The sequence below is a fragment of the Nicotiana tabacum genome, chromosome 16, assembly GCF_000715075.1.
Source record: "Nicotiana tabacum cultivar K326 chromosome 16, ASM71507v2, whole genome shotgun sequence".
NCBI lineage: Eukaryota > Viridiplantae > Streptophyta > Magnoliopsida > Solanales > Solanaceae > Nicotiana > Nicotiana tabacum.
Window position 1 is genome coordinate 17364799 of NC_134095.1, and position 72089 is coordinate 17436887.

Here is a 72089-nt window from a genome sequence, read left to right on the forward strand (position 1 = left end):
AGGCACACTAGATACTGGAGGTGCATAATAAGGCTCCTAAGGTCTAGGAGGAGCTAGAATACCACTGGCGGCTGGAAGAGCTAAATGAACGGGGCTACTCATATAACCCCTACCATGACAAACTACAGTTGGGGCACGAACACCAAAATAATGGCCCGACTCTCGAGACATCTTGGCCTCTCTCTCCTCCCTATCCCGAGAAAGCGTGCCCTCTACTCTCCTAGAAATACTCACCACCTGTCGACGCCCCCTTTTTCTCTAACCGTGGGGTCAGAATTCCGGTATACGACATTGGGAGGACAACTCTATTCCCTTTCGAGAATTGGGTTTAGAAGTTGAAGAGTCGCCACCTAATGGTTATAGTGCATTAGGATACTTTTTAGAAAAGTTTGAGATGAAGAGACCAGAGATTAGGGTAAGGGCTAGAAATTATCCCGAGGGGAAGGTGTTAGGCACCCCTCAGGATCCACAAGTGTGGTTCCCGGCCATGCTACAATTGTGACTTTACAAGTAAACAATCAAGGCTCAAATAAGGACTTGCATACAACATTGCAATTAGGTTGAAACTTATGAAAGTAAGTAGAAAGAGAGCAAGGATTTGAAAAGTTTAAACAACTCTAAAGGAAGCAAATAAAGAAAAGGGGGTCCTAGGTTTGTGATTAATATGGATCACTTCAATGCAATATCCAGCAATCACTCCTCAGAAGAGGGGTCGCACGTGATATTAGCGCACCGGTTATCATATCCATATTCTACCCTTCCTACCCCGTTAAGGTATTAAAGCGCAGAATGGTATCGTTACTTATTGCATGCTATTACCCGTCCCAATCCTATCAATCTCGGAGGCATTAAGACTACTAATCCTGAAGGGGGGGGGAGTTGGGGCTTTTATGGTTTTAAAAGGATAAAATTCTAGGGCGACAAACAAAACACATAAAGCAGATATGGGAAAACACATAACAGTTGAAAGGCTCAAATAAACCTCCTCAAGTCAGAAAAACATAGGGTTTAGCATGTCTTACATGTACTAATTAGGTCTGAATTAAACTTAAAAAATGCGTGAGGCAGACTGATTTATTACATACTTCAGATAAGAAATCCGAATCAGACCTGCCTATTGGTTGGAATTGTCAAAGACTGATGCACTTATGGCTTTTACCCTAAAGCTTGCCTAGGTGAAACCTATAGGCATGATATCTAATAATGCAAAGTATACTGATTTTAAGGAAAAGCTTTACTGATTTTAGAAAAAGGGATCTTCAGATTTTAAGACGGGTTTTAGATTCTAAATGAGGCTGATTCAATTAACTGATCTTATAGGCATGGTTTCTAAGTGTCATTGATCTTAAACAGTTACAAGAATCCTATAGACATGATATCTAAGCGTTACCGATTTTAAACGTTTATAGAAGTGCAGAAGTCCTATAGGCCTGGTGTCTAAAATACTGATTGTTATTTAAACCTATATACATGTTTCCCTAATGATAGATGCATATGCAGAATACAGAAAGTCCTATAGGCATGGTGTCTATATGAGAATGCAGAAAATCTTATGGACATGGTATCTATGTGAGAATGCAGAGTTTCAATGATTTATAAAATGCAGAACTTTAAAACATAGTAATTCCTATAGGCATGATCTCTAGATGAGATGCAGAATTTTATAAATGATAACCCCTATAGGCATGATATCTACCCCTTGCATGCATAGTTCCCCACCCTTTTCCACTAGCCGACCCCAAATGTTTATTACAAGATTATTACAAACCAGAATCGATAAAAGAAAAATAAAATAAAAATTACATCAGAAAACTAAAAGTCCCAACCAAGGAGAGCCTGATTCGTACTTCTGTCTGAAGCATGAAGTAAACCAACTCCAAATATTAAGTTCCAAAGCCTTTCTCTTATTTGGGATGTGTCAAAGTTCCCAAGAGTCTCAAAGGGGCTCCGTCAATGCTTACACCCCAAATATATTTTAGAATCAAGGACATAGTGCAGTGTGGAAGGGCCAACCCTCAAATGTCCAAGTTCAGAGGGAACTCAAGGTCCCAAAGCAAGGCTCATAGGAGGGGGCAGAACTTAAAATCTAAGAGTAGGTGCAAGTGCAGGGGAGGGGGAGTGATAAGCTGGTGGTCATGCCAAGCAACTTGAAGTACTGGCACACCCCTGACCAACTTGTCATTTCAAGTTGAGGAGTTAGGGCTTATTGAAAGCCAGGCTCAGGCCTGGGCAGCCATTTAAGAGGCTACCAGATCATGAGCCTTAACTCAGCATACATAGGGGGTAAGGGTAGAGGATTCATAACAGAAACAATAGACAAAGGAAAAGTGGGCAAAGGACATGACATCATTTACTTGGGGTTAAAATTCCGTTCATGGACAACAACTCATGTTGCCATGCCCCGAATCCCCATTTACAAACACATAGAGGGTAAAGGTATAGGGATGAAGCATTCGCAAGAAAGTAAAGCAAACAGCAGCATATGAACAAGTCAAACTTTGCAGGTAATAGGCATAGACATAAAGGTTCTAAGTAAACACATTAGGATGATTGCTAGGAACTGAATCAAGACATACCAGTAAAAGAGCAAGAGCAGGATGCAAAGACAAAGTAGTAGTAGTATATTAGCCTTGATTTTTACCCAGCTAATAATAAGCAGGAGCAGGGAACAATAGTAGAGAAGAGAGCAAGAGGGAATACAAGTTTTGAAAGTAGTAGTAGTGTGTAAGAGTATGCAATTCGAAGTGTGTTGTAAAAAGTATTGAATTGTTCCTTTTATAGTGCAGAGAAGCAAGAAAGAAAGGTAAGAAAATAGTTTACAATCAATCACATAGAATTTCTCTTCAGCTAAGAGATTTGATTTCAAACGGGTAGAAGGTAATTAAGGAAAAAATTTGATCAGAATCTTTTCCAAAGTAGTACAAGAAGGGAAAATACATAGGAACTATTTAAGGAAAGAGTTTGATAGCAATACGGTTTGTGCAAATAAGGAAAGACAATCAATCAACAATCAGTAGAATCAGAATTTGAGTTTTGGTATAATGAACCCAACCAGAAAAGGTGAAGAAAGGTTTAATCAAAGAAAATCAGTAACAATCAATCAAACCCCATTAGAGGATTTCAGAATCAATCAATTAGTAGTTGGCAAAACCCCTTTTGAAGAAATAATTCCTCATATATAAAGCACACAAACATGTCAAACAAGAAAGAACTGTCATGCTAATTAGAAAGAATCTAGTATAGAAAAGTTCAGAGTTATAAACAAAGAGGCTCAAATTCAGTACATAGACTCAAACTTAGTTTGAGAGAATCCAGGGTTCCATAATAGAACCCTAGTCCGAGCACGAGATTAAATTCGCCAAAAACCCTAAATCCTAGGGTTTTCGACTCGAATCAGATGTAGAGACGAGAAGACAAATAACTGAAACAGGCTCAGAGGTCTTTTTCAGAGACTCATGAGAAAACAAACAGGTAAAATAGCAGGTTCGAAACAAACATAGTGAAAAAGCTGATTTGAAGCATAAAGAACATGTTTTAAGAAAAGCTTGGAACTTAAACATGTTCAGAAGACAAAGAGGTAGTGTAAACTTAAGGAAACAGTAGATGAAACATGTTTAGAAAGAACAAAGTCCAGAAGAAGGCAAATAAGAACTAAGAGCTTAGTAGAAAATACAGTAAAGGAACACAGGGGTAAATGAACACATAAGATAAACGTGTGAAAGCATGATATAGAAACCAGTAGAAGAAAGAACAGAGCACAATAGAAGAACATGCAAAATAAGGCAAACATAAAGATTCGAGAGAAGAACACGGTAGGTAGAAAATAGAACATACAAACATAACATAGACAGATTCACACAAAAAAAAGAAGAAGAAGAGTCAGAAAACATTTTAAGATTTTTTCAGAAACCCTAAATCGAAGATAAACAAATTTTGAAAGAAAAGATTGGGGAAAACGTTTCAAAACTCCAGTTGAACATAGATGTAGCATAGATATAAGAAAACAAATAGGGAAAGAACCTCGAATAGCTTAGGGTTTCGGAGAAACCCTAAAAATGAGAAAGGCTTGGAAGAAAGTCCGATCTAAGTCGGATGAGGTTAGAAACAGGCTTAGAAGAACAAGAGCCACCGGAGCAATGTCGGAGATGGCCGGAATCTTCGAATCGGTGATGGTCTGAGTGAAGACCTTCGAGGTATAGCCTCAATCCTTCGAGCATCAGGCATGTAAGAGCTGGAGGAGGTGAGTATAGGTCGTCCATGGCCTGAGATGCCATTGATTCCGGTGAGTCAGAGGTTGAAGATGAGATGAGAGAGGCTAGAGTATCAGGAACTTTCGAGAGAGTTTGAGAGATAGAGAGATGAGGAGTCTCGAAAGAATGAGACGGGGGGAAGGGGGTGGGTGAGGGTTTAATTATGGAAAGGGGGATCTGGGCCGTTGATTTTATTTGAACAATGACTTAGATTAATTCGGAACTGGGCCGGGTTAATTTAAGGATTGGGTTGGGGCGAATTTGGTTGGGTCTTGGGTTAATTGGGTTGGGGTTAAATTTAGGCTAAAATTGAAATTTGAATGGGCTATAATTGCAATGAAATGAGGCTAAATGTTAAATAGCCAGTTTTCCCTTTTTATTTTACATAAAATAGTTAAAACGATTTTAAAAGCAAATTAAAAGTACTGACCCAATTAATAATATATAAATATCAATTTAAAAATATTGGAACCAATTTTACAATTATAAAATGCTATTAATCTTAAAGTATGCTATAATTACAATTATATGCAATTTAGCTTCTAAAATACCAAATAAATTTTTAAAAATATAAAAAAATTATCTTAACTATATTTTGGTATAAATATGGGAATAAAATAAATTATTCATCAAAACTGATGATTTTGGGAATAATTATGGATTTTGCACTGCTAAAATAGACAATAAATTGATTTCAAAAATCTTAAAAATTAGGGAAAAAATACCAAAACTCTTGGGGAATGCTTATATGTGCATGTACATGCTATTTTGAAAGTATTTTGTATAAAAATACATAGGGAAAAATTAGGTATCAACAGCTGCCCCTCTTTACCCGGGAAGGATGAAAGAGTTGTCGGGTAAAGATAAGATGGCCAATTTTGACCGGAAGTGGCGATTTGAAAGGAGTTTTGACCGAGCTCTAGTTTCTGCGCTGCCTACATATCCCTGGTCTCACAAGAATCAGGCCATATGTAGTTCAGGATCCATTGACGGAATATGCCGATGGAGATTTTCGAAAGGAACGAACGCGATGTTTATGTTGCGAAAGGTGGTTGAAATCTAATAGACTGTGGGAACTGGAGCGGGATCTCTCCTGCTGAGATGGCTGTTGATAGTCAGTGTACATGCAAGTGAGCAATACAAACATATTTTTAGTGCATAAACTTAAACGTGATGTAAGTTCCCGTTGGACCATGAATGCTGTCTTCAGACGGGTAGAATGATGTCCTCGGACCATGATGTCTTGGGCCATGAAGCGTATAATAAAGGATTCGCAGGCTATGAAATGACGTTCTCAGGCTATGAGAATGATACATCTGAACTATGATGCCTTTGAATAATGATATGCAAAAGATAAAATGGGGTCCTCAGGCTATGGCATGGCGTTCTCGGGCTATGCTAATGGTGCCTCCGAACAATGACGCCTTTGGACAATTTGGCGATCTTTCAGCCCATGAAATGCAGAAGGTGGCGATCTTTCAGCCCATGAAATGTAGGATTCAGCGATATTTCAGCCGATGCAAGACGTAAATAAAAAGTAGCGATATTTCAGCCATGCGAGAAAGATAAGGTGGCGATCTTTCAGCCGATGCAGGATGGAGACAGAGCTTAGTCTCGGAAGGTAGAAAGGTAGCCTTATGCAAAATGCAGAAAAATGCAGGATGGAGACAATGCTTAGTCTCGAAAGGCAGAAAGGTAACCTTATGCGATGCAGATAGAGGTAGAGCTTAACCTCGGAAGGCAGAAAGGTAGTCTTATGCAATGCAGATGGAGGTAGAGCTTAACTTCGGAAGGCAGAAAGGTAGCCTTATGCAAAATGCAGGATGGAGACAATGCTTAGTCTCGGAAGGCAGAAAGGTAACCTTATGCAATGCAGATGGAGGTAGAGTTTAACCTCGGAAGGCAGAAAGGTAGCCTTATGCGATGCAGATGGAGGTAGCCTTATGCAATGCAGAGAAATGCAGATGGAGGTAGAGCTTAACCTCGGAAGGCAAAAAGGTAGCCTTATGCTGTGCAAGAATGTAAAAGGACGATTAGTAGTAAGATCTCTTAGCTGATTAGGACAATATGACTGCTGGGGAAATTGTATACGGATAGCAGTTGCAGATAAGTGATGATTCTGAGATGTTGTATTCTTGAGAGTGCATAAATATACCTAATGATATTGCGAATTAAGTGCCTGTATCCAAAGAAAAATCGTGAGTTCTGTAAGGGGAAAGGTTAGTTCGTCTTCCCCGGGCTCTTGACGTTGTGTGTTATTAAGGTAGCGTCGCTAAACAACAACAATTCGGATAATAGTTATGCATGCTTTAGTAAATATAGCGTAAGTATATGATCAAAAATAGCTTTCTTTAGATGAACCGACGACTGCGACGTGGTTCAAGACATTGCAACCTCTTTTTCTCCGGAATTTTGAGGGCCTCCTCAAAATTCTGTCCCAGTTTGTTGAGCGGACATTTCTGACGGTTGTGCTGAATGACTAAAAAAACATCTTTGGAGTTTTGAGGGTCCTCCTCAAAATTCTGCCCCAGTTTACTGGGCTGGCACTTCTGGTGATGCGTGAACTAAAATTAACTTCGGAATTTTGAGGGTCCTCCTCAAAATTCTGCCCCAGTTCAAATAGCAGGGAAAAATGGAATTTTTATTAAATTATGACCGAACCCATAGGGTTGCCTACGTATCCCCTCTTAAACGGGAATCAGGTTAGGCGTAGTTCAAATTACATCATAGAGGGAATCATAAGTGGTTACACATAATATCATTTCACTGCATCTGAATTGATTGGCTTCGGCCAGACTTCTCCATCCATCTCTGCAAGAATAAGGGCTCCTCCAGTTAGAACCCGGTGAACCATGTACGGACCCTACCAATTGGGAGAGAACTTCCCCTTGGCTTCATCTTGATGTGGGATTATTTTCTTCAACACCAGTTGCCCCGGCGTAAACTTCCTTGGCTTAACCCTTTTGTTGAAGGCTCTAGACATTCTGTTCTGATACAACTGACAGTGGCAAATCACATTCATCCTTTTCCCATCTATAAGGGCTAACTGCTCGTAGCGACCTTTTACCCATTTTGCATCATCCAACTTTACTTCTTGTATGATCCTTAAGGAGGGAATTTCTACCTCGGCGGGGATGACCGCCTCTGTACCATAAACTAGCATGTAGGGAGTTGCTCCGGTCGATGTGCGAACTATAGTGCAGTATCTCAATAAGGCGAGTGATAACTTCTCATGCCATTATTTGTGCCTTTCGACCATCTTCCTTAGTATCTTCTTGATATTCTTGTTGATATTCATCTGAGACCTGTAGGCTGTAGAGTTCTTGTGTTTGATCTTGAAAGTTTCACACATTGCTTTCATCAAGTGGCTGTTGAGGTTGGAACCATTATTGGTGATGATTGATTCCAGAACTCTGAATCGACAAACAATGTGGTCGTGGACGAAACCCACCACAACCTTCTAGTGACCGCCTTGTATGATGCTGCTTCGACCCATTTGGTAAAATAATCGATCGCCACTAAGATGAACCTGTGCCCATTTGATGCGGCAGGCTCGATAGGTCCGATAACATCCATTCCCCAAGCGACGAATGACCATGGTGAGCTTGTTGCAGTAAGCTTATTTGGAGGTTCCTTTATCATATCTGCATGTATCTGACAGCGATGGCATTTGCGAACATACTGGATACAGTCTGTTTCCATAGTCATCCAAAAATACCCTGCTCGGAGTATCTTTTTTGCTAAGACAAAACCATTCATGTGCGGCCCACAGGTCCCTGCATGCACTTCGTCCAATAGCATGGCTGCTTCTTTTGCTTCGACACACCTTAGTAAACCCAAATCGGGAGTCCTTCTGTATAGGATTCCTCCACTGTGAAAAAAGTTGTTGGATAGCCTACGAAGTGTATGCTTCTGAGTAGCATTGGCAAGTCCTGGATATTCCCCTGTTGTCAAGTACTCCTTGATGTCATGGAACCATGGTTTTCCATCCGCTTCTTCCTCAACGTGGGCATAATAAGCTGGCTGATCATGAATCTTTACTGGGATGGGGTTAATGAAATTTGTATCTGGATGCTGGATCATGGACGATAAAGTAGCTAATGCATCAGCAAACTCGTTCTGGACTCTAGGGACGTGCTGAAATTCTGTCTTTTTGAACCTTTTCCTCAACTCCTGTATATGATGCAAGTAGGGAAGTATCTTAGAGTTCTTGGTTGCCCACTCTCTTCGAACCTGATGTATGAGCAAGTCTGAATCCCCAATCACTAGCAACTCCTGAACGTTCATGTCAATGGCCATTTTGAGCAACTCCTGAACGTTCATGTCAATGGCCTTATTGAGCCCCAAGATGCAGGCTTCATATTCGGCCATATTATTGGTGCAAGGGAACCTGAGCTTGGCAGATACCGGGTAGTGCTGGCCGGTTTCGAATACTAGGACTGCTCCTATGCCAACTCCTTTGAAATTTGCAGCTCCGTCGAAAAACAACCTCCAACCATCATAGGATTCTGTAATATCTTCTCCTATGAAAGATACCTCTTCATCGGGAAAATACGTTTTTAGGGGCTCGTATTCTCCGTCCACGGGATTCTCGGCAAGATGGTCCGCCAAGGCTTGCCCTTTGATTGCTTTCTGGGTCACGTAAACAATGTCGAATTCACTTAGCAGGATCTGCCACTTGGCGAGCTTGCCAGTGGGCATGGGCTTCTGGAAGATATACTTCAGAGGGTCCATTCTGGATATGAGATAAGTAGTGTAAGCACATAAGTAATGCCTTAACTTCTGCGCGACCCAAGTCAGAGCACAGCAAGTGCGTTCTAAAAGAGAATACTAGGCCTCGTACGATGTGAACTTCTTACTGAGATAGTAGATGGCTTGCTCCTTTCTCCCTGTTTTATCATGTTGTCCTAGAACACAACCTAATGCTCTATCCGATACCGTAAGGTAAAGCAATAGGGGTCTTCCTGGCTCAGGTGGAACCAAGACTGACGGCGTTGACCGGTATTCCTTAATTCTGTCAAAAGCTTTATGACAATCATTAGTCCATTTGGTAGCAACGTCTTTCTTCAACATTTTGAATATAGGTTCACAAATGACCGTGGATTGAGCTATGAACCGGCTGATATAGTTGAGTCTTCCCAAGAAACTCATCACGTCCTTCTTTTTCTTTGGCGTCGGAAATTCTTGGATAGCTTTGACCTTTGATGGATCCAATTCAATTCCTCGACGACTCACGATGAAATCCAATAATCTTCCAGCAGGAACCCCGAATGCACACTTGGCGGGATTCAGTTTCAGATTGTACCTCCTCATTCTGTTGAAGAACTTTCTTAGGTCTTCCATGTGATCCCTGACTTTCTTGGATTTGATGATGACATCATCCATATATACCTCGATCTCCTTGTGTATCATGTCATGAAAGATGGTAGTCATGGCTCTCATGTAGGTGGCACCAGCGTTCTTCAAACCGAACAACATCATTTTGTAATAGTACATTCCCCATGGCGTGATGAAAGCCGTTTTCTCTGCATCTTCCTCATCCATCCATATCTGATGATACCCAGCAAAACAATCAATAAAATACTGCAACTCGTGCTTGGCGCAGTTGTCGATAAGAATGTGTATGTTAGGCGAGGGGAAGTCGTCTTTGGGACTGGCCCGATTGAGATCCCGGTAGTCAACATAAACTCTAACTTTCCCATCCTTTTTTGGCACTGGCACGATGTTGGCTAACCATGTCGGATACTCTACTACCCCGAGAACCTTGGCTTTGACTTGCTTGGTAACCTCTTCTTTGATTTTCAAACTCATGTCGGGTTTGAATTTCCTGAGCTTCTGCTTTACCGGCGGGCATGTTGGATCTGTTGGTAGTTTGTAAGCTACAATGGAGGTGCTAAGACCAGTCATATCATCATATGACCAGGCGAATATGTCTTCATATTCCTTCAGGAACTTCGTGTACTCTTTCTTTTCTAATGGTGACAGGTGAACACTGATGCGTGTTTCTTTGACATTCCCTGTATCTCCCAGATTAACGACCTCAGTTTCGTCCAAGTTAGACTTAGGCCTATTTTCAAAATTCTCAGCTCCTCTGACGACCTCTTCTGGTATATCATCCTCTTCTGAGTCCGTATCCGTTTGTTGCGTCGTCTCGTTGCAAGTCATAATCTATGGTTCATCGACAAGGCAAGTAATAGTAATGCTGTGTAAAATAAAGTGAATGATAGAAAAATAATAAGAGCGAGATATATAATAAACTGAAATGCTTCGATTAAATTCGTAATTGTTTTGAGTATCAGAGCTCTTTTCAGAATTAAAGACAATGCGGAAATAAAATCAGCTAGTAAAAAGTAAAGTGTGATTTCGTGGTGATTTTGTTTAGCCTTGCTACCCCGAAGCTTTCCGGGCCCTGGTGGTTCTGATTGAGCAATTGCTGAGGCGCTCTCCTCGGTTCACAGCTTGTATAGAAGGGCCTTCCTCCCCTTCCTCCTCGAAAATAACACAACAGTCCATATCATCATCCTCCAGGAACAGATTCTTCACGGCTGCCAATGCTTCATCTTCCTCCGACCCATATATAATATCTGCCAGCTGGAAAGTCTGCTCTAGGTGAGGTATCGAATGCTCCAGTGGGTAGTAGGGACCGCGCCATGGTGGCGACCAGTGATTGAACTCCTCCCAAGTGTACTCATACCCCAAACCAAATGTAGTGCCATATTTCTTCAACTTGATGGGTTTGGCGATTCCCTGGAGGTTTTTGCTGAGTCCCTTTCCAGGTTCGTATCCACACCAATTCAGGATACTTTCAATCTTGTTATCCCACCATTTATCTTTGTCTACAACGTTGACTCTTTCAATGTGGTGGTATGTTTCTCCGCCTATTCTCCTTCTGCCTCCAATCATCGGGATGGTCTGGCGACTATATATGGGGTTGCTACCATCGCCATGAATGATCACCTCTTGGTGATTCCATTCGAACTTCACTGCCTGATGCAGGGTCGATGCTACAGCTCCAGCGGCATGGATCCATGGTCGTCCCAACAGCAAATTGTAGGATGCTGGGACATCTATCACTTGAAAGTCAACGTCGAACTAGGTTGGCCCAATTTGCAAGCATAGGTTGATCTCTCCGATAGTAGACCTTTGAGACCCATCGAAGGCTTTGATATTGATGGCCCCATCTTTGATCTCGTGCAGGCTCTTTCCCAATGTTCTGAGAGTTACCAATAAACAGATGTTGAGGCTGGAGCCTCCATCGATCAATACTCTAGTGACGAAGTAATCCTCGCATTGCACGGTGATGTGTAGGGCCATGTTGTGACTCAGTCCTTCCGACGGCCGTTCATCTTCGTGGAAGGTGATTTTGTGGCTTTCCTGTATTTGTCCTACCATATTTGCCATTTCACCCCCAGTTATGTTGCTGGGCACATAAGCTTCGCTCATTATCTTTATCAAGGCATTTTTGTGTGCATTAGAGCTCTGTAGAAGAGCTAGGATGGAGATCTGTGCTGGTGTTTTGTTCAACTGCTCAACGACTGAATACTCCTTAGCTTGTATTTTCCTCCAAAGATCATCAGGACCAGTTTCAGTAGTCTGTCCTGAGGCTTGCTTACTGGACTCAGCTAGGTGCTCTGGAGTGTAAACCCTGCTTGTTCTGGTCATACCCTGCGCAACAATTGCTTCTCCCGTCTTGGTCTTTCCTTTCCTCCTTGCTTCAGCTGTGTAATCCCATGGTATGACATTTGAGTGAAACGGTGTTATGTCTGACATTGCTACAGGAATGGGTACCCTCGGTGGTAACACAACTACTTCAAAGAGTACAGGTGCCTTTGGAGCCCCAAACTCAACCTCAATTGGCACGACCACTTTCGTAGAAGAAGGTGCTTCAAATTTGTGAGGTATAGACATGTTGACTTCATCGCCCCTGGAGGGATGGTTCTGTACAACAATCGGGTTAAGTGTGACTACCGGTTTCTTTGGCTCATTATCCTCAGCAATCAATCCTATCGATCCCTTGGGGTCCCAGTCATCTTCGATCTCGATCATGTGAATGTGCCCACCTCTATGATCAGGAAGAGGGTTGTTGCGGACATTGAGAGTAGGCTCCTTTGCTACGATAACCTTATTGTCTATCAGAGTTTGAATCTTGTCCTTCAATGAGCGGCACTCATCAATGGTATGTCCCTTCATGCCGGAGTGGTATGCACAGGTCTTATTAGGGTTGACCCAATGGGAAGGATTTTCTGGAGTTATGGCAGGGATAGGGGAGACATAACCAACAACTTTAAGTTTCTCATACAGCTGGTCAATTGGCTCAGCGATGGCTGTATATTGTCTGGGAGGTTTGCAGTCAAAATTTGGTCTGGGTCTAGGGAAATTTTGGCGAGTCAGAGGTGATTGGTAGTGAGGGAGTTGGGCATTATAAGCTTGTTAAACAGGTGCAGGTTGAGAGCATCTGGGTGAAGTGGGTTGATATGCGGGAGGTAGAGATGATTGGTAAACGGGTTGTGGATTTTGGTAAGAGGGTGCGGGTGCTTGGTAATTCGGGATAGGCGGATATGTAAGTGGAGGTGACGGGTAAGTGTGGTATTTTAGTGGTGATTTGGCTCCCTGTGCGACCATCACGACATTGACATCCTTCTTCTTGGACGTGCCACCAGACTGTAAAGCCTTGTTGGTGGCCTGCAATGCTTCAAGATTAGTAACCATACCATTCTTAATGCCTTCCTCAATTCTTTCTCCCAGCTTGATGATATCAAAGAATTTCTGGCCCTCGATCAGCATCAACCTCTCATAATATTGTGGGTCCTGAGCCCGGACGAAGAATCTGTTCATTTGTTCCTCTTCTAGGGATGACCTGACCTTAGCAGCCTCTGATCTCCAACGAGTAGCATACTCGCGGAATGTCTCGGTAGGCTTCTTCTTCAGATTCAGGATGTAGAATACATCCGGTGCATTCTCTATATTGAATCGGAACTTATCCATGAAATCCGATGCCATACCTACCTAGCTTGTCCATTTCTTTGGGTCATGAATGATGTACCAGGATAAAGCATCCCCCTTCAGGCTTCTCATGAAGAGTTTCATACGAATTTTCTCATTCCTTCCGACTCCGACCAGCTTATCACAATATGTCCTCAAATGGACTCTGGGATCTCCCGTGCCATCGAACATTTCGAACTTGGGAGGTTTGTATCCCTCCGGAAGTTCAACATCTGGCTGAATGCAGAGGTCCTCATAATTCAGCCCCTCTATGCCTTTGTTTCCTTCCATGCCCTGGACTCGGCTGGTCAATTTCTTGAGTTCTGCTGCCAAGTTTCTGATAAAAGAGTCCTTGTCATCAGACTCAGGTGCATTTGAGATTGGTTGAGTGTAGTGGGGTATAGTATCTACGTAGATGAGAGTGTTGTGGGGGTGGTCGTTTATGGTGTTCAATGGTTCAGGAATGGATAGTGGAGTGTGGCATGTGTTGCAATATTAAATATGAGTGGGTTGCATCTGTGGTTGTGGGGTGTTCTGTGGAGGTGCGGGATTTTGAGCATTTGAAAAGTTGACATCAGGAGCGGTGAGAGTGAATGATAAATTTGCCAAGTTCCGAACTTGATCCAGTTCTTCTTGGAACTTCAACAGTTTCTGCTCAAGTTGGGCAGCAGTTTCCTTAGCAACCGGGGTACCCTGAGGAATCTCAATTCTTTCAATTTCCTTTCGGCGTTTGAATCTCCCATTCTACCTTTGTCCTTGTTCCGGATAGGACTCGGAGGAGAAGGAGGAAGAGGGCCCTTGGATCTCGTGTTGTATGATGATGGTGCCAGAATGCACGAACTAACCTTTGGGGAGGGGAATAAAAATAAAGATAAACAAAAAGGTAACAAGTTAGTGCGGGTTATGAGAAGAAAATGTTGCAATATTTAAACACATTGTGCAAGAATATAAATTGCGTCCTAATTTGGGTGCCTCGTTGTTCCCAAGGTAGGCCTAGCGACAAATTAATTTGGAGAACTTATAATGCTAAATGCCTCATTTTATTGATAAAAATAAGACAAATTCACAACGATGCTAAGAAAATAAAATGTCACTAGTGGCCATTGGCCTTATTACATCATTAAAAGCAAAATAAAAGACTCCTAACTACTTGGTCCCAGAAGGACCTTCCCTAGATTTGGCATCTTTATCCCCCTCGAACAGCTTCACCAGCTCGCGTAGTCCTAGCTGCAGATAAGCTTGGGCCAAATGTCTGCTTGCATTCCCTTCAGCGTTCCGACAATCTTCAATCCTCTTAAGGAACTTTCCTTTTAGCTCCACTAGACCCCGTTCCAAATACCCTAGTTGTTTGTTGGCGCTGACAGCCATATCCTTCCATTCCTCGATCAACTTTTGATGGGCTTCTTGTATTTCCCGATGCTCACTTTCACACTCTCGAATTCTCTTGCGCAGTTGATTGTACTTAACCCGTGCTTCAGCTTTCTCGTCGATGATTCTGTGTCCGTGAATGAACCCGGGCTGACCCATACCATTGTGATTATCTTCCAACCAACCCGAATAGTGCGGCACGCAACCAGCGTGATACCTGTCTGGCTCAATAGATTCTTTCCCCAAAACGAGCTTGCAATGCCACATGTGTTGAGCTTGGCATTTGTGAGGGCTATCATCGTCCTAGAAATCAGCCCTAAAGTGACTCATTTTGTCGACCCTTGGTATGATTTGCTTCCTTCTAGCCTGCCTCATGGCTCGGAGGGGAACGTAGGGATAAGTTCCTCTTAGACCAATGAGTATGAGAAATGGTGCATCTCGGGATCGAACAATGAATTCTTCCGTAGGAAACCATTCAACCATCCACTGTACTTGGGATTCTTTTAGATTCTCAAATAGCTCCACTCATCTTCCAGCGTCTTCTGGTTGAGCGAACATGTTAGGCATATAATTCATACGCCTTGGCTGGTGGAAGGAAATGTGATCATCCCAGTCTCTGCATAAGATCTCTTGTCGGTATTCTCCTTTCTGGAGGTGCTCCATGAGCCAAAGCTGAAGTAATAAATTGCATCCCTCAAAATGACTGGCTTTTCGCTGACAGTTGTCCAGAGCCCGGTATATCTCAGCAACAATCATGGGCACTATACTGAAAGGCTGTCCGCCAATTCCTTCCATCAGAGTCTTGGTTACCATGGCCAGTCTAGTGTGGATCCTAGCCTTCTTCATAGGGAACACTATCATCCCCAGGAAACAAAACATGAATACGAAGACCCTTCTGTGAATATGCCCTAGTGAGGTGAGGGCAAATTCATCTGAGTAGGTGCGGTATGACTTGCTATGGCCGTACCTCTCGTACAAATAGTCGAATGGGACGTGGGAGTCTTTCAAACAGGTCAAGTCTGGGTTCTTCTTCAGTCCCATCATCTTAAGGAAGCCCCTACCCTTGCGATTCTCTGGCATAAGCAAACCCAGAGTCTCCCAAGGAATACCAACAAAGCCTTCTATTTCTTCGAGCAAATGAGTCATTTTAAGGTCCCCGAAGCGGAACACGGACTTGTCACTATTCCAGAACAGAGTTGCAGCCTCTATGATTTTGTTGTTAGGCTGGATTTCTAGAAGAGAAGGTAGATTCCCTAAGTATTTGTGGACGAGTGTCTGATCACTGGAGTGGAGATCTTCCCACTAATTCAGCAGCCTTGGATAAATGTTGGTTACCATGCCAAATCTGGGGACTTCATGCCTCATTTTATGCAAAACAAAATGTTAGACCCCTACCCCACCAAACTCAACTATTTAAACCAATAATTAGCATAAAAAGCATTTAGTTCTCCAAATAAATGCACAGAACATGTAGGTGTCCATTTGGGTTTCAGGAAAACCCGATGGACTTTGGACAAGGCTATCTTAATGAGTCATTATGTGGACAACATAACTGACTCGGCTAGGTTTGACCATGATGCATGCACAATTAGACAGAGTAAGGTTTCTATTGGGGTATTAAATAGGTACTCTTGAGCGGACAACTCAAGAGGGAAAGGCATGGAACCGTCGACTGCACCGCTGATCGACTGGTTTTACCGCAAATATACCTTTGCCGAATTTAAAGGGTGATAATATTGAAAGAGTGCAACTACTCGTTATAAACGTTACTATGGTATTTGTTTGGCACGAGTGGAATATGATGTTGAAGATGCAGTTTACAAGAATGAAACAAATTGACATGTATTTTCACGTTCATAAGATAAATGATTACAATAATTGCAGTAATTACAACAGTATTGAAATAAAGCAGTAAAGGAAAGCAGCTAAAGGAAAGAAAAGACATGAAGAGCCAAGTCAGTTTCGTAGCGAATAAAAGACAGTAAATAAAGCAATTAATGAGATAGTAAAGTCACAAGCAACATGCAATGGTAAAAGCCTAAAGAATCTCCCCAACAGAGTCGCCATGCTGTCGATGTCCCCTTTTTCTCTAACCGTGGGGTCAGAAATCAGGTATACGACATTGGGAGGACAACTCTATTCCCTTTCGAGAATTGGGTTTAAAAGTTGAAGAGTCGACACCTAATGATTATAGTACATTAGGACATTTTTTAGAAAAGTTTGAGATGAAGAGACCAGAGATTAGGGTAAGGGCTAGAAATTATCCCGAGGGGAAGGTGTTAGGCACCCCTCAAGATCCACAAGTGTGGTTCCCCGCCATGCTACAATTGTGACTTTACAAGTAAACAATCAAGGCTCAAATAAGGACTTGCATACAACATTGTAATTATGTTGAAACTTATGAAAGTAAGTAGAAAGAGAGCAAGGATTTGAAAAGTTTAAACAACTCTAAAGGAAGCGAATAAAGAAAAGGGGGTCCTAGGTTTGTGATTAATATGGATCACTTCAATGCAATATCCAGCAATCACTCCTCAGAAGAGGGGTCGCACGTGATATTAGCGTACCGGTCATCATATCCATATTCTACCCTTCCCACCCCGTTAAGGTATTAAAGCGCGGAATGGTATCGTTACTTATTTCATGTTATTACCCGTCCCAATCCTATCAATCTCGGAGGCATTGAGACTACTAATCCTGAAGGGGAGGGAGTTGGGGCTTTTATGATTTTAAAAGGATAAAATTCTAGGGCGACAAACAAAACACATAAAGCAGATATGGGAAAACACATAACAGTTGAAAGGCTCAAATAAACCTCCTCAAGTCAGAAAAGCATAGGGTTTAGCATGTCTTACATGTACTGATTAGGTCTGAATTAAACTTAAAAAATGCGTGAGGCAGACTGATTTATTACATACTTCAGATAAGAAATCCGAATCAGACCTGCCTGCTGGTTGGAATTGTCAAAGACTGATGCACTTATGGCTTTTACCCTAAAGCTTGCCTAGGTGAAACCTATAGGCATGATATCTAATAATGCAAAGTATACTAATTTTAAGGAAAAGCTTTACTGATTTTAGAAAAAGGGATCTGCAGATTTTAAGACGGGTTTTAGATTCGAAACGAGGCTGATTCAATTAACTGATCCTATAGGCATGGTTTCTAAGTGTCATTGATCTTAAACAGTTGCAAGAATCCTATAGACATGATATCTAAGCGTTACCGATTTTAAACGTTTATAGAAGTGCAGAAGTCCTATAGGCCTGGTGTCTAAAATACTGATTGTTATTTAAACATATACACACGTTTGCCTAATGATAGATGTATATGCAGAATACAGAAAGTCCTATAGGCATGGTGTCTATATGAGAATGCAGAAAATCTTATGGACATGATATCTATGTGAGAATGCAGAGTTTCAATGATTTATAAAATGCAGAACTTTAAAACATTGTAATTCCTATAGGCATGATCTCTAGATAAGATGCAAAATTTTATAAATGATAACCCCTATAGGCATGATATCTACCCCTTGCATGCATAGTTCCCCACCCTTTTCCACTAGACGACCCCAAATGTTTATTACAAGATTATTACAAACCAGAATCGTTAAAAGAAAAATAAAATAAAAATTACATCAGAAAACTAAAAGTCCGAACCAAGGAGAGCCTGATTCGTACTTCTGTCTGAAGCATGACGTAAACCAACTCCAAAGATCAAGTTCCAAAGCCTTTCTCTCATTTGGGATGTGTCAAAGTTCCCAAGAGTCTCAAAGGGGCTCCGGGCAATGCTTACACCCCAAATATATTTCAGAATCAAGGACATCGTGCAGTGTGGAAGGGCCAACCCTCAAATGTCCAAGTTCAGAGGGAACTCAAGGTCCCAAAGCAAGGCTCATAAGAAGGGGGTAGAACTTAAAATCTAAGAGTAGGTGCAAGTGCAAGGGAGGGGGAGTGATAAGCTGGTGGTCATGCCAAGCAACTTGAAGTACTGGCACACCCCTGACCAACTTGTCATTTCAAGTTGAGGAGTTAGGGCTTATTGAAAGCTAGGCTCAGGCCTGGGCAGCCATTTAAGAGACTACCAGATCATGAGCCTTAACTCAGCATACATAGGGGTAAGGGTTGGGGATTCATAACAGAAACAGTAGACAAAGGAAAAGTGGGCAAAGGACATGATCAGCAATAAAACATACTGACACCCTTTACTTGGGGTTAAAATTCTGTTCATGGACAACAACTCATGTTGCCATGCCCTGAATCCCCATTTACAAACACATAGAGGGTAAATGTATATGGATCAAGCATTCGCAAGAAAGTAAAGCAAACAGCAGCATATAAACATGTCAAACTTTGCAGGTAATAGGCATAGATGTAAAGGTTCTAAGTAAACACATTAGGATGATTGCTAGGAACTGAATCAAGACATACCAGTAAAAGAGCAAGAGTAGGATGCAAAGACAAAGTAGTAGTAGTATATTAGCCTTGACTTTCACCCAGCTAATAATAAGCAGGAGCAGGGAACAATAGTAGAGAAGAGAGCAAGAGGGAATGCAGGTTTTGAAAGTAGTAGTAGCGTGTAAGAGTATGCAATTCGAAGTGTGTTGTAAAAAGTATTGAATTGTCCCTTTTATAGTGCAGAGAAGCAAGTAAGAAACGTAAGAAAATAGTTTACAATCAATCACATAGAATTTCTCTTCAGCTAAGGGATTTGATTTCAAACGGGTAGAAGGTAATTAAGGAAAGAATTTGATTAGAATCTTTTCCAAAGTAGTACAAGAAGGGAAAATACATAGGAACTATTTAAGGAAAGAGTTTGATAGCAACACGGTTTGTGCAAATAAGTAAAGGCAATCAATCAACTCAGTAGAATCAGAATTTGAGTTTTGGTATAATGAACCCAACTAGAAAAGGTGAAGAAAGGTTTAATCAAAGAAAATCAGTAACAATCAATTAAACTCCATTAGAGGATTTCAGAATCAATCAATTAGTAGTTGGAAAAACCTCTTTTGAAGAAAGAATTCCTCATATATAAAGCACACAAACATGTCAAACAAGAAAGAACTGCCATGCTAATTAGAAAGAATCTAGTATAGAAAAGTTCAGAGTTATAAACAAAGAGGCTCAAATTCAGTACATAGACTCAAACTTAGTTTGAGAGAATCCAGGGTTCCATAATAGAACCCTAGTCCGAGCACGAGATTAAATTTGCCAAAAACCCTAAATCCTAGGGTTTTTGACTCGAATAAGATGTAGAGATGAGAAGACAAATAACTGAAACAGGCTTAGAGGTCTTTTTCAGAGACTCATGAGAAAACAAACAGGTAAAATAGCAGGTTCGAAACAAACATAGTGAAAAAGTTGATTTGAAGTATAAAGAACATGTTTTAAGAAAAGCTTGAACTTAAACAAGTTCAGAAGACAAAGAGGTAGTGTAAACTTAAGGAAACAGTAGATGAAACATGTTTAGAAAGACAAAGTCCAGAAGAAGGAAAATAAGAACTAAGAGCTTAGTAGAAAATACAGTAAAGGAACACATGGGTAAATGAACATATAAGATAAACGTGTGAAAGCATGATATAGAAACCAGTAGAAGAAAGAACGGAGCACAATAGAAGAACATGCAAAATAAGGCAAACATAAAGATACGGGAGAAGAACACGGTAGGTAGAAAAGAGAACATACAAACATAACATAGACAGATTCACAAAAAAAAAAAAGAAGAGTCAGAGTTAGAAAACATTTTAAGATTTTTTCAGAAACCCTAAATCGAAGAGAAACAAATTTTGAAAGAAAAGATTGGGGAAAACGTTTCAAAACTCCAGTAGAACATAGATGTAGCATAGATATAAGAAAAAAACACTGAAAGAACCTCGAATAGCTTAGGGTTTCGGAGAAACCCTAGAAATGAGAAAGGCTTGGAAGAAAGTCCGATCTAAGTCGGATGAGGTCAGAAACAGGCTCAGAAGAACAAGAGCCACCAGAGCAATGTCGGAGATAGCCGGAATCTTCGAATTGGTGAAGGTTTGAGTGAAGACCTTCGAGGTCTGGCCTCGATCCTTTGAGAATCAGGCATGCAAGAGCCGGAGGAGGTGAGTATAGGTCGTCCATGGCCTGAGAGGCCATGGATTCCGGTGAGTCGGAGGTTGAAGATGGGATGAGAGAGGCTAGAGTTTCAGGAACCTTCGAGAGAGTTTGAGAGATAGAGAGATGAGGAGTTTCGAAAGAATGAGACGGGGGGAAGGGGGTAGGTGAGGGTTTAATTATGGAAAGGGGGATCTGGGTCGTTGATTTTATTTGATCAATGGCTCAGATTAATTCGAAACTAGGTCGAGTTAATTTAAGGATTGGGCTGGGGCGAATTTGGTTGGGTCTTGGGTTAATTGGGTTGGGGTTAAATTGAGGCTAAAATTGAAATCCGAATGGGCTATAATTGCAATGAAATGAGGCTAAATGTTAAATAGCCAGTTTTCCCTTTTTATTTTATATAAAATAGTAAAAACGATTTTAAAAGAAAATTAAAAGTACTGACCCAATTAATAATATATAAATATCAATTTAAAAATATTGAAACCAATTTTACAATTATAAAATGCTATTAATCTTAAAGTAGGTTATAATTGCAATTATATGCAATTTAGCTTCTAAATACCAAATAAATTTGTAAATATATACAAAAATTATCTTAACTATATTTTGGTATAAATATGGGAATAAAATAAATTAATCACCAAAACTGATGATTTTGGGAATAATTATGGATTTTGCACTGCTAAAATAGACAATAAATTGATTTCAAAAAATCTTAAAAATTAGGGAAAAAATACCAAAACTCTTGGGGCATGCTTATATGTGCATGTACATGTTATTTTGAAAGTATTTTATATAAAAATACATAGGAAAAAATTGGGTATCAACACCACCTATTAATACGAGATATCCATCTCTAACTCCCGGGCCATGCTGGTCCCGATGCTGGGAATGAGTCCCTCAATAAATTGACGGACCCTTTCTCAAGCTGTAGAAACCAATGCCGGTGCATGCCTAGCCAAGTCATTGAAATGGACTGCATACTCTGAAACAGTCATAGTACCCTGGCGCAACTACTCAAACTCCGCACACCATGCGTCCCTGAGGCTTTGAGGGATATACTCGCTCAAAAAGATGTTTAAGAACTGAGTCCATGTAAGAGAAGCTGCCTCAGCCGGACTGTCCAACTCATAAGTATGCCACCACTAATAGGCTACTCCTCGAAGCTGAAAGGCAGTGAAAGAAACCCCACTTGACTCTGCTATGCCCATAGTGCGGAGAATATGGTGGCACTCCTCTAGAAATCCCTGAGAATCCTCTGATGCTAGACCACTGAATGTAGGAGAGTCGTACTTCTTATACCTCTCGAGCCTACGCTCCTCCACCTCTAACGCTGCTGCACTACCCTCGGGCTGAACTGGGGCTACATGTGGTACCAGTATAACCTCTAGAATCTGATCAACCTGGACCCGCTGCTCAAGGGTGAGGGTGGTAGGAGTCTATGCTCCTCCTCCGTCCTGAGATGTGGCTAGAAATTAACCTTGCCTGAGCTAGAGTGTTGTACATTCTCATGAACCGTGCAAGGGTCTCCTAAAGAGCTGGTGCATAGTAGTAGGGGTATCAGGTGCCTGTGCTCCGACTGGAGCTACTAGTGGCTCCTCAATAGCAGCTCTCTCGGGTGCTCTGGCTGCACCACGTGTGCGTCATTGGCCTCTACCCCGGGCTCTGCCTCTGGCGGCTCTAGCAGGGGGCGCGGGTGCCTAGTCATCTTCGGTTGCACGTGTCCTCACCATCTATGATAGAATAGAAGACATAAGTTTAGAATTTCGAAGTCAATAATCTCGCACGACAAGGAATCAAATGAAGTGGAATTTTCCTAACAGTTTCATAGCCTCCCGAAGATAAGTACAAACGTCTCCGTACCGATTCGCGAGACTCTAATAAACTGGCTTGTGACTCACTACTCCTATGAAACTAGATCTCCAATACCAACTTGTCACGACCCAATTTCCCCCTCCGTGAGTTGTCGTGACGGCACCTAGTCTCTACGGCTAGGTAAGCCTAACACTTTGAGGAAAATAAAACAAAAGCATGAACATTAAGTACTAATAGTAACAATATCTAATAAACAACTGAACGCCACCCGGCATATACAATTATCACATCTGAAATGTACGAAACAATTACCAAAACCCGAAAACTCGCAAGTTACAAGCTACTAAGAAGTCTTAACTGTTCTATATATCAGTTCTATAGAAGGAAGGAAAATGAACATAGGGGGATAGAGGGGGACTCCGAGGATCTGCGGGTGCGGACAGATGTTCCTTAAAGTCTCCAATAAGCAGCAGCGACTGCAATTAGTGATGATGCTGGTAAGATAAACCTGGATCTGCACGCAAAAAATATGTGCATGAAAAGGCATGAGTACACCATAATGGTACCCAGTTAGTACCAAGCCTAACCTCGATCGAGTAATGACGAGATCACGTCAGGGCCCTACTAGTAAAAATATAATAAAATTTAACAAAAAGAAATATCACAATAAGAACAAATACTAAAATTTACCAAGAATATAAGCAAAGAAGAACAACAGCGCTGGGGGTCTCCCAGGATACCGTCCCGTAATCCCAAACGTTAATGTGTAAGGGGATCTTCCGGAATACCGTTCCGTAGTCCCAAAGTAAATATGCAGTGCTGGGGGATCTCCCGGAATACCTTTCCGTAGTCCCGAAATACAGTTCCATAGTCCTAAAGTAAATATGCAGTATATGGGGATCTCCTGGAATACCGTTCCATAGTCCCAAAGTAAATATGCAGCTTAAACAATAGAATTTACAACTACAACACGGAAAGTAAATATGCAGCTTAAACAATAGAATTTACAACTACAACAGGAAATCCTACAATTTTGACTAAAAACAAGACAATGAGGTAGCATAAATTTCGCTAAGCATGCTGCACAGAGTTCAGATAAGCAATTAAGATACGTAGACATGATGTTCTAAACAAAACATGATAATTAAATATGCTAGTATAGCTCAGTTAAAGGAAAACATATATTTTAATTAATGAAAACGAAGTTTTCAACAAATAGCATGTGTATGCACTTGTCACCTCACATACACGGTGCTCATATATCAAACAATACCAAATCCTAAGGGGAGTTCCCCCAGACAAGATTAGGCAAGCCACTTACCTCGAACCAAGCTCAAATCAATCCGTCACAATGCTCTTTTCACGAATATCCGACTTCGAATGCCTCAAATCTAGATAAAAATAATTACATAACACAAATATAGCTACAAAAAACTAATCTAGCTAACGAAATCAAATCTAAGGCAAGAAATTAGAAAAGCGTCCAATAAGACTTCCCGGGCCCACGTTTCGAAATCGGGTAAAAGTCACAAAATATGAACACCTATTCACTCACGAGTCTAACCATACCAAATTTACTCAAATTCGATACCAAAATCTTGATTAAAACCCCAAAATTCGACCTAAGAACTTTTCTCAAATTTTCCAACTCAAATCCCTAATTAAATGATGAAATCAACAGTGGATTAATGGAATACAACCAAAACGAGTTAGGAATCGTTTCCCAATAAATTCCTCTAAAAATCCTTCAAAGAATCACCAAAGTCCAAGCTCTCAAGTCCAAAAATGAAGAATGAATTCAAACCCTCGATTTTGCCCTATTTCTGCAAATTAAACCGCACCTGCAGTTACTTAATCACTTCTGCGGCTAAAGCTCCACACCTGCGGAATTTCATTAAACTCCCAGATCCACATTTGTGCACAGCCATCCGCATTTGCGCACGCGCATCTACGCATCATTGGTTCGCTTCTGCGATCTACCCTCGCTTCTGCGATTCTTTCTCCGCAGGAGCGAGTCCGCTTCTGTGTTCCCTTCACCGCACATGCGACCACTGGCTGCCCAGATTAAGGATGCATCTGCAATTTAACAACTACTCATGCGAGCCCACACCTGCGGTCTCCCCTCCGCAGGTGCGGAAACACCAGGAACCGGCATAACTCAGCAATGGCCTAAGTCCAAATTGCAACCCGTTGAGCATCCAAAACACACCCGAGGCCCCTGGGACCTCAACCAAATATACCAACTAATCTTAAAATACCATACAAACTTAGTAGAGCCCTCAAAACATATCAAACAATGTTAAAATCATGAGTCATCCTCCGAATCAAACTTAAGGAACTTGAAACTTCCAAATTCGACAAACGATGCCGAAACCAACCAAACCACGTTCGACTGACCCAAAATTTTGCACACAAGTCATATTAAATATTTCAGACCTAATCCAACTTCCGAAATTGGATTCTGACCCCGATATCAAAAATTCCATTACCAGCCCAGGACTCCAAAAATTCGACTTTTGCCATTTCACGCCTAAATGAGCTACGAACCTCCAAAACACAATCCAGACACGCTCCAAAGCCCGAAATCACTCAACGGAGTTAATGGAATCAACGGAACTCCATTACGGAGTCGTCTTCACATAATTTCGACCACGATCCAAATTTTAAGATTTAAGCCTTCGTTTAGGGACTAAGTGTCCCAAACACTTCCAAAAACGAAATGAAACCTCCGACAAGTCACAATAGCAGAAATAGATATGGGGGAAGCAGATAATAGGGGATCAGGGGTCTAATTCTCAAAACGACTGTCGGGTCGTTACATGTTTTGTATGAGTGGTAAGATTTCGAAGTGCTTGTTGGTCAGTGAGTATTGTAAATTTGCATCCAAGTAAATATTGTCACCATTTACCAACTGCCTGGGTGATAGCAAATGTCTCTCGGTGGTAAGTAGAAGCTCATTACATCCAGGGGCTTAATTTTATGCTAAAGAAGGCTACAGGATGGCCCGTTTGAGATAAGATTGCGTCTATATCCACACCAGATGCATCAGTTTGTAGCTAAAATTCTTGACTAAAATCAGGAAGTGCAAGAACAAGAGTCGAACTTACACACTTCTTTAAGGTTTCAAATGCTTCATGTGTTTGCTCATTCCATTGGAAGACATCTCTGCGCAATAGGTCTATCAAAGGAGCTGCGATGGAAGCATAATGATAGATGAATCTCTGATAATATCCAGTGAGCCCCAAAAAACTATGAACATCCTTCACATTACTGGGAGGTGGCCATTACTAGATCACAATAATTTTTGTCGAATTGACTGCCAATCCTTGATGAGATAGTACATGTCCAAGATAATCAATAGTTTGTTGGCCGAATAAACACTTGATCCTTTTGGCTACTAATTGGGGATGCCAGAGCAGTTGTAGCACCAATTGAAGGTGGGTCAAATGAGCAATCCAATAATGACTATAGACGAGTATATCGTCAAAGAAAACCAACACGAAACGTCACAAGTAAGGTCGGAAGATATCATTCACGGTGGCTTGAAATGTGGAGGGAGCATTGGATAAACCAAATGGCATAACCAAAAACTCGTAATGGCCATCATGAGTCCTAAATGTTGTTTCCCAGTATCTCCTGTTTGAACACGTATTGAACACGTATCTGGTGGTACCCCAAAAGTAAGTCCAGCTTAGAAAAGTATCGAGTCTCATGTAATTCATCAAAAATCTCATCTATCATGGGAATTAGAAAGCGATCACGCACAGTTAGGGCATTGAGGGCACGATAATCCACACAAAATCGCCATGTTCCATCCTTCTTTCGAACTAGTAGCATCGGAGAAAAGAATGGGCTATTACTAGGTCGAATGATGCATTCTTTTAACATCTCAGTGACTAATTGCTGCATTACATGCTTTTGAAAATAGGGATAATGATATGGTTTGACATTAACAGGACTGATACCTGGTTGTAAGTGAATCGCATGATCTTGGGATCGTTCTGGAGGCAGAGGTTTCTGAAAGACATCTTCAAATGAATTGAGTATTTCCTTGAGTTCAACTGGAGTATTTTCAGAGGTGACCATGTCCTCATGCACCAACTCCAAACAAAAGAAGGAAGATATGGCATCAATAGCCGTTAGATGACGTAAACTATGTAGCTGAACTGGTTGGACCCCTGTAGGCGATTCCCCTTGCCAAAGATAACTTATTCCCTGGAAAGAGAACTAAAAAATGCGATTGGAATAATATTTGACTGCTGGACCTAATGTAGCAATCCAAGAAACTCCTAGAACCAAATCAGCTCCGTGTAGTGCGAGCACATAAAAATCAAGGTAAAGCTCACAACCTTGTACAGTCAGAGGAACCTGACCATGTCCCCCATCGAGCAAAACCTAAACCGGAGATCCATTGACATGGCCAGTGAATCGAAGTGTATGTGGTGAATGCCCTCCTGCCAATGCATGATAAGAAATAGAGGAATGTTCCTGAACCTCTAAACATTGGAGTTCCTCTGCCAAAGCTTCATCAGTAATGAGGGGTTCCACTACCGAAGTCTCTCCTTCGTTCTCATTAACTAACAAAAATAATTGAGGAAGAGATTTTCACTTATGACAAGCAGAATACTTCTCGTCACAATAATATCAAAGACCCTTCTTACGGCGATTCTGAATTTTGGCCGGGGTAAGGCGTTTAAGAGAGAGACGATTGGGGTTTGTATGTGGTTTTGGACATGGGAGGGCCAAAAGGTTGGAGCGAGACTTAGGGGGGAAGCGAAAGTCGATGGCGATGAGATCGGAGTGGGCAATAGAGGTTGAGTTTTAGGAAAAACGAGTCGGGTGGTCCTTTTTCAGCAGCTATTCTTTGCTCATGTAGTTGGGCCACCTTGATGGCCTCATCTAAAGTTTTAGGCTCGTGTAACAAGATAGATGAATTAATATCATCTCGCAACCCAGCAATAAAACAACGAACTAGAAACTACTCTGGCAAGGCCATTGACTCATTGACAACTGATTCAAATCGGCGTTGAAACTCCTCAACCGTCGATGTCTGGAATATCTTAGATAAATGACCCTCCGGCGTTTCCAAATGACGAGTGCGGAAACGCAACAAAAGTTTGTCCGTAAAAGAATTCTAGTCACTTGGTTGTTTATTTCGAAATAGCCATCGATACCAAATTAGAGCCGTGCCGTCGAGATAAAGGGAGGCAAATGACAAGCGTTGTTCGTCAACAATGTCATAAAACTCAAAGTAGCGTTTTGCTTGAAAGATCCAACCTTCTGGATCAACACCGAAGAAACGAACAAATTCCACACGAGCCGGCTTATGATGTACATGTTGTGACGCTAGTTCACCGATAGGACGTGGATGAGATTCTTCCAATGGTAGCAAATGAGTAGTTATATTGGCGAGTTGGGCAGCCAAGTCATCCATCGTGGAACGGATTACATCTAACTCCGAATTAGGACCCATACGGAATTGTAGGAGTGTTGAGTTCGGATTCGGACATAAGAGAATGAAAGCACCAATGTAGCAGTTGCTACCAATAATACTTAACCACACAAACAATAACTAATATTGATATGTAAAGGGAATTACAGTGATGAAATTAACATAGAGTTGTAGGGAGTAACAACTGAAAGAAGAAGGAGATGAGAAGTAGAACTACAGAGATATAGATGAGAAGAGAATATTTTCAATAACTTCTGCCTAACTTTTCCTAATCCACTACTCTGCCTTATATAACCAACTTCTATAACTACATTACCCACGTCCCACTAAATAATCACGTAACTTTGAAGGCATTTGTCTCGCTCGTTTTCCCCTTTCCGGATTGTCCTCAATAACATCCTTCATGGACTCCACTTCAGCAGCCAACTCGATAGCCCCGTCAGCAAGTTTATTTTGTGATTCTAGATTTATAACAGAAGTGGCCCTTGTGTCAGTATAAACATGTTGCAGAACATTACTTTTATTGTAAATATCTATTCCTATACTATAAATGATGATAATTAGGCAGCTCATGGTTAATATATTTGTCTGGCCCAAGCATAAAATTGTAACTATAATGTAAATAAGGATAACTAGGCAGCTCTTGCTGCTAACATGTTTGCCTGGACCAAGGATAAAATTGTAACTTGGTACTACAGCTCAACACGTAGAGCCCAATTTTGATAACACGTGGTCACCGTTTGATTTCTGAAACGCTCCATCTGTGAACACCTTGTCTCATACCTCCTCTCCATCCTTATTTCCTACTGTGTCTTCAGAAGCTGTGAGCGAGAGGATCTAAAAGCTTAGTCATTGAAGTAGTCCAGAAAATATCCTCAAGCTATAAAGGCTTACGACAACAGCAACACTGATTGATGCCAGGTCTAAAAGCTTCCTTTTGCGGCCTGATTCCAGACATGACAGTAGCATCAACTACCAAATAAATGTATTCCTCCAAGTTACTGAGATCCACCTGCGAATTTCATCCAAGGTATTGAAAGAAATATCAATAGAAATTACATATCTGATCTTACCTGATTTTCCTGAAAATTAACTCAAATTATTTTCTTGTGTTTCTCTGTGCCTTTCTCAGTTACTACTTAAAATTGGTGCCTTATTTGCTTTATTTACTTATGATACCATTTATCCTCTACTTTATTTTCTTCATAAGTCGTCTACAGAGTTTTTACTTTCTCCCCCATTTTAAGGGTGAGAATGCATCTGCTTTTTGTTATATAAGTGTAGGATTTATTCTGCTCTCACTCCTCCCCTCCATCTGTGTTTCTTGTATTGATTGTTTTCAGTCCTTGATTATATGCTAGGTATTTGTGTTTTCTCCTGAGTAGCGAGGGGATTCGTGCAGAGAAAGTGTAACATGTTAATAAATTTTGTTCGCCAGGTGTTTGACAAAATTCTTCAATCAGATTTTCTATAAGATTTCTTATGCATGCTCTTGCCATGTACTTTTTAAGTCCCCAATTTCAACAATTGTTCTGATTCTTCTTTTTACTTATAGTCTTTTTGGTTTCTTCCGCTTAGTTAGACTGTTGATTGTGCCTCTATATTTTCCTGTTTCTCGCTGCATCATTTTAATTTATGACATATCACTGTTAGCCGCTGGTAAAAGGGTATTTATTTAGATTGTTCTATTGCGGAAACAAACTTCATACTAATATGAAGAAGAAGAAGAAGAAGACCCAGTGATTAGTAATTTTCTTTATTAAATGAATACCGTGACATATGAACTCTGTGCTACGAAATTGTTACCCAATAGCTCATAAATTTAACGCGCTAATCTTTGTTCGAACAAGTTGATATATTAATCCTATCTTTGTGATCTTTTTCAAAGTCTAAGTTCCTAAAAGTTTACTTATTTGGCTTTCGCTTATTTCAATTTGTGGTCAAATTAACGTTCCTTCCACCATTTGAATCAAGATGTTTTGGAAAAATATGTTCAAGACAAAAAATAAAAGCTCGGTAGATCTTCACCAATGCTTCTTTTCTTTTACTTTATATAGATTTTGGGACAATCTTTTCGTGGATACCTTTAATATATAACACAATATAAGCTGAAAGTTTTACTTTTGGTAGGATAAGTGACCTAAAATCAATACAAGGAGTGATGATGTCAAACAAGCATAACTTGAAGGACTTAAAATAAGATCATTGTTTAGGAATAACAATGAACTTCCAAAATTAGGGACATTTGATGCTTTTTCCTCTTATTTCTGCCGTTTTCTTATTTTTGAATGTTGGACAAGTTCCTTCCTGGCAGTAATAGCGTAATTTATCCTTGTAAAAAAAGGGTAACTCCATCATTGTGTTATGCTTAAAATTTGGATTATATTGTCCATGTATTGGATTCCTACACTTCTCATAAAGTTCGTGCTAAAAATGGCACAGGCATAAGAACAAAGTTCTTCAGTTTGATTCCTGGTTATTTTTCTCTTCTACAGTAACCCTTATTATCAATTTTTCATTCCTGATCTTTGCTCCGCATAGGATTTTGTTGCAAAAAATCCTTGATGTATTATTGAAGATTTTTTAATAATTTTTCAACCCTTGAAATTCATCTGAACAATAAATTTGGATGCGTTACAACCAGATAAATTTTGCACTTAATGATATTTTTTTATATGTTAGAATGCATCTATATTTGCTGCTACTTTTATATTTGAAATTGGATTTTCTAGGTATTACTGTCAAATTAAGCATCCGCGTTTATTTTACACAGCAACTGAACTGAATACTAGCATTCGATCATAGGAAAGTAGAGAAGTAGAGTTAGCATTTGTAACTGTTTTAGACGTCGACTAAAGTTAAGGTTTACCTCTGTATTTCCCCATTAAAAAGGATTAAAGCTATGTTACCAATATTTTGTATATAGATGAGTAGTATGTTTACTAATTTTCTCCAGCGTTTGCATATTGTGATATTACGAATTTCTTGAGTAATGATTAGTATGTTACCAACAAATATTCAATTTTGTTATAGACTGGTACATGTTCACCTATCTTTGCATTGTCGATAAAATACCTTTTGGTTTCTGAACTACCTAAAATGTAGATATTTCGCAGTAATAAGCTTGTGAAGATACGCTGCTTATGGGATTGATAAAAGCATTGCTATCTTTAACTTCAAAATGTGAGGATGTATTCCGTACCTTCAATGTTTACCAGATGAATGCGTGGAGATTACAACTAATAATGAGGATCCACTTTTTGTAAAGCTTAAGGGTTTGAATGGAGAAAGGAGGAGATTGTCTCAGAGTTTTGAGTATAATTATGATGATTTTATTCCCATTTTGAGGCCTTTCTTGAGAGGTTATTTGAAGATCCTAAGAGAAGTTAAGGAGAAGAGGTTGCAGCTATTCAAAGACTACTCTCTTGATGAAAGAAAGTGAGTTCACTTTTTTTCCTTTATGCTTGATTTGTCAATTTTCCTCAGTTTTACAGTCTAAAGTTCTAATCTGTAGGCATTCTCCTTCAAACGACTTCTTTTTTTCTTCTTTTACAATTTCTTTGGTTTATCATTTAGTTTTACAAATCTGATTAAAAAAACGTCTATTTGCTGGTAAGAATGTTTTGGATTTTGAGGAATCACACACTTTTATTCTTGATTTGTTGTGAAAATTGTTAATTGCATTGAGTTGTGTTCCAGTTGAATTTCCAGAATAGTACTGCCTCTGATCTTTTTTAGTTGTCCTCTAAGTTTTGGCCCGAAAATTATTCAATGTAATTAACTAAGAATGGTATTTGACTGAATCTGGAATGAGGATGAATTTGGGAAAAATAATTAATGTTTTCTGATTACCAAGTATGATACGTTACTGAAACTTTTAACCATATCGACTATACATAATCAAATGCTTCTCTAATGTACTCCCCGCAAATATTATTCAGGCACATCTTTGCTATGCTATCATTTACTGCTGAAATTCTCATATTCCTTTATGCAGGTATGGATACTTTGGGCATTGAGAAGTGGAAATTTGTCAGCGACGTGTGAGCTTTCACATCTATTGAAGCCCGTTTTTTACTACATAGTTCTACTGATCATATATGAGTGGTTGATCGAAAGATTATAGTAATGTTCACTAGCCTTGATTATAGTAATGTTCTATTACGTGTAAGCCGAAGAACCAATTGCAAGATTACGTGCGCAGAAAGGCGTTAAAGAATACATTGGTCTCTCATTGATTGTATTAGAATTTTCAAACAAGTTCATAATATTTTTGGCTACTTCGCATTCCCATAACATGATTACATGTGGGGGAAGATGTTTAAGAATATACTTTTCTCATTTCACTTATACCTTTTAGGATTTTGAGTCGGATGCTCAAATTATATTGTCAAACACGATCCTTCGAGAAGGAAAAAGAAGCAAGTAATGAGGCTTTAATCTAACGTATTACAAATTTAAGGTCTCAACACTTTATTGTTTAAGGTCTATTAACTAATAGTAAAGTGTTGGGGGACCGGATCTTAGTAGCTTAATTGATTGACTATCAGAACTTTCGCCTTGTTTAAAGATTCAATTCTCTATCTTGTAAACTCCTTTGTATCATTGGAATGGATTGGCCAAGGTCACCATTTTAGCATCGTACTGTTATAATACATTGCGAACAATTGCAAATAGAGGATTTTACTTTCTCTTCACAACATTCATCTTTTGTTCTTTTAAGTCAAGATTTTCACCCCGTCATTAATGTCTAACCATTGCAGGTCATGTGAAGCTTAAGATATTAATTGCGAGAAATGTTTTGCAACATTGAAAATTGATAATACATTAATATAGAATAAAGAAAGTATCACCACACAAAGGAGCATGGCGTTTTGCTTGGACAATTTAGGTTACTATTAGAAACAATTGCAAAAAACATTAACATTAAACAACTATTGGGCCCGTGCTTAGCACGGACAACACCCCACTAGTACTATATAGAAGAGCCCTAAAGCAAGCAGGGGACCGTCACATCCCTGCTTGTTGACAGAGGGCAGTTTTGTCTTTCTACTACTTCTATGCTAGGTATATTTCCTTTTGTGTCCTTGCTTTTTGATTTGTGTCCTCCAGAGAAAATCTAAATAGGTAATTTTGCATTCTACATTGATTGCCACCGACGATTTTGCTTCGCTTTTGGCAGAAGCGAAATTACGCGTTTTGCTTGGTATTTTGCAGCTCCAATTAAAATAATGGTGCAATCCTTCTTGATTTTATGAAATTCAACTACTTGAAGAGAAATTGGTGTTTCAGCCGAATTATATTTTCTTTGTTAATATGTTTTTCATAGCAGCTCCATCTCCATAAGTGAGGACTCAAAGAAGTCATTAAAGGGAGATTTTAGGGCTATGTCCCGCGGCATCCCAACTTCAATCATCAACTTTGAAATATATCAACAAGATAACAAAGACTACTGCTGTAAATTAATGGGAATAGAGACAACTGATTGGGCAAGTTAAAATTCGGGTGGGTTAAAATTCTTTACTAGTAACTCATGTTGGTATTGTATAGCTCAAAATTTGATCAAAAGAATTCTACTTAAGGAAGAATGACCAAGAGTCAACCAAGCCGAAGTCACGTATAAGAAGCAATATACTGGTGAGTGGTTTAGTTACTGTCGAGGTCGAGCGCTCAATTCGGCCCAAACGGCTAGTTCAACACTTAGACATTTTAGAGGAATATTCTACGGGATATTCCAAGAACTTAGGTACTCGGGTAAAGGACCGCTAGGTAAGGAAGGTGTTTTGTATAAATATCATGGGAGGGAGTAACAGAAGAGGGGGAACTGATAGGAACATACACACAAACATATACATCTCCCTAAAGGTGAAGATGTTCCCTAATCTCAGGCTCCTCGCCAAAAAAAGGAGAAAAGAGCTTAGAATCTCGGTATTCATCTGTAAATCAATTTTATCAAATGTATGGAGGTCGGTCTTATTCAAGAATAATGACTCTTTTCATTTATGTATTCTTCATTATCATTTGATATTATTGGAGCAATCATCCTTTTCATACATTACGAAATTAAATTGCAACTGTAATCAAAATTTATGGCCAGCTATGTTTGTTTGTTCCTATCTTCTATCTCACATCTAAAATAATTTATCTTTGGCTAGGATTTGCCCCAAATCCACTTATTTAATTAGTTTAACAAAAAGGCCTAATGCTTTTTAGTCAAACAATTTGGCGCCATCTGTGGGGATTTCCTAGCCAAAGTTATAGTTCTTCTAGATCTAAGCTCGGTTCTAGTTCTACTTCCCGTTCGCTGTAACTTCATCCTTTCGCCTGTGTGCTTGTGGTGCATCTTATGTTTCCGTCTCTTCATGCCTCAGGACTGGATCGGATTGGGACTTGAACTCGAAAATCCCAACGAGCAAAGTAAATCAACAACCCACAAGGTGCCCATATTCGACTATAGCTGAAGCTAAGTACGAAACTGAGATCGGATCTGAAGCTAGCACTCAGTTCATTGCCAATCAGATCGAAGGGACTTTACAAACCAAAGTAGCGGAGATGGCAAAAACACCAAGCCAAAGACCCACAAAATGTTATCTGAGTTTGGTGGATATTAGCTCAACCAATGATAGCAGCTATGAAGCATAGCCAAAGAAGGGAACATGATCGCTCCCTTCCACTCGTCAACCAATCAGTCGAGGTAACAAATGATTTTGCTTGGCTTTAACCTTTTATTTCTTGTCAGAGTGGGATAGGAACAGGGGCACCCTCACCGACATGTGAACAGGGAATAAACGCCATCAGAATAGCACACCAAGGAAATGTTTTGCGCCATATCATCCTACAAACAACGGTTGAGCGAACCCCCCAGTAAGTTGGTACTCAATGCCATAAAGGAAGAGTTTGTATAGACTGGGACTAGGTCACCAGGCCGAAAAACATACAAATTTCTCCAATATGCAGATAGAACACAAGTGCGTGAAACTCACTCACGGGCTCGCCAAAGCCACTATGCGACGACGCAACTAGCTAAAATTCGACCTCATACATACATTTAGATGTCCCGAAGCTTGAGCGAAACATTCATCGCCCGACCTATCAACTATCTCTCCAGGCCGAGTGATGAAGGAGTTAGATAGACTAGGACTTCCCGAATGTGTGCACGAACCGTACAACAACATGTAGTATTCTCCAATAAATGAGTAAGCGAAACATCATACGGAATTTTTACGCAAATCCACCAAGTTTACACATCACACCAACAAAGGAAGTATACATTCTACCTCACTCGAATTAGCAAGCCAAATTCGACTTCGCTCGAATTAGCAAGTTAAATTCGACCTCGCTCTAGAAAACAAATTCGACCTCGCTCGAATCAATAAGTCTAAATTCGACCTCGCTCGCATCAACAAGTCTAAATTTGACCTCGCTCGAATTAGCAAGACAAATTCGACCTCGCTCGAATTAGCAAGTTAAAATCAACCTCGCTCAAATTAACAAAACAAATTTGACCTCGCTCGAATCAATAAGTCTAAATTCGACCTCGTTCGAATCAACAAGTCTAAATTCGACCTCGCTCGAATTAGCAAGATAAATTCAACCTCGCTCAAATTGTCAAGTTGAATTTGACCTCATTCGAATTAACTACCAAAAGTCAGGGACTCATTGCTAAAAGATCCAAGAAATTCGAAAAAGAAAAAAGAAGGAAAGGCTAAAAACATACACTAAAGGACAAATCAACTGTTCCATTCAAAAGGAAAATAACGTCTTACAAAGGGCAAAAAAGGCCCCCACCCAACTAACTAAGTACAGAAAACTAAATACTGGAGGAAAAATTAAGTACAAAAGCTTCACTTAGCATTATCCCTATCCATGCCGTCATCTTTCTCCCCACTTGGTTCAACGACTTCACCTCTATAGTCACCCTCTCCATCGGAATGTCCGTCGTCAAAGGCAAGCCCATCCTCGGACTCATCAACTCCACCAGCCTCCGGTGTCACGAGGTCATAACTATAGGCAAGCCGGGCCTCACACGCTTTAGCACAAGTCTCTTCAAAAGCGGCTTTAAGAACACTCCTCGCTGCCAACAAACCCTTATATATATCCCGCTGAGCCTCAGCGTGGATCCACATCTCATACAAAGGGCGAGGAATGACAACAGAGGTGGACGCAGGAGGAGTCGAAGCCAACAATTGAGCTCTCTTAGCCTCGAGAGCAGCAATTTGATCACCCAAGGTCGAGACGTCTCTCTCAAGCCCGTCAATTCTTTCATCAAGCCACGCCTCCCTCAGAGCGGCCGTTTCCATCTCAGTTGCACGTTCAGACCCGAGAACGTGGATAGAATCTTCCAGTGCCGCAGCCCTCACCAAGACCGCTACTCGGGCTCCCTTAGCCCTCTTGAGCTCGGTCGCCTTCCCTTCCAATTCGGTTACCTTCTCCGCCAATTCAACACTTAGACCGGTGATCCTAGTGTCGCTCTGCTCAAGCTTCGCCCGCAGAGCCACCACCTTCGCCTGAAGATCAACACACTCAGTTGCAACACCCTTGCACACTTTGAGCTCTTCTTCTTTATCCCTAAGCAGCCCCTCGAGTTTGTTGCATCCTCCCATACACAACAGCATGTCCTTGTCCTTCCACTCCAATTCCTCCCTAAGGGACTGAGGATTGCCGCCCGCCCTGAGTCATGCATACATCTCGCGACACTTGACATGATATTTGTGGTATTTTGAAACTATTTTCTGAAAAACGGCAGCCCGCCTCTCCTCGCGGCAGATACTTTTAGTCTCCAAAATGAAAGTCTGAAAAAAGAAAAGAGAACAGAAAGAGAAAATTAGCAAGAGTGGAATACGTAAAACGAAGAAATCAATAGACTCACCCTCAAAGCCATTCCGGCTACGCCCCGTGATAGGCCAACATTACTGATCTTCTGAAGGGCCATGCTTTTATTAGCAGAACAAAGAAGGGAAAATTGGGGCACCAGGCTCACCGTGTCCTCCAACAAATCGCACTCTAGAGCAATGTCGATCACACGGAAGGAATCATCCATTCCCGCCTCCACCCGAGTGAATCTTGCCTCAAATATGCTTATGTCTTCGGGATCAATATCTGAACCGGATTCATAGTCGTCTACAACTATGCCCTTTTCCCTCTCGCTGGCTGAAGAGGGAGCACGAGCCTGTTGTAAAGTCGATGAACCACTCGAAATGATTGCAGCGGCCTCCGAGTTCTGCTCCTTACCACGGTAGACTCCCTCACACCAGAAATGGGCACCACCTCCACGCCCGAGGGGGATACAGTCTCCTCATCTAAATTGTCATCACCAGCAGGCTCAAACACTGCCAACACGGGATCGCCCCTCGAAGGCCCCTCGGTCCTGACCTCTTGGGTACCCTATCGGCCTTTGTTCTCCGCCTCTTTGATGGAGCCTCTTCGCCATCGTCCTGAGATGATTCGTCCACCAAATGAACCGCGGGAAGTAGAGCCTCCGCCTGATGAGAAACCTTACGACGATCGAGCCCGGGATAGGCCGTGGTCTGTGAAGTAAAAGCGGTTTGAACGCTCTCACTTACAGCTGTGAGCACGTGATTTTTGCCTTACGAAAAACTACTCCAAAATAAATCAAAAAATAAAATAAATTTCTTTTACTGTGTAATTTTTGAATTTGCGTGGTGTTAAATACTTGTGTTATGTCCGTAAGTGTTTACATTGTCATAATAAAATGAAAAAATAAAATAAAATACATATTGCATGCATATAGGATTTAATGATACATTTAAAAGATAATTGAAATAAAATCACAAAAATATGCAATAGTTCTATTTTAAATATTCCACTGTGTGATTGATGTTTTATCTATGTGTTAAATAATTGTTATAAAATAATTAATATATTTTGTGAATTTAAAATTGTTTTACAATTAAAATTAGAAATTTAAATTAGAAAAAATGAAAAAAATGTATATATATGCAAAATCGGACCTGGATTAAAATCCAGGCCCAAATGAATTAATTCCCCCACCACAGCCCAATCCAGATGACCCTGTCCGGTCCAATTCAAAGCCAAAACGAAACGACGACGTTTGGTCACCTCCTATCAAGGGCCGTTGGATCAAATCCAACCAACGGTCAAGATCTCACCCCCTTTACCCGTAACACGTAACCCGTTCCAGTGACCCGACTCAGCCGACCCTGGCATTAAACCAAACGACATCGTTTGGTTTAATGAATTGATCCTGGCCCTTCATTCTATCTAATCCAACGGACAATATCAATCCACCCCACCCCTATATAAGTCCCAGGCCCCTACCCCGGCCCCAAACTAAACACCCCCCCTCCTACACACTATTCATCATCGTCCCCCAAACCCCCACTCCTAACCCTAGCCGCCCTAGGATCCCACCGCCTGAAACCCGGCGGCATCAACGCCGCCGGTCACCACCTTAACAACCTAGAACCCCCTGAACATCCTCTATCCAGTTATGCTAGCCACTTGGCTCGAATCTGCTTGAAGGTTCTCGAATCTTCATTTGAAGATTCGAGCCGAGTTTAAATCTAAACCTAACAGCCCCAAATCGACACCATAGCTTCCCCTAGCCACCCTGAGTATGGATCTATTGTTTGTTTGGCTCGAATCAGTTCCGAGCTTCTCGAATCTTCTTTTGAAGATTCGGACCAAACAAGAACAAACTCAGATCCATTTTAAGCTGACACCAAATGACCCCTAGGCTACCCTCACCCTTGTATCATATTTGGTTCTCCTCGAATCTGACCAGAAATGGTTAAATCCCAAATCGAACTTTCAAGAACCCTAAAAATACCAAACTTTTGGATTCTGTTCAGATTGAGTAAAGATTGAGGTTTAATCGACCTTAGTCGAAGTATTTTCAGTGGAAAATACTTCGACTAAGGTCTGTTTGATTTCAAACAAAATCCGAAGCCGAGTTGAGTTCAAGTCTGATTAAAATTCAGAGGTACTTTTCTATTTCTATTTTTTATATTCTGTATGTATTTTTGTTTGTTTTAATAACTCGTTGATTTTTCATAATTTGTTTTTATTAATTCTGTCATCTTTGTCTCATGCCCGTATGATTAGTCAAATAAATGAATTGTTTCTGTTTATTTTGTTTGTTTACAATGTGTGTAATCGACTCGACTAAGTTCGTCGATTAGTTATATCATAAATCCTGCTTCTGAAAATGTCGACTGAAATAACCTGTTTTGAATGGATTATTTTGCTATAATCAGTTAATTAGTTATTGTTAATCAGTTGATTCTTGTTTAATAAATCCATCAAATGGACGTTATATGTGTGTTGTTTTCTGAACATTAAGTTCAGGACATTGTCAATATATTGACAATGCTCCTGTTTGTTTGATCTTAGTTCAAAAGCTGAGTTCAGTTGAATTATTAGGCTTAATTCAGTATAATGTTGTTATGATGTTAGTTCTGAATTCAAGTTCACAAAGGTTGGGTAAATACAATTGTATTAGGAGGTTAATCATTAGGAATTGGTTGATAGCTGCTAGACAAGTTTTAATTCAGATAACTTGTTAAAATCTAAGACAGTAATACCAGTAGAAAACAGTAGGTCAGGGACATTTCTGGGATAGAACAATGAGGATAACATAATAGCATAATGGGCTGAAAGTGAAAAGTTAGTGGCTATTATTTAAAGTGATAATGGGAAACAAAGGGTAATGGGGCTGCTTAAAATCAGGTTAGGATCATATAAAGTATTAAAAAGTAGTTTGTAATGGAACTTTCTGTTTTTTAAAAGAAGAAAGGGGTCCGGGCAGCACTTAAAAGGGAGGAACAGACCTGTATAAGAGGGTGGGAATTGGGACTGATTGAAAAAAAAAAGTTTGGAGACAGAGAAGAGAATTTAGACAGACTTTAAGAGATTTAGAGAGGAAGAGAAAAAATCTGAAAAAGATACAGTTTTCAGACAGAGAGATATAGCTTAAGGGGACTGGAAGGGTTACAGTCATAATAAATTTGAAGGAGGGTTACAGTCACACACACACACACAGATACAACAACAGCAATAGAAAATCAGAAAAATGGGAATTTGAAACCGAAAAGAAATTGAAATCTGAAATATTGTTCTTTTGTTGAATCTGTTCAACTTTACTTGGTTCCACTGATTCAGTTAACATCTGAAGTGTCTTTTAAAAAAATAACTGTACTGTGCATCTGTTTTCTTCGGGTCTTGTTATTGCTCAAATCTGTGGGAATACTGGTATTTTGCTGTTTTTGTTACTGCTGCAACTGCTGAAACTTACTTCTTCTACCTCCATTTCCAGGTACATATCCTTTTAAATTCTATGTTGGAAAGAGATTCAGTATGACAGATAAATGAAGCTTGAATTGTAATAATATCTTTATTCATTTAAGCTCTTTAATTAAAAATTCAGTTTTGTTTCTGGATCAAATAAGTAGTATATGTTGATAGGATGACTGTAAGTTAAATATCCTTTATTGAAGACTGTATAAGTGTTGTAACAAGGTTAATTTTCTAAATTTTCATTAAAGTATAGTTGTGATTAAGATTGTCAAGGTAGGAAACATGGCATAAAGTGGGCCATTATTTAAATTTTATGGTGTTGTTAGCTAAGTAAAGAGTAATGTAGAAATATCAAGAAAACTACATTACTAACTCTTGTTGTTAAATAAGGTTAAGATGGTATTGATGGTATATTTTTATAAAGATAATAGATGTGTGTATAAACGTTGGTGAAAGGTGATATGATATAGCTTGTTACGATGTTAAAACGTTATGAATGTTTACGACATACAGTTAGGTTGCATGTAAGGTAATTTTATTGAATTAACTTGTATAATAACTCCTTTCCTATAAACTCGATGCCTATCTACCTTCATAAAACAAATTGACCAAATAATTAGGCCTATTAGATTAAAAGCGAGTATATGAGAATGAAACGAGATGTATAAGCACCAATTGCAACACTTTATATCAATGGTAATTAGAAATAGAATTTGTTAGTTTCATATACAATTCATTCTTTGGCATACATATATATGTTGTATTTGCTAAAAATCAAATTTTTATCCTTTCACTGTGAATTTGAATAGTCTTGGGATGAACATAATTAATACTCGGAAATTATAGTCAACGGGCAATATTTAAAAAATTGTGAATTTCTTTAAAAGAATTTAAAGACATCCCTTGAATATGAATTTCTCAGTATTTTCATATAAAATGTGTAGATACAACAAACAATTTGTGGAAAAATCCCTAATATCATTACAAATATTTTGCGCAATTAGGGATACGTTCGCGTACCCTGATTATATTTTTAAAAGCAAAATTCGGATTATGCGTACGCGCAATTTCGAGCGAATATTTAATAAAAGGATTTTTTTTAAAAGGCGTTAAATTAATTTCATAAAAACCCGCGATGTGCGGTTCAATATTTAAGAAAAACAAATATTCTTGATTCAACACAATTTCGAAAAAATGATTGCTTAATAAATATATTATCAAAAGTTATTGTGTACACGTACGCGTGACACAATTCCGCATTTTTAAATTTATAACACGAATATAGGTACGCGTAATTCGATTCAAAGAAGGGTCCTTAATCACAATAAGTAAAAGCGGTAGAAAAATCACGTAACAAAAAGTATTTAATAAAAATCAAGATAATTAAGCCAATAATAAAAAAAACAGTTAAGCGACCGTGCTAGAACCACGGAATTCGGAAATGCCTAACACCTTCTTCCGGATTAACAGAATTCCTTACTCAGGATTTCTGGTTCGCAGAATAATAAACAGAGTCATATTCTCCTCGATTCAGGGATTAAAATTGGTGACTTGGGACGCCTTAAAATTCCCAGGTGGCGACTCTGAAACAAATAAACAAATCCCGTTTCGACTGTCCTTCAATTGGAGAAAACTCCCCACGCGCCCCGCGGGCGCGGTAAAAAGGAGGTGCGACAGCTCTGGCGACTCTACTGGGGACTTTAACCAGTGTTATTGTAACCCAGAACCATTGGTTCAGGGTTTAAAGAATTCGAGCTTAAAATATCTGTGTTAATTGGCTTTATTTACTATATGATTTTCAACTGTTTATATGCTAATATGCTAAATGTTTTTTTTACCGCTTTAATATTATTTGAATTGTAAATATATACAATTGCTACGAAACCCCCTTCTTTCTGAGTCTTCTGAATTTATGGTGTACACGTGCGCGTGACCCACCTTTCTGTTAAAGTCATACCAAATAAGACGGAGTTGGGACAAGTAACTAGGTCGGGCAGACTTTCGTGCTCCCGGTACGTTGCCCCCGCTTCGGCTCAAACTGTCCGTTTGGGTAAGCCAGGTTTAGAACAATCAACCTAAGGTTTTACACTTAGAATAACTCAGCCATGTACCAGATCCCTAGTAGGAACGTCTATTTGCATCATACACATTTGGCCTTGGAGACTCAACACAGGGGTTGGGTCTGTCTAGGACAGGTGAACCCAAAATAAAAAGACCATCATGATGCATCCTACTTGTTACTTGTGCATTCATTTGCCTCGAACATGCTTGTTGACCAGCTTAAATAAAATCATGGTAAGAAGAAAGGAATAAAATGGGTTGTTTTAAAAAATTTCGAAAAAAAAATAGTTTTAAATTTTGAAATAAAGGTATTTAATAAAAAAAAATTTCGAAAATGATTTTTTTTTAGTATAAATTTCAAAAATGAATTTTGACTTTATCAAAATTAAATTTCAGATACAAAATGAGCACCACACAAAGCCCCTCATCCACAAGTACGGAAGAATTTCTATGTCAGCTTCAAATGTGGTGGTATGATTTAGGCGAAGACGGTCAAAAATGGGTCGTCAAGCATTTGGGAAATCTCACGGACATTATGAAAGTTAAACCCCGTGATGATCTGATTGCGGCGTTAGTAACTTTCTGGGATCCTGTTCACAATGTTTTTCGTTTCTCTGACTTCGAGCTTACTCCTACATTAGAGGAGATAGCTGGCTATGTTGGTTTTGACGGAAGTTTAAGAAATCAAAGCTTGATATTCACAAAGGCTCCTTCGGTACATTGATTCTTCGGTCTACTGAACATCAGCAGTCAAATCAGGAAAAGCAATGTCATCAATGGATGTTGTTCCTTCAACTTTTTGTATTCAAGGTTCGGAAAGTCAGATGGGTTCGAAATTCATGAGAAAGGCCTTACTAATAAGCAAAACAAAGACACTTGGCAGATGCACCGTCGATTTGATTTCATGGTGGCTTTTCTAGGAGTCATGGTCTTCCCAAATAAAGAGCGAACAATTGATATTCGCACCGCAAAAATTGTGCAAATCCTCACCACCAAAGAAAATCACACCTTTGTCCCCATCATTCTATCAGACATTTATCGGGCTTTGACTTTATGTAAATCAGGAGCAAAGGTCTTCGAAGGATGCAAAATTTTGTTGCAAATGTGGGTGATGGAGCATCTCCAACAACAGCCCAAGATCATACAGTATGGATCAAACAATGATAATTGCATCGAGAGCTATTAGGAAAGAACAAAAAATTATCAGGCTCCAGAAGGGATAGAAGCATGGGTATCTCATCTAAAGGCTTTAACGGCAAATCAAATTGAATGGACTCTGGGATGGCTCCCGATGAGGGAAGTAATACACATGTCAGCCTCAAATAGTTATCTACTACTATTGAGATTGAGAAGCATTCAGCCATATGCACCACTGAGAGTCCTAAGGCAATTAGGGAGATATCAAATAGTTCCTGATGATGAAGATTTGAGTATGCACGTAATCGAATTACACCCAGAAGCCACTATTCCCGAGGCTCTACTTCAGCAGATGTGGAATGGGTGCCGATACTTGAAAAGTGATACTCAAGTCCCAGATGCTACAAAGGGTGAGATAAATCCTGGATATGCAAGGTGGTTTGAAAAACGATCTCGCGTGGATGATGTATCAGAGCCTGAGCTAAGAAGGCCAACAAAAAGACCCCATGTTCAAAACTTCAGTGATAAAATCCAAGAACGGTTGATCTGGGGAGAAAAGGAAAAAGGGTACAAAGCAACTATCCATGCCCTAAAAGAAAATCTAAGAAGCCTCAGTTTGGAGAAAGATTTGCAAGCACAAGAAGCTGAAGGCGAGAAGAAGAGTCTAGCTTGTGAGAATGAAAATCTTCATGCCCGATTCCAAAAAATGAAAAGAGTTTCTGAAACGCCAAAGAGGAGCTGGAAGGATCAAAAAACCATCGCCAATCTCTTTGAAAGAATGCAAGATTATGATTCCATTCTTGCGGAAAATGAAAGGGCATTGAGCAAGGCAAAAGAAAGGATCCAACAATTAAACGAAGAAGCCAGATCTAACAAGGAACGCCAGGATAGGCAATCCGAAAAAGACAAGGCACAATTCAAGAAGGAAAAGGACTATTGGATGCGATCAGAAGACCAGCTTCGTGCACAACTAGAAGAGGCAAGAAGATGCAACAGAGAACACCAACAAGCAGACCTCGACAGGGAAAGAGCGCAAGCAAGATTAGAGCAGGCCAGACTCCGAGCTCTGTTAGAATCAGCTCTAGATCGTGAGAACCGTGTAAGAGATATAGCCACCACTCGTCAGCAGCAATTGCAAGACCAAGACCAACGTCTCCAAGGTTTCAGGGCACAAATCCACGACCTGGCAGTCTTCACATCTCAAAGTTATGTAAACTGCCAAGGAATGGATTATGAAAGATTTACTGAGCATGCGCCCACTTTTGCTCGTCATCTAGCAATGGAGTTGGAAAGGATGTATCGTACGCTGGGAGGCCAACCAGGTCAAGCACCACATTGAGCAGATAATCCAATATTTGACAACAAAAATGGAAAGTGGGGCATGTTGTGAGATGTTATGAAGTGTATCTTTTATTCTGATTTAAGTGTGTGTGTTTCAAGCTATTTTCTTAAAGTTTTCAAATGTAATTCCATCTTCGTGTAATGAATAAAAGTGATTGCCTTTAGTCCGAACTACGCAAGGTCTGATTCATGTAAGAGCATGATATGTAGGCAATCTCTCAGATTCGACCACCACGATAAAAGATATATATAATAAATAAAAATGAATAACAATAAAAATTTCAAGAAAGCTGGGACGACACAAGCAGCCGAGCAAATGCATAATAGAAAGGGATTATTTGTCTAGGAGCATTGCATCTCAACGTGTGATTATATATGTGTTAAACTCTCAAAACTAACAAATTTGTTCATTTTCAGAATTCAAGCAGTTAGTTTCTCTAAAGAGTATACTGGCATATTATCACTATCACACAAGATCAAAAGGACCAATACCCGAAAGTATGTCTATCCCAGATGTTGACACAGGTATGGAGATAGAGGAGATGGATGTCGGGAAAATGAAAGAAGAGATGTTTAAGCTCAAGCAGCAAATGGCTGAGATGTACCAAGCTTGGTCTACAGGACAGTTACCCCCATCTTACCCAAATAACCCTGCTCCATCAATGACCCAAACTCAGGATAATATCACCACTGAATTATCCCCAAACTTCCCCATTTACCAGCACTACCGAGGCACCACCTCTCAGACACCGCAGTCTCCACCTCCAAAACCCGTTCCATATTTTCCTCCACCTATGACTCCTGTTTTCGTAGCACCTCCCCCTGCTACATTCCACAAATCTCCTAGTGAACCTACATTCCAGGCCCAGGACAACCAATATTACCCCCCGAAACCCACCCTCAAAGCTTCCGAAATTCATTCAACTACTCCTCGTTTTGATCTCCCAACCGAAATTGACAAGCCAGCCAAAAATGCTGAACAAGAAGAGATGTTCAGGAAGGTCAAGAGTCTAAAACAATCGTTCAGATACATGCGAGGATTAGGCGGGCAGGTCAGTGTAGCATACAAAGACTTATGCTTATTCCCCAATGTACAATTGCCAGTTGGTTTCAAGATGCCCAAATTTGACCTATACAGCGGGCACGGCGACCCAGTAGCCCACTTAAGGGGTTTCTGTAGCAAGATGCGAGGAGCTGGGGGAATAGATGAATTATTAATGGCTTACTTCAGTCAAAGTCTAAGCGGATCAGCTTTGGAGTGGTATACACGCCAGGACCATGGGAGATGGTACACTTGGGATGATCTGGCACAGGCATTCGCATACCATTTCCAATACAATCTGGAAATCATCCCAGATCGATTATCTTTGACAAAATTTGAGAAGAAACATAATGAAAGTTTCAGAGAGTATGGTTTTCGGTGGAGAGAACAGGCAGCAAGAGTGGATCCTCCTATGAAGGAGAGCGAAATGGTAGACTACTTCCTCCAAGCCTTGGAACCGACTTACTATGCCCATTTGGTTTCAACGGTTGGGAAATCATTCAACGAAGTATTGAAGATGGGAGGTATGGTGGAAGAAGGCCTCAAGACAAATAAAATCATGAGCTATTCAGCAATTAAGGCAACTACTCAAGCTATTCAAGGCGGGGTAGGAGGAATCGAAAGAAAGAAGAAGGAGGAAGCAGCCGTAGTTGATTCAGGAATTTGGTCGGGACCTAGAGGTTCACCGCTTTACTATAATCAACAACGACCTCGCCAATCAGCTTACCACCATGATTCATCCCAACACTACTATCACCCTTCAGAGCCTCATTTTTCCATTAACCATGCTCAAGCATACAATCAACCACCTGTTTACACCAATTGGCGTGCTCCTGTCACATCAAATACTTACCCACGAGCCTATCCCGGACCAGGTTTTAGGCCTAGGCCAGCATTCAGGGGAGAAAGGGAATAGAAAAAGAAAACTTACACTCCATTGGGAGAGTCTTACACTAGTCTGTTCCACAGGCTGAGACAGCTAGACATGCTGAGACCAATACAATCCAAGCTACCCAATCCTCCTCCAAAGAATCTGGATTACACCGTTAGCTGTGAATATTGCTCCGGTGCACCAGGCCATGATACGGAGAAATGCTGGCATTTGAAAAATGCAATACAAGAGCTGATTGATACTAATAAAATCGAGGTTCAAACCCCCGAAGCCCCAAATATCAATAGAAATCCAATGCCAGCCCATCAAGAGGCTAATATGATAGAAATCATACAAGCTGATGGGGAGACAAAGAAGCCGTCACAAACTGTCATGATGATCAAGTCTCATGAAGCCAAGCCAGATAAGCAGTTAATAGAGGAGAAGCCGGTGTCTAAGCAAAACAAAAATGGTGATGAACTATCTATGATAGTCGATGAGGGGTCATCGAGCAAAGTTGCCGCAAAACAAGAAAGGCCGAAAATAATAGTACCAGGGGTTGCTAACAAACCCATTGTATTCGTGGAAGGAGCCCGTACAGATCAGGTTATTATTGCACCTGTAATCCAGCTGCCGGTCATCAACAACAAAGCCATCCCATGGAACTACGAACGGGTGACTGTAATGTACAAGGGAAAAGAAATCAAGGAAGAAGTGTGTGAGATGCAAGGCTTGACTCGTTCGGGAAGATGTTTTGCTCCCGAAGAGTTAAGAAAAACTAAAAATAATCCAACGCCAACAAAGAGAGCTGTGACGGAAGAAGAGGCGGAAGAGTTTTTAAGAAAAATGAAACTCCATGATTATTCTGTTGTGGATCAATTAAAGAAGATCCCCGCTCAAATTTCATTGTTGTCATTACTGATCCATTCAGAGGAGCACCGTCTGGCTTTGATGAAAATCCTGAATGAGGCTCATGTTCCTGAAAAACTCTCTGTAAATCATTTGGGAAAGATAGCCAACAGAATCTTTGAGACAAACAGAATTACATTTGCTGATGATGAATTACCTGTGGAAGGTACCGAGCACAACAGAGCTCTTTACCTCACAGTGAAATGTGAAAACTCCGTAGTAACCCGGGTATTGGTTGACAATGGGTCAAGTGCAAACATATGCCCTCTCTCCACTTTAAGCAAATTAAAAATTAAAGAGGAGAGGATCCAGAAGAATAGTATCTGCGTACGAGGGTTTGACGGTGGAAGCAGAGATTCATTTGGCGACATAGTGTTGGAACTAACTATAGGGCCGGTTGAATTCACAATGGAATTCCAAGTGTTGGACATAACTGTTTCTTACAACTTGTTGTTGGGTCGACCATGGATCCATGCTGCTAAAGCAGTCCCGTCAACACTACATCAGGCTGTCAAGTTTGAATGGGATCATCAAGAAGTAGTCGTGTATGGAGAAGAAAGTTTAAATGCTCAAAGCAGTACCATTGTACCGGTTGAGGGAACAGAAAAGGACCAGGGACCATGGGTATACCAAGTGACCGACACAGTGTCGATAGAGAAAATTCCAGAGGGGAAATACCTTCCAAATCCAAAGATATCCTCTACATCAGTCATGGTAGCTTATGAAATGTTAAAGAATGGCTTTATACCCGGCAAAGGTCTGGGTTTATCTTTGCAAGGAATTATACAACCAGTATCTCTCCCCGAGAACTGGGGAACATTCGGTTTGGGGTTCATACCCACTGTCAATGACGTGATAAGGGCTAGGAAGCTGAAACACCAAGCATGGGTTCTTCCAAAACCAGTCCCACATCTGTCAAAGTCTTTTGTCAAGACCGGTGCTAAAAATCGCCCGATAACAACAATTCCTAAATCCCGGGTCAATCCTGAGAAGGAATTAATTGAAAGGTTCGAGAAATTGCTTAGTGATGTGAATATGTTGGAAAGCGGAGAAGGGTGTAGCAACGCAGAAGTTCAATTCGTTGGGCCAGAAACAAAGCTCAATAATTGGAAAGCCACTCCTCTCCCAATTCGAAAGGAGTCTTGGTAGTTTATTTTGATTTTCTTTCAGTTTGTTTGGGTTACTTCAGGGTTGTAATCCCAAAGCTTATCTTACAGTTTGTTTGAAGTGTGCAAACCTTGTTATCTTTCATCATCCAATAAAAAGCAGTTTTCTTTTTATTATCATTCCTAATAGCTTTCTTTTTTTTCTTCTTTCCTGTACAGTTCCTTTTACGCTGGCTCTAGTGATATGGCATGCATGAGGAATCCTCAGCCCAGTCTTAAAAATCAATCTGGTTCCGAAATATTAATTCAAGAAATATATTGTGATTATGAATCAGAATATGATGAAGATGAGGTTTTTGAAGAGATTAGTAAAGAGTTAATTCACTTTGAGGAAAAAATCAAACCTAACTTGAGTGATACCGAGGACATCAATATAGGGGACATGAGTAATATCCGAGAAACTAAAATAAGTGTCCATCTGGAACCAAAGATCCGAGAGGAGTTAATTAGAGCACTCATAGAATTCAAAGATGTTTTTGCATGGTCGTATGACGACATGCCGGGCCTGAGCACTGATTTAGTGGTTCACAAATTGCCCACCGATCCAACGGTGCCTCCTGTCAAGCAGAGGCTGAGAAAATTCAAGCCTGACATGAGTGTGAGAATTAAGGAAGAAATCACCAAACAATTGGAAGCAAAGGTCATTCGAGTCACTCGATATCCTGTTTGGTTGGCTAATATCGTTCCTGTACCAAAGAAAGACGGCAAAATTAGAGTATGCGTCGACTATCGCAATCTCAACAAAGCAAGTCCAAAGGATAATTTCCCATTACCCAATATCCATATTTTGATCGACAATTGTGCCAAGCATGATATAGGGTCTTTCGTGGATTGTTATGCCGGGTATCATCAAATTCTAATGGATGAAGAAGATGCAGAAAAGACGGCATTCATCACACCATGGGGAACTTATTGCTACCGGGTAATGCCATTCGGTTTAAAGAACGCCGGAGCAACCTATATGAGAGCAATGACCACAATGTTTCATGATATGATACACAAGGAGATTGAGGTATACGTGGACGATGTGATCATAAAATCAAAGCATCAGGCCGACCACGTTCGAGATTTGATGAAGTTCTTCTTAAGACTTCGCAGGTACAACCTCAAGCTTAACCCTGCCAAGTGCACATTTGGAGTTCCATCTGGAAAGTTGCTGGGATTCATAGTCAGTCGACGAGGCATCGAGCTAGACCCATCAAAGATCAAAGCCATCCAAGAACTGCCACCTCCAAGAAACAAAACTGAAGTAATGAGTTTGTTGGGAAGGTTAAATTACATCAGCAGGTTTATTGCTCAGCTCACAACAACATGTGAGCCCATTTTCAAATTGTTAAAAAAGGATGCTGCGGTTAAATGGACCGATGAGTGTCAAGAAGCGTTCAATAAGATAAAAGGGTACTTGTCGAACCCACCCGTGTTGGTCCCGCCAGAGCCAGGAAGACCTTTGATTCCTTACTTGACGGTTTTGGAAAATTCATTTGGTTGTGTATTGGGGCAACATGACCTCACTGGCAGAAAAGAACAAGCCATCTACTACCTTAGCAAGAAGTTCACAGCTTATAAAGTTAAGTATACTCATCTGGAAAAGACATGTTGCGCCCTAACATGGGTAGCTCAAAAATTGAAATACTATTTGTCATCCTACACTACTTACCTCATTTCTCGGTTGGATCCATTGAAATACATTTTTCAAAAGCCTATGCCAACGGGAAGACTGGCAAAGTGGCAGATATTACTCACAGAATTCGACATCATCTATGTGACTCGAACTGCAATGAAGGCTCAAGCACTGGCTAATCATTTAGCCGAAAACCCGGTCGATAAGGAATATGAGCCATTGAAAACTTATTTTCCTGATGAAGAAACAATGCATATCGACGAGGTGAAGCAAATTGAAAAGCCTGGCTGGAAACTTTTCTTTGATGGAGCCGCTAACATGAAAGGAGTCGGGATAGGAGCTGTAATCATTTCTGAAACAGGGCATCACTATCCTGTTACGGCTCAATTACGATTTCATTGCACCAATAATATGGCAGAATATGAAGCTTGTATTTTGGGGTTAATGTTAGCCGCAGACATGGGTATCCGAGAAATCTTAGTCATGGGAGATTCGGATCTTTTGGTACATCAAATTCAAGGAGAATGGGAAACCCGAGACTTGAAGCTCATACCATACCGACAATGTCTACATGATCTTTGTCAGCGGTTTCAATTAGTGGAATTCCAACATATTCCAAGAATCCATAATGAGGTTGCTGATGCATTGGCTACCCTGGCATCAATGTTGCACCATCCGGACAAAGCTTATGTAGATCCAATACATATTCAAGTCCACAATCAGTACGCTTATTGCAATATGGTTGAAGAAGAATTTGATGGAGAACCATGGTTCCACGACATCAAGGAGTATATCAGGATGGGGATATATCCCGCACAAGCCACAGGAGATCAAAAGAGGACCATTAGGCGATTGGCAAATGGATTCTTCTTAAGCGGAGGAGTTTTGTATAAAAGAACACCAGATCTTGGATTATTAAGATGCATAGATGCCAGACAAGCTGCAGCTGTCATGTCTGAAGTACATTCAGGAGTTTGCGGACCCCACATGAGTGGATATGTATTGGCAAAGAAAATCCTCCGAGCCGGTTACTATTGGCTTACCATGGAGCGAGATTGTATCAGTTTTGTGCACAAGTGTCATCAATGCCAAATACACGGAGATTTGATTCATTCTCCACCATCCGAGTTGCACACAATGTCGGCACCATGGCCCTTCGTTGCCTGGGGCATGGATGTGATTGGACCAATTGAGCCGGCAGCATCCAATGGACACAGGTTCATTCTGGTAGCTATTGATTATTTTACCAAATGGGTTGAGGCCAAGACATTCAAATCAGTGACCAAGAAAGCTATGGTCGATTTTGTCCACTCAAATATCATATGTCGATTCGGAATCCCGAAGGTGATCATCACAGATAACGGTGCTAATCTTAACAGCAACTTAATGAAGTAAGTGTGTCAACAGTTTAAGATTACACATCGTAACTCTACCCCATATCGGCCCAAGGCGAATGGAGCGGTAGAAGCAGCCAACAAAAACATAAAGAAGATACTTCGGAAAATGATAGAAGGTTCAAAACAATGGCATGAAAAATTACCATTTGCATTATTGGGATACCGCACTACTGTTCGCACTTCAGTAGGAGCAACTCCTTATTTGTTGGTATATGGCACTGAAGCAGTAATTCCTGCAGAAGTTGAGATTCCTTCCCTTCGGATCATCGCCGAAGCAAAGATTGATGATGATGAATGGGTCAAAACCCGTCTGGAACAGTTAAACTTGATTGATGAAAAACGATTGACCGCAGTATGCCATGGTCAATTATATCAAAGAAGAATAGAAAGAGCATACAACAAAAAGGTGCGTCCCCGGAAGTTTGAAGTAGGTCAGCATGTGCTGAAACGTATTCTTCCACATCAGGTCGAGGCAAAAGGCAAATTTGCCCCTAATTGGCAAGGACCATTCATTGTGACCAGAGTATTATCGAATGGTGCACTATGTTTAAAAGATATTGAAGGCAAATGCATAGATATGTCGATCAATTCTGACGCGGTAAAGAGATATTATGCATAAAATTTTTTATTTTTTTTTGAATGTTTGTATTTAGCATTATTTCGAAGATTGGAATGACAAAGGCCATTTATTCTGCTATCCAAACACTATACCCTTTATTTCCCCCTTTGAGCCATACTTGTATCTTTCTTACCCCCTCTTGGAAGTAATAATAATAAAAAAAAATCATCACTATTATGTAGTGAACTACGTTTGACCTGATTCCTCAAAGAAGGATACGTAGGCGCCTCACGGCTCGGTCATAGGGTGCACGATATACATAACGTGCACAAAAAGTTATGTCAAGCGACTCCAATCAGAAACTGGGGCAGAAATTGTATTGGAAGTAAGAAAAAGATTCCAAGAGTTGTAATTTTAAACCCATACCAGAACTGTTTAGCTTTTAATACCTTTTCCATTTCTAACCCCATACCAGAAAGACCTTTCGACCAATCTTAGAAAAATGCTGAGTCAAGCAAATGAAGATGGTTCATAACACTCTGGTACAAACAAGAAAAGAAAGTAAAAATGAGAGAGTCTTATAGGTGAAAACCCATACGGGCACCATAAGGCGACGGAAGTTGAGAGAAAAGTAAAATGAGAGAGTCTTATTGGTGAAAACCTTCGTAGGCACCATAAGGCGAAAAGGAAGTGAAAAGGTGAAAAATGAGGAAGGTTTATCAGTGAAAACTCTTTGAGACGTTGCAAGTCCAACAGGTCTGTGAAATAAAGAATGAAGTTGGGTTATGGAAATTTTGGCAAAAACAAAAATGAGACAATTGAAAGGAGATTGATTAAAAGACTGGGTTGATTAATCCAAAATGCATACCCTGATCATTGGTGCCAGTAACTCCAATCAGATAAGTTTTTATTCTTTCTCCAACAGTCATCCAAAACTTGGATTTTTCTTTTCATTCTATAAATTGTCGAAATCAGCGTATTTCGTTACTAATAATCTTACTTTTCTAAAAAGTTTTGACATAAGTTTTATTCCAAACAAATAAGAAGGAATTTCAAGATATACTACCAAGATTCAAGGTTACAAAATACGGCCACGAAAGGTGGGAGATAAAAGATATGGGTGTAAGAAAGGTGAAATCGAAAGTGGGTCAGCAAAGTCAGAAGGGACATATGATTACAGTTGAAAGGTTTTGAAGGAAAACATACAGAGGGGAATCCTATAGTCAAAAATCAATTACAAGGACAAAACAGTCTTTTCAACCATTCCAAGGCAATAAAGAGAGAAGAAGAAAAGCATCACCATTGGCAAGAATACCCCAGTAAACCACCCTGCTTTAAACTAACGAAGTTTTCTTTGAAAACAGGGGCAAATACAATATTTGTGTCAGGAAATACCTGGTAAAAGAATTTAAAAGAAGTCAGGCGTCCACCTGGAGAATGAGGATGAGAATTAAAGAATTCAGGCGTCCACCTGGAGAATGAGGATGAGAAAAGAAGTCAAGCGTCCACCTGGAGAATGAGGATGAGAATTAAAGAAGTCAGGCGTCCACCTGGAGTATGAGGATGAAGAATTAAAGAAGTCAGGCGTCCACCTGGAGAATGAGGATGAAGAATTTAAAAAGAAGTCAGGCGTCCACCTGGAGAATGAGGATGAGAATTAAAGAATTCAGGCGTCCACCTGGAGAATGAGGATGAGAATTTAAAAGAAGTCAGGCGTCCACCTGGAGAATGAGGATGAGAATTAAAGAATTCATGCGTCCACCTGGAGAATGAGGATGAGAAAAGAAGTCAGGCGTCCACCTGGAGAATGAGGATGAGAATTAAAGAAGTCAGGCGTCCACCTGGAGAATGAGGATGAAGAATTAAAGAAGTCAGGCGTCCACCTGGAGAATGAGGATGAGAATTAAAGAAGTCAGGCATCCACCTGGAGAATGAGGATGAGAAGTTAAAAAGAAGTCAGGCGTCCACCTGGAGAATGAGGATAAGAATTAAAGAAGTCAGGCGTCCACCTGGAGAATGAGGATGAAGAATTAAAGAAGTCAGGCGTCCACCTGGAGAATGAGGATGAGAATTAAAGAAGTCAGGCGTCCACCTGGAGAATGAGGATGAGAATTTAAAAAGAAGTCAGGCGTCCACCTGGAGAATGAGGATGAGAAAGAAGAAGTCAGGCGTCCACCTGGAGAATGAGGATAAGAAAAAAAGAAGTCAGGCGTCCACCTGGAGAACGAGGATGAAGAATTAAAGAAGTCAGGCGTCCACCTGGAGAATGAGGATGAGAATTAAAGAAGTCAGGCGTCCACCTGGAGAATGAGGATGAAGAATTAAAGAAGTCAGGCGTCCACCTGGAGAATGAGGATGAGGATTGAAGAAGTCAGGTGTCCACCTGGAGAATGAGGATGAAGAATTTAAAAAGAAGTCAGGCGTCCACCTGGAGAATGAGGATGAAGAAAAGAAGAAGTCAGGCGTCCACCTGGAGAATGAGGATAAGAATTAAAGAAGTCAGGCGTCCACCTGGAGAATGAGGATGAAGAATTAAAGAAGTCAGGCGTCCACCTGGAGAATGAGGATGAAGAAAGAAAAGAAACAGCCAAGGCACCCACCTGGAGAACGAGGGAATGCAATTGAAGTGTTGAAGTCAAAAGACCGTTCATATAAGAAAGGAGCACATTTAGAATCAATAAAACAGAGGAGTCCCACAAAATCCCCAGCAAGAAACAACAAGAGTCCCAAAAGAAAATACGAGACACAATGAAAGGAATACGGAATAAGCCAAATGCCCAAGAGTCACCAAGATATCAAGACAACAAGAAATGCAAGGGCATGATCTAGATAAGATTTTTATAATTCCTGTACCATAATCTAGTTTAATTTTTGTATTACCTTTGAAGTAAGGTGTAATAAGGAGGTCAGCAAGCAGTAAAAACAGCACGAAGCAGCAGTAACATCACAGTCCCACGGTAGTCCCAGCTACCCAAAATTCCCGAACTACATTGACCTGATTCCTTTATAGCCAAGGATATGTAGGAAACCTTTGAAGCAGAGGTTCGGTCAAATCTTTCTAAAAATGCTTCTCACGGAGTATTCGAACGGGCGAAAATCGCTCGTATACGCTCACTTTATCTTTGCACGAAAACTCTTCGAGTTTCCGCACAAAGAGGGGCAGCTGTGAGCACGTGATTTTTGCTTTACGAAAAACTACTCCAAAATAAATCAAAAAATAAAATAAATTTCTTTTACTTTGTAATTTTTGAATTTGCGTGGTGTTAAATACTTGTGTTATGTCCGTAAGTGTTTACATTGTCATAATAAAATGAAAAAATAAAATAAAATACATATTGCATGCATATAGGATTTAATGATACATTTAAAAGATAATTTAAATAAAATCACAAAAATATGCAATAGTTCTATTTTAAATATTCCACTGTGTGATTGATGTTTTGTCTATGTGTTAAATAATTGTTATAAAATAATTAATATATTTTGTGAATTTAAAATTGTTTTACAATTAAAATTAGAAATTTAAATTAGAAAAAATGAAAAAAATGTATATATATGCAAAATCGGACCTGGATTAAAATCCAGGCCCAAATGAATTAATTCCCCCACCATAGCCCAATCCAGATGACCCTGTCCGGTCCAATTCAAAGCCAAAACCAAACGACGACGTTTGGTCACCTCCCATCAAGGGCCGTTGGATCAAATCCAACCAACGGTCAAGATCTCACCCCCTTTACCCGTTCCAGTGACCCGACTCAGCCGACCCTGGCATTAAACCAAACGACATCGTTTGGTTTAATGAATTGATCCTGGCCCTTCATTCTATCTAATCCAACGGACAATATCAATCCACCCCACCCCTATATAAGTCCCAGGCCCCTACCCCGGCCCCAAACTAAACACCCCCCCTCCTACACTGTTCATCATCGTCCCCCAAACCCCCACTCCTAACCCTAGCCGCCCTAGGATCCCACCGCCTGAAACCCGGCGGCATCAACGCCGCCGGTCACCACCTTAACAACCTAGAACCCCCTGAACATCCTCTATCCAGTTATGCTAGCCACTTGGCTCGAATCTGCTTGAAGGTTCTCGAATCTTCATTTGAAGATTCGAGCCGAGTTTAAATCTAAACCTAACAGCCCCAAATCGACACCATAGCTTCCCCTAGCCACCCTGAGTATGGATCTATTGTTTGTTTGGCTCGAATCAGTTCCGAGCTTCTCGAATCTTCTTTTGAAGATTCGGACCAAACAAGAACAAACTCAGATCCATTTTAAGTTGACACCAAATGACCCCTAGGCTACCCTCACCCTTGTATCATATTTGGTTCTCCTCGAATCTGACCAGAAATGGTTAAATCCCAAATCGAACTTTCAAGAACCCTAAAAATACCAAACTTTTGGATTCTGTTCAGATTGAGTAAAGATTGAGGTTTAATCGACCTTAGTCGAAGTATTTTCAGTGGAAAATACTTCGACTAAGGTCTGTTTGATTTCAAACAAAATTCGAAGCCGAGTTGAGTTCGAGTCTGATTAAAATTCAGAGGTACTTTTCTATTTCTATTTTTTATATTCTGTATGTATTTTTGTTTGTTTTAATAACTCGTTGATTTTTCATAATTTGTTTTTATTAATTCTGTCATCTTTGTCTCATGCCCGTATGATTAGTCAAATAAATGAATTGTTTCTGTTTATTTTGTTTGTTTACAATGTGTGTAATCGACTCGACTAAGTTCGTCGATTAGTTATATCATAAATCCTGCTTCTGAAAATGTCGACTGAAATAACCTGTTTTGAATGGATTATTTTGCTATAATCAGTTAATTAGTTATTGTTAATCAGTTGATTCTTGTTTAATAAATCCATCAAATGGACGTTATATGTGTGTTGTTTTCTGAACATTAAGTTCAGGACATTGTCAATATATTGACAATGCTCCTGTTTGTTTGATCTTAGTTCAAAAGCTGAGTTCAGTTGAATTATTAGGCTGAATTCAGTATAATGTTGTTATGATGTTAGTTCTGAATTCAAGTTCACAAAGGTTGGGTAAATACAATTGTATTAGGAGGTTAATCATTAGGAATTGGTTGATAGCTGCTAGACAAGTTTTAATTCAGATAACTTGTTAAAATCTAAGACAGTAATACCAGTAGAAAACAGTTGGTCAGGGACATTTCTGGGAGAGAACAATGAGGATAACATAATAGCATAATGGGCTGAAAGTGAAAAGTTAGTGGCTATTATTTAAAGTGATAATGGGAAACAAAGGGTAATGGGGCTGCTTAAAATCAGGTTAGGATCATATAAAGTATTAAAAAGTAGTTTGTAATGGAACTTTCTGTTTTTTAAAAGAAGAAAGGGGTCCGGGCAACACTTAAAAGGGAGGAACAGACCTGTATAAGAGGGTGGGAATTGGGACTGATTGAAAAAAAAAAGTTTGGAGACAGAGAAGAGAATTTAGACAGACTTTAAGAGATTTAGAGAGGAAGAGAAAAAATCTGAAAAAGATACAGTTTTCAGACAGAGAGATAGAGCTCAAGGGGACTGGAAGGGTTATAGTCATAATAAATTTGAAGGAGGGTTACAGTCACACGCACACACAGATACAACAACAGCAATAGAAAATCAGAAAAATGGGAATTTGAAACCGAAAAGAAATTGAAATCTGAAATATTGTTCTTTTGTTGAATCTGTTCAACTTTACTTGGTTCCACTGATTCAGTTAACATCTGAAGTGTCTTTTAAAAAAATAACTGTACTGTGCATCTTTTTTCTTCGGGTCTTGTTATTGCTTAAATCTGTGGGAATACTGGTATTTTGCTGTTTTTGTTACTGCTGCAACTGCTGAAACTTACTTCTTCTACCTCTATTTCCAGGTACATATCCTTTTAAATTCTATGTTGGAAAGAGATTCAGTATGATAGATAAATGAAGCTTGAATTGTAATAATATCTTTATTCATTTAAGCTCTTTAATTAAAAATTCAGTTTTGTTTCTGGATCAAATAAGTAGTATATGTTGATAGGATGACTGTAAGTTAAATATCCTTTATTGAAGACTGTATAAGTGTTGTAACAAGGTTAATTTTCTAAATTTTCATTAAAGTATAGTTGTGATTAAGATTGTCAAGGTAGGAAACATGGCATAAAGTGGGCCATTATTTAAATTTTATGGTGTTGTTAGCTAAGTAAAGAGTAATGTAGAAATATCAAGAAAACTACATTACTAACTCTTGTTGTTAAATAAGGTTAAGATGGTATTGATGGTATATTTTTATAAAGATAATAGATGTGTGTATAAACGTTGGTGAAAGGTGATATGATATAGCTTGTTACGATGTTAAAACGTTATGAATGTTTACGACATACAGTTAGGTTGCATGTAAGGTAATTTTATTGAATTAACTTGTATAATAACTCCTTTCCTATAAACTCGATGCCTATCTACCTTCATAAAACAAATTGACCAAATAATTAGGCCTATTAGATTAAAAGCGAGTATATGAGAATGAAACGAGATGTATAAGCACCAATTGCAACACTTTATATCAATGGTAATTAGAAATAGAATTTGTTAGTTTCATATACAATTCATTCTTTGGCATACATATATATGTTGTATTTGCTAAAAATCAAATTTTTATCCTTTCACTGTGAATGTGAATAGTCTTGGGATGAACATAATTAATACTCGGAAATTATAGTCAACGGGCAATATTTAAAAAATTGTGAATTTCTTTAAAAAGAATTTAAAGACATCCCTTGAATATGAATTTCTCAGTATTTTCATATAAAATGTGTAGATACAACAAACAATTTGTGGAAAAATCCCTAATATCATTACAAATATTTTGCGCAATTAGGGATACGTTCGCGTACCCTGATTATATTTTTAAAAGCAAAATTCGGATTATGCATACGCGCAATTTCAAGCTAATATTTAATAAAAGGATTTTTTTTAAAAGGCGTTAAATTAATTTCATAAAAACCCGCGATGTGCGGTTCAATATTTAAGAAAAACAAATATTCTTGATTCAACACAATTTTGAAAAAATGATTGCTTAATAAATATATTATCAAAAGTTATTGTGTACACGTACGCGTGACACAATTCCGCATTTTTAAATTTATAACACGAATATACGTACGCATAATTCGATTCAAAGACGGGTCCTTAATCACAATAAGTAAAAGCGGTAGAAAAATCACGTAACAAAAAGTATTTAATAAAAATCAAGATAATTAAGCCAATAATAAAAACAGTTAAGCGACCGTGCTAGAACCACGGAATTCGGAAATGCCTAACACCTTCTTCCGGATTAACAGAATTCCTTACTCAGGATTTCTGGTTCGCAGAATAATAAACAGAGTCATATTCTCCTCGATTCAGGGATTAAAATTGGTGACTTGGGACGCCTTAAAATTCCCAGGTGGCGACTCTGAAACAAATAAACAAATCTCGTTTCGACTGTCCTTCAATTGGAGAAAACTCCCCACGCGCCCCGCGGGCGCGGTAAAAAGGAGGTACGACAACAGCCACAATCGGTGCAGATCTGGTAGAGAGAGTCGACTGACAGAAAGCAGGTATGAGGACCCTCACCCTCCTCATGACCTGTCGACCTACCAACAAAAGAAGCTTAAACCAAAGAGGAAAATACAAATCCACTAAGGGTAATATGAGATAACTCAATGGCAGAAGATCTACGCCCGAATATATCGTAAAACTGTAACCATTCACGAATCCCCATCGTATGGGGCAAAACCTAGCTCACCCACTTGCGATTATCAGCGACAAGCGGAGGAGGTGCCTTCTCGGCTGTAAAGTAGAGAAAAAGAAGAACAATCAGATCACTAGAATGGGACAACGAGAAGCCGTTTTAATAGATATATATATAACTAACTTACAGGCATAATTCTACTCCTCAGGAAATCCGTCGTCCTCACAAAGAAGAAGCTATCCCAAAAGCGGTGATCGGTCTTATCGTCCGTCTTCACCACCAAGCCTTTGGTCCCGCGGTGATGAAGATGTATCATAGTACCCTTGTAAAAACTAGGTAGGAAGAGGTAAAGCAAGTGACTAAGAGAAATTACCCAGCCGGCCAGTTCTGCATACTTGGTAAGCATGAGGAAGAGCTTGTATATATACGGAAAGAGCTGAGCTGGGCACACCCTATAATAGCGACAAAAGTCTTCCGCTAGGTAAGGAAGAGGAAGTATGTAACCGATGAAAAACGGGTACGCATAATACGCGTAGTACCCCGGGCGATGTATCTGCACGGCGTCTTTACCCACGGGAATGAGTTCAACATGGTCAACAATCCTCCACTTAGCCTTAAGCGCAGCAACCACCACAGCATCCATTACGAAAATGATAGGCTCAGGATCGGTGTCAGGTAAGTTCTTGAAATCAGTCTTGGCTTTCCCCGAGCGTGGAATTATCTCATCCACGGTGGGAAAATTCTCATCTTCCACAATGGTCGTCCCTTCTTCACGGGAGGGCACATCCATTTTCGATGCAACAATACCGACGACTTTATTGGAGGTAGAAGGTGCACTAGCCATGTTTTCTTTGGTTATGTAGATGATAAGTGCTAAGGTAGAGGGAGTAACAATGGCTAGAAACTTCAAAAGAAGAGAGTTGGAGACATAAGAATCTGAAGAAGAAGTAAAGAGAAGCCTGAAGTTATTCGAATAATATATCGGAAACACATCAATCCCAAATGAGGAGTTCTCTTCTCTATTTATAAGAATACAAGCACCCTGAGCGGGAAAACCAAACGCTGGCACATTAATTTCAAAGCAAAAGAGGCATGAGAAATGACATAACGTATAGGGAACATGTGCCATAATGATGCATGACAAATTGAAGTCATTTCAAACTGACGTAACGGTCAGGTATGACACTCCGTCATCTCACTGTGAAGGGTCACTCTTAGGCCAATGTTCTCAGATTTCTCAAAAGGTGCAACTGGAGAAGTCCGCCCACCGAGCTCACCTAAAGGCAACCCTGATGGGTGGAGGGACTAACTGTATAGGTAATCTGATCTAAAGAATTCTACTTAAGTAAGAACGATCAAGAGTCAACCAAGCCGAAGCCACATATAGGAAGCAATATACCGGCGAGTGATTTAGCTACTGTTGAGGTTGAACACTCAATTTGGCCCAAACGGCTAGTTCAACACTTAGACATTTTAGAGAAATATTCTACGGGATATTTCAAGAACTTAGGTACTACGGTTAAAGAACGCTGGGTAAGGAAGGTGTTTTGTATAAATATCATAGGAGAGAGTAACAGAAGAGGGGGAACTGATAGGAAAACACACACAAATATATACATCTCCCTAAAGGTTAAGATGTTCCCTGATCTCAGTCTCCTCGCCGAAAAGAGGAGAAAAGAGCTTAGAATCTCGGTATTTGATCGCGGCGAACTCAACCTTACACAACGGTAGGAGGAGCGGGCTCTAATACTTTTACCCGAATAGTGGTATCAGGGCCAATTTCTACAGGGAGCTTGGAATGAAGTTGTGTATTTGTTTAGACTAGGAATGCGTGTTTGCTCCTAATTGTACTTCTACCATTTTGGGTTTTTGTTTAATCACTACTATTATCAACTACAAATTTAAGCTAATTTATGCTAAAAGGGTATGTTCTAAGTTGTGATTAGTATAGAGAACGGCACTAGGGTCGTGGCATCACCTAGGTGGTTAACTAACGAGTAGAGGTTACTAATAATAGATTGACATATTTGGGATCAATGTTATAACCGTGCACATTTGTACTCACTCTCACACCTCTCGGTAGAGAGAGTGATTTTGCCCAATTGACTCTCTCGAGATCAATTGGGTAGGCCAATTAGACCAAACAACTAGGGTTCAAGTAGGGTGGTTACTCTCTCGAGGTTTAACCCGTTAATTGGGACTACCATTTCTCATGGATCCACCCCAATCCCTTGTTGGGTCAATTCTAGGGTCATAGACTCTCTTTCTCAAGAAAGGTCAAGATCCACTAAGCTAGAATCAATGTTTGCAACCATCAATCCTTAATTAAACCATAAAATTAATCCAAATAACAAACACCTAATATCAATCTATCAGTAAGAAGCAACACCCATTAATTACCCACACTAGGGTTGAGCCACAACCCTAGCTAATGGGTTTAGCTAGACATAATTAAAGCAGAAAATGAAGAAATAGAAGATGAAACAACCATATTAATTAATTGCTAATGCTAAACTACAATAATTTATGATGAAACTAAGCTAAAAATACCCAAGATAGGCCAAAACATAAGTCTCACGAGTGCAGCAGCTGTCAGTTGTACAAAACTTGACCTAAAAATGGTAAAATGTTCTATTTATAGTGGGTTGGAAAAATTGGACAAAAATGCCCCTGCGGGGTTAGTGCGGACCGCACAAAGATGGCACGCGGACGCACTGGGTTGCTTTACCTCTGAATATTGCTTTCTGAAAATGGTGATGCGGACTGCACAAAGTTGGGGTACGGCCGCATGAAAATTGGCGCGGACCGCACAAAGTTGTTGTGTGGCCGCATGAAAGGTTTTGCAGCTTCTTTGAACTTCACTGATGTGGGCCGCATGACCATAGAGTGCGGACGCATGGGGGAGGGGGGGGGGGAGGAGCGCGGGCCGCATGAAGTTGGACGCGGCTGCGTGGTTTGCTTCTGGAATATAATACTCTCTGAACTTATTGGACGCGACCGCATAGCAAAATTGTGTGGCCGCATGAGTGAGACGCGGGCCGCATGAATAGGGACGCGGTCGCATAAGGCACGGCTTGTAAGTTCACAGTCTCTGAACTTCTATGGTGCGGCCGCGTGACATGATGGTGCGATCTGCACCAAGTTCTGAATGTCTTCACTCTACTGATCTTTGGCACTTGAGTAGGTTTCACTCCAATTTGAGTCGATCTTTGACGATTTATCACTTTATAGCTCAAACCTGCAATCAAGCGCAATCTATAAGCTTTTTGGGACTATTTTGTAGCAATTTACACTCAAAGTGCAGGCAAGTATGGGTATAAAACATGTTAAAATCCTACTTATCAACTCCCCCAAACTTAAACCTTTGCTTGTCCTCAAGTGAACAAAACAAAACCCACCCCTCAAAGGCAACAACCAAGCAATTTCAGCTTATCCTAAAGTAACCTCAACAAGCGTCAATTGGGACTAACAATTGCCCTCAATGCGAATTCATCATTAACACATTTAATCTTTGAAAGCTTGTGGATCAAGTGTGACACAAGAGCTTCAAGAGTTGACACATTTCATCAAAGAACTTTTCTCAATTACCTTGGCCATTGTGGAACCCAAACTCAAACACCCTCAACTCTCCCTAAGCGAACCTCACTTTTTGAGTATTATCACACAAACCGAGGTTGATGGATTTCCACTCATCTCTCTCAAGGAAGAGGCCACAATTCCGGCTCTAAGTACCATATGCTTGCCCCTTATGTAAGTATCCACTAATGTAGGTTCCCTTCAACTCAAAATCATGTAGGGCTTTTATGGAGTCATTGTGAAGGCTTTTGGGTAAGGGTAGGACATAGTTTTGTTCAAGTGGGTTCAATCTTCCTTTAAGCACTTCTTTTGATTTATTTCGGCACACTTTTTTGACTCATTTGAGTATTCACTTCTTTTTCAAGGGGGTTAGAGAGACACATTGTCACCCTTTTTCATGCAATTCAACACATTTCTCATTTTTAACTTTTTCCACACCCTTTTTCACTTTTGTTTTCTTTGAATCCCCTTTTTGACCTTATTCAATTGGGTCTTTCTTTTTGTCTTATCTTTTTTTTGCTTTTGTACCTTTTTACCACATTGTTTTCTTTCTTGTCTCCCCCCCAAACTTAGACGTTTGCCAGCTAATCAAGGGAAGATTTGGGTGCCACGAGAGGGTATCATTAAGAACGGGTATAGGCTTGTAGTTTCAATTCTTGAAAGAAGAAGGTTCAAGGCTCAAAAGGGTTAACTAGGGATCATTTCATTTTTAGGCCATGGAATTTTTCAATCTTAGCATTTTGGATCAAGAAGAGCCTACAATCACTTCTCAAGCCAAATTTCACCTAGGATTTTGCCTCAACAAACATTCGGGGAAAGTTCTAGACCATCGGCTCGGGACCTGGACTCGCAAATCAAATTCTCACCACACACACTCAAAGATTGCTAAAGATGTCGTCGAGGGCCCACAACGACCTTAGTTACGGTTCAAGCGCACAATGGTTCAATACGACCACATGATGACTGTTTGGTCAACACAAGAGTCTCAAGGCCACGACTTTCACCATCCTAAGCACAACATTATGTCTTTGACCATGGGATCAAAAGAAAATGTGTTAGGCCCAAGTGAAGCTTTGTCTGAGGTATCCTTGACTGCAAAACTTGAAAATCAAAAAAACGAAAAATCAAAAACGGACTCAAACCCTTAAGAAGGTTGTCACGCCATCTATCATTGGGAAGAGCCACCCGGTTCGCACAACACTCTACCCTTGGAAAGAACCATGGCATTAATAAAACCAAGGGCTTATTGCAAATGCCAAAACAAAACAAAAAGGCTACGAGCTTACTATGAAGCTACAAACGAAAAATTTTAACGAAAAAAAAAACCCGAATGAATATGTACAATAGGGGAGTAGAATATACAACAAGGGGAATGAATATGTACATAAAGTAGAAAAGTAACTAGAATTAAAAGTTATATACATGCCAACTATCAACTAGCAACATAAGCTAAGAATCAAATAAATATGTACAATCATCCCAAATGTATCAACCATCAAAATACAAAATAGTAGGGCGCACCCCCACGAATAAAAGCTGGCATTGTCCCCTATGTCAACTACCAAAATAAGCATATAAACAGAGAAAGGATATAGAGTGGCTCCTCAAGCCTGATCCGTCGTCATGGGCTGATCAGTGGTCCCCTGGTCCGCTGTACTGGCGGGAACCTCAGACTGGTTTCCGGCCTGCTGCTGCTCTGCTGCTGGGACAGGGGCCGGGTCATGGACCGACTGAATATCTGGTGGAGCACTGGAAGTATCCTTCTAAACCTGTGCTACCTCTATCACAACACCCTCAGTGCTAGGAAGCTTCCTCTTCTTCCTTGGGTGCCTAGGCTACTCCTTTTGTTGTGGCTCCGGTACAACTATTGATGGTGGAGGTGCTGACTCATCAAAGAACAAGTCTAAAGGCAGCTGGTCTGCCTTTAGCTTATCAACCTCAGCTCAGAGCTCCTTCACCTTATCCTTGGATGCCCGGGATTTTCTCATCTTTTTATGTTCTCGGGCAATCTTCTTTAGAGCTTTGCCCTGTGCATTAACTGCCTTTGTCAAGGCAGCCTGAGTAGCCAAAATCTTCTCCTGGTTGGCCAGGAGTGTCTGAAATGTCTCCTCAATGGACTGAGGAATCTCAACTATGGCTGGAACAGACTGGGCCTCAACTGTGGTAGCCAAAGTGGACAACTTGGATGTCGACACTGACATCCAGTTGTTCAAACTAGCCAATGTCTTTGCTAATTGCTGGGCCGTGAGGGGGTTGGATTTGGAGGTGGGGACCACTGGGCCAGTTGAAGAACTGGGACCCGCAGAGGAGGATGGGATGTCTGGAACAGTAGTGGCAGCGGGAGTGGGTGGCTCAACAGAGGCTTCTACCGCAACTGGCTCCTCAGACTGGCCAGTCGGGGCAGAGGTGGATGCTTTTCCCTTTTTATCCCCCTTCGGGTTGTCCAGCCCCTAAATATTAAACCATGAGAACGGGGACACCGGCCGGACTTCAACATCGAAGGGGTATTTTTTACCTTTGCATCTTCAAAGTACATTGTGAGGGTGTTCGGGTAGGGTTAGTTTCTGTCTGTATCAATGCCAATGGATGTGATCACACTGTACATAACATTCCCCACATTGATGGGGAAACCTACCATGATGGATGCAATGAGAACTGCTTGGGCTATTGGAATGGTTTGGTCATGGGACGAAGGGTCCAACTTGTTGCATACAAAAGTTAACCATCCTCTCGCCTCAAAATTAAGGTCATTTCTCAGTATTTTCTTCCCCACCTGAATCCATTCCGGAATGGTACCCGGTTGAGCTAAGAACTGTGGCACCCAAGGACGAGCTTCCTCTTTCAATGCTAATTTCTCTCTGTACAAAGCGTCATCCTCCTCGTTGAAACCCAAATATTCATTCAACGCCTCTGCCGAAAACACTATCGTCTTATCCCGCACTTTGGTTGCAATTGACCCTTCTTTGGTGTGGGCTACATTGTAGTAGAATTCCTTCACCATATGTTCATTTGCATCGATCAGCTTATCTTTAAAGAAATCGCACCCCACTCTAGTAAGAAATTGATCATAGACTCTGGGAAGGTAGGGTAACAAATCCCGGGTGACTATTCTTCTTTCTGGAATCGGCTTCTTCTTTGGCCACACTTCCCGAAATTTATGAAAGGCTACCTCGCTGACAAATCTATCCTTCCATACAGCTGGGTTTCTACTTCTGTCAATTCCCCCAACTCTAGGTACCCCACTGTCCGGGACCTCCTCATCATTCTTGTTTTTGTCTTCTATACTTTCCCCGAATTCTGAAGCTGTGGGGGAGGTGGATTATTTGGTACTGCTTGCTTCTGAGCCCTCAGACGACTCAGGTTGTATAACAATTGGAGCTTTAGCAGGGCCTGCGGGGGCTTTCCACGAACCCGTTGAGAAATCCTGGGAGGGGAGGTACTCACTCCCCGACTGCTCTTCAGCACTCACCACCTGCTTTCTTGTTTTTAGCTTTGATTGGGGAGTCAGTTTCTTCAATTTAGCTTTACCTCCCCGGGAGGGGTCACCTCCTCGTCCGGGCTTTTTAGCTCTACGACCTCATTGTTTAACCATTTTCTGCACACAAATAATTCCAACATTGTTAGTTCAGGCAGTTGTAGAGTTTAAGTACAGAACAGAAACACAAATAGAGAATAGCTAACAGAGAATAGCTGACAGTAGTGCGGACCGCACTGACCAACTTTGGAATTCAACACCTCTCTGATTAGGGATCATGTGGACCGCATGAACAGGGTGCGCGGCCGCATAGGAGCCAACGCGGTCCGCACAAACTGGTCATGCGGCCGCATTGGCCATAATATTGAAAAGTGGTGCCCTCTGAACCTCACCCATGCGGACCGCGCAAACATGGCATGCGGCCGCATGGAGCATGGCGCGGACCGCACAAACCCGGCATGCGGTCACGCTGAGAGAATCAACCTTTGGGCTCAAGGTTTATGCGGACCGCGTAACAGACTAATGCGGTCGCGTGGGGTATGGCGCAGACCGCACAAACAGGGTGCGCGGCCGCGCTGAGCTGAAAATACAGGGGCAACTAGGGCTTTAATTACTGGGCTCAAATCTTTCATGTTTTAGCATCCTACTTTGTCCCTACTCATTTATAACATGCCCATCATTTCAAAGAGCAACAAGAACACTATAGAACTATTCTAATCATGAAAAAATGAAAATCAAAAAGAAAAATTGAAGAAGTTATGACTAGGGGAACATGTATAAAGTTTAAATTAATGCTAAGTAAAGAGTAATGTGAGAGATATGTTACCAGGAAAGCGAAGAATTCCGTTGATATTAACACTAAGAAGGATATCTGAAGGTGAACAGTAAATTTTAGGGCTCAAGAGTGAATTTTGGCGAAAAGTTCTACTGAAGACCCTAATGGTCTATTTATAGGAAATAATGGGGGGCCCATCACTTACCATCCAGTGCGGCCACGTGAACACGACCGCGGGCCGCATTGGGGTTTAACCTTTTTACCTGAAGCTGCAGCGAAAGCACGCGGACCGCATGAAATGGGATGCAGCCGCATGAGTACTACGTGGGCCGCACAAAGTGGGACGCGACCGCGTGAACAAAGTTTAGAAACTTGGCAATAATTTCTTTGGCCGGTGCGGACCGCGCAAAGTGGGATTGCGGCCGCGTGGGTCACTGTTCAGAGACTGTTGTTTTACACAGTTGTTTTTGCACTGGTTTAATCGAAATTCCTGCAACATCTCAGAAACCATTAGCTCAAAAATCCTAATCTACCACAGAAATCAAAAAGAAAGAAAAAGACATGGGTTGCCTCCCAAGAAGCGCCTGATTTAACGTCGCGGCATGACGCATGTTACCATCAAAGTCACTTCAAATGAATGAGTGCCACCATGGTACTGTCATCAAACTTTCCCAAGTAATGCTTAACACGATGCCCATTGACCCGGAAAACTTCACCATTTTTGTTTTGAGATCATTAGCACCAAATGAGATTACACCGACAACTTCAAATGGACCACTCCACTTAGACTTAAGCTTTCCCAAAAATAACCTCAACCGGGAGTTGAAAAGAAGAACCATGTCACCAACTTTGAATTCCTTCCCCCGGGCATACTTATCGTGAAGATACTTCATCTTGTCCTTGTACAAGGACGAGCTGGAGTAGGCATGAAATCTAAACTCGTCTAGCTCATTGAGTTGCTCAACCCGGAGATTCGCAGCGACATCCCATTCTAAGTTCAATTTTTTCAAGGCCCACATAGCCTTATGCTCCAATTCCACCGGAAGATGACAAGCTTTCCCAAACACCAACCGGTACGAAGACATACCAATCGGGGTCTTGTAAGCTATCCGATAGGCCCAAAGAGCATTATCTAGTTTCTTCAACCAATCGGTCCTATTGGCATTGACAGTTTTGGACAGTATATTCTTGATCTCTCGGTTGGAAACCTCAACTTGGCCACTCGCTTGAGGATGATAAGGAGTGGTCACCTTGTGATTTACACCATACTTGGCAAGCAATGAATCAAAAGCCCGGTTGCAAAAATGAGAGCCACCATCACTAATGATAGCACGTGGAGTGCCAAACCTTGTGAAGATACTCTTTTTCAAGAATGCCACCACACTTCGAGCTTCGTTATTGGGCAAAGCGACAACTTCGACCCATTTCTACACATAATCAACCGCTACCAAGATATAGGTGTTCCCACAAGAATTCACGAATGACCCCATAAAGTCGATACCCCAAACATAAAAAAATATCTACCTCTAGAATTGTGTTGAGAGGCATCTCATCCTTTTTAGAAATCCCACCGGTTCGTTGGCATTCATCACATCTCTTGATAAAATCACCGGCATCTTTAAACAAGAAGGGCCAATGGAAATCGCAACTAAGCACCTTAGAAGCCGTCCTCACCCCACCATGATGGCCACCATAGGGAGAGGAATGACAAGCCTCCAAAATACTCAATTGTTCTTCTTCTGGGACACACCAGCGAATCACACCATCGGTGCAAATCTTGAACAAATATGGCTCATCCCAATAATAATCCAAACTATCCCGCTTGAGCTTCTTCATTTGGTTAGAAGAGAGCTCATATGGGATTATACCGGTCACAAGATAATTTGCCATATCAGCAAACCATGTCATATCATGCATAGATACCGCAAGGAGTTGTTCATCCGGGTACGCATCATTGCTTTCAAGGCCGTCAGAAGGCCTCCCCTATTCTTCCAAGCGGGACAAGTGGTCCGCCACTTGATTTTCACTTCCTTTGCGGTCCACAATTTCAAGATCAAACTCTTGAAGAAGAAGCACCCATCTCATCAACCTTGCTTTTGAATCTTTCTTGGTCATCAAATACCTAAGGGCGGCATGATCGGTATGGATAATTACTTTGGCCCCCATAAGGTACGGTCGGAACTTTTCCATGGCAAACATAATAGCTAGCAATTATTTATCGGTGACTGTATAGTTTCTTTGAGCTTCATTCATCGTATTGCTTAAGTAGTACACCAGATGGAACATCTTGTTGATTCTTTGGCCCAAGACCGCCCCTACCGCAACATCACTAGTGTCACACATGAGCTCAAATGGCAAGCTCCAATTAGGTGCGGTAATGATAGGGGTTGTTGTCAACTTGTGTTTTAGCAGCTCGAAAGCCTCCATGCACTTCTTATCAAAAACAAATTTGTCATCCTTCTCTAACAACTTGCACAACGGATTAACTACCTTGGAGAAATCTTTGATGAACCTTCGGTAGAAACCCGCGTGCCCCAAAAAGCTCCTCACCCCTTTGACAGAAGTAGGGGGAGGTAACCTTGAAATGACTTCAATCTTGGCTTTGTCAACTTCAATACCTTTCTTCGAAATCTTATGACCCAATACAATACCCTCTTCTACCATAAAATGGCATTTTTCCCAATTGAGGACTAGGTTTGTATCTTCACATCGGGCCAACACTCGGTCCAAATTTGTCAAACATTCCTCAAAGGAGTTTCCCACCACGCTAAAATCATCCATAAAGACCTCCAATATATCTTCCACTATGTCGGTGAAAATTGCCATCATACATCGTTGAAAGGTCGCTGGGGTATTACACAATCCAAACAGCATCCTCGAAAATGCAAATGTGCTGTAGGGACATGTAAAGGTCATCTTTTCTTGATCTTCTAGGGCAATGAGAATTTGATCGTACCCCGAATACCCATCTAAAAAGCAATAGAATGACCGACCCGCAAGATGATCAAGCATTTGGTCGAGGAACGGCAACGGGAAATGATCCTTTCGAGTCACCTTGTTAAGCTTTCTATAGTCCATACAAACTCTCCATCCTGTCACCGTCCGAGTAGGAATCAACTCATTGTTGGCATTGGTTACCACAGTCATCCCGCCCTTCTTCTGTACGCATTGCACCAGGGAAATCCATGAGCTGTCAGAAATAGGATGCACTACACCGACGTCAAGCCACTTGATAACTTCCTTTTTGACCACTTCTTGCATAGCTTCGTTGAGTCTCCTTTGGTGTTCAAGTGAGGGCCTCGCATCCTCCTCCAATATGATTTTATGCATGCAAAAGGCAGGGCTTATGCCCCGTATATCCGCCAATGTCCATCCAATTGCCCTCTTGCACTTTTGTAGAACTGCCAAAGTGGCGACAACCTGCACGTTAGTCAAACAAGACGAAAGAATAACATGCAAAGTGAAATTAGGGCCCAAGTATTCATACCTGAGGTGAGGAGGAAGTGGTTTCAACTCCAACACCGGCGGCTCTTCAATAGATGGCTTAGATGGGGGAGTTTTGCAATTCTCAAGATCCAAAGATAACATCCTAGGCTCATAAGAATACGAGCCCATACCATGCAAAGCGTTTACACATTCAACTCTCCCAGCATCATCATCAACATCCATGTTCAAGAGAACGGCTTCAAGTGGGTCTTCAACATTCACCATTGTACTTGTGTCATCCACTATCACCACCGTGGCAATGTCAACAAACGAGCACACCTCGGTGCTATTCGGTTGCCTCATAGATTTGCATACATGGAACACCACCTTTTCATCACCAATACGGAAGGTCAACTCTCCTACCTCGACATCTACCAAAGCCTTCCCAGTAGCTAGGAAAGGTCTTCCAAGGATAATTGGAACCTCAAAATCCACCTCACAATCCAAGATAACGAATCGGCCGGCAATATGAACTTATCAACACGAACAAGGACGTCATCAATAATCCCCAAAGGTCGCTTCATTGACCGGTCCGCCATTTGAAGCCTTATAGAAGTTGGACAAGGTTGTTCGATTCCCATGATCTTGAATACCGAATATGGCATTAAATTGATACTTGCCCCCAAGTCACAAAGGGCTTTTACAAAGTCGGCACTTTCAATGGTACATGGGATAGTGAATGCACCGGGGTCCTCAAGTTTCGGAGCCATAGAATGTACAATTGTGCT

General features: G+C 40.6%; 1 long non-coding RNA gene across 1 annotated transcript; it reads left to right on the plus strand.

The window, feature by feature from the left end:
* The first annotated feature begins 28600 nt into the window (after window positions 1-28600).
* On the plus strand, window positions 28601-32283 carry LOC107769319 (uncharacterized). The gene is made up of 3 exons (XR_001644366.2): window positions 28601-28983; window positions 31059-31391; window positions 31951-32283. It is a non-coding gene; the product is annotated as an uncharacterized LOC107769319 (long non-coding RNA).
* The last annotated feature ends 39806 nt before the right edge of the window (window positions 32284-72089 follow it).